Source organism: Puma concolor, chromosome C2 (genome assembly GCF_028749965.1).
Source record: "Puma concolor isolate L17-30 chromosome C2, mPumCon1.1.hap2, whole genome shotgun sequence".
In the NCBI taxonomy this organism is placed as follows: Eukaryota; Metazoa; Chordata; class Mammalia; order Carnivora; family Felidae; genus Puma; species Puma concolor.
Window position 1 is genome coordinate 151,340,163 of NC_141675.1, and position 52,756 is coordinate 151,392,918.

Genomic DNA, 52,756 nt, shown 5'->3' on the forward strand with positions numbered 1-52,756 from the left:
ACAATTTTTTGAAAAAAATTCGAAAAAATTAAGCGAAACAAAAACAAGTGTTGGAGACCTGACAGGTGCTTAAACTTACCCCAAATCAGCACAAAGACATAAAAGGAAAAACAAAAAGCAAAAAACCTAAATGGATATTAAAAACAAAACAAACAAAACCGTTTCCATCCTCTCTTTACCTGCAATATGTAACAAACAACCCTATACTTCTTCATTTCTCTATCTTCCTCACTCAGCCCGGTGCCCGGCTCCAAGCCGACACCGAATAAATGTGCATGCGAGAAAGGACTCTTTTCATAAGGATGAAGGAGGATAATTTCCAGGACAACTCCAGTATGCACAAAATCTACATTTCGTTAACAAGGTTTCAAATCACACGGACACAGGTGGGCATGGGATGGCTTTTTTGGCGCAATTCACGTCCAGCTAGCTCAGGCGCCTGGAGCGCACTTCTCCGGGCCCCGGCACACGTCGCTATAGGATTCGAATTCCAGACCCTCAGGTCTCCAGGTCCCGTTAACGCAGCGACCCGTTCGCGCCCGCCCGTCTCACGCATGCGCCCTACCCCTGCAGGGCCGGGCGCTGCGAGCCCAGTTCTTGGTTTAAACCAGCCTCAATTTACCTTCCCCACAGCTCTCCGTACCACAGCGCCCGAGGCGGAAGTGGGCGGGGCGGCCTCGCGCCCCGCCCCGGAAGTGGGTGGGTCCAGCAGGCCGTGCAGTCTTGCCGGCCGCCTCCCAGTCGGGTTGCGGCCGAGGCCGGTCCTGGCTTTGTAGCTCGCTCAAGATGGCGGCGCAGCCACCCAGCGGGATCCGCCTCAGCGCGGTGAGCAGCCGCGAGGGGTGGAGCGGGCCGTGTCCCAGGAGGGCGGGCAGGCGGGCAAGCGAGGGGGGGCAGGCAGTGGGCGGTGGCGACTTGTCGGCGCGGCGGTTGGGGCCGCGGCGGGGCCGGGGGAGGGGGCGGCCATCTCGCTCCCGTCGGCGGAGCCGCTCGGCGGCGGGCAGGGTCGGGCGGCGCGGGCCGGGCTGCGTTCCGTTTCCTCCGCGATAGGTTTCTGTTTTGCCTTCGCGGCTTCGGGGCGGGCCGGGGCCGCGGCCCCTCCTCCCGGCTCCCTCCTGGCTGCCTCGCAGCTGTCGTCCGAGGGCGAGGCCTCGGTGGTCGGGTCGCCCGCCCTTCGGACAGCGGGGCCCCTGACCCTTCCTGGCCTGCGGACCCGCGGGGCGCCCCGGAGCGGGGTGGGGGTGGGTAGCGGCAGCGGCAGATCGCGGCCCGAAATGCCAGGCGGCCTTGACCTCTAGGCAGTGGGATGGGGTGAAGCGAGCCGGAACGAGTCTTCCTGATTCGTTCACATTCCTGCTGCTTCCCTCCAGTTAAGCCCTCGGGCCCAAATCCCCAGGTCACTGGGCTCTCCCGTTTCCTGTAGCCTCTCGGTCGTGTCTGTTTCGGGGCGTTCTTGGAAATCCTCCAGTATTTCTCGTATCTAGTAGTCCTAAGTCGTAGGGAGCGGTCGCACACTAGAATTAACATTTCACCTCCTAAAATGTGGGCGTGGCTTCTCTGCCTGATTATCCTTAAAAAGTTGGTGTTGATATGCGAAAGTGTACCTCCTCTTTTGAGGTTGGTGACTCTTGCCAGAGAGTGTCTACCTTAGTCTCGTTAAATTGAACAATCGGGTGGTAATACCATTGCTTTAAAAATGGTGCATTGCCCTGTGACTTTTTTAGATTTATCCAGATTCTTACCCACACCTGGTATTGTTGGACTTTAACAGTTTTTCCTGTGTGACGAGTGTGAAATGTACGTGGGTTTACTTTACATTTCCTTGACTGTGAAGTTAAAAGTTATTAACATTTTACTCCTTAAAAAAAAAAAAAAAAAAAAAACCTATTTGTGGGACGCCTGTGTGGCTCAGTTGGTTAAGTGTCTGACTTCAGCTCGGGTCGATCTCCCGGTTTGTGAGTTACAGCCCCGCCTTGGGCTCTATGCTGACAGCTCAGAGCCTGGAGCCTGCTTCCGATTCTGGTCTCTCTCTGTCCCCCGCCCCCCCCCCCCTACTCAAGCGCGCTGGGGTGTCTCTCTCTCTCTCTCTCTCTCTCTCAAAAATGAAGGAAACATTACAAAAAATAACCTGTTCGTATCCTTTGTCCATTTTTCTGTTCTCTTTTAGAGAAATTTTTATTGATCTATAAGCATTCTTTACCCATACTGAATAAAGGTCCTTTGGTTACATAACTGGCTTATTGAATGAGATAGTATTTAGTAGTTTGAATATGGAGAAAACTTTATTCTTCTTACGTCTGGCTTTAAATATTACTTGCTAATGGTTCTTTTCCAATCCCGAGTGGATCTGGGCAGATAACACACTCCAGTTAGCCTCAGGTATTGTAAAGTGTGACCTCATCTAATTTAAAATCTCTTATTCAGTTTGATGCCTGGCCCTTCCCCTTCCCAGATTGGGCCACATTCTGGACCAGAATCGTGTAGAGGGGAAAGGGAGTGAACTGGTTGGGTCCTATTTCTACACTTGGATTCTCTTTTCCTTCCCTGGCCCCTGCAATGTCTCAGGCTCTTTAAGATTGAGGTGATAAAGGGAGCAAAGACAAAGGTCAAAACAGGGTTAAGAGACCGGTAGTGTTGTTAGTTGGCTGTCTGGGTGAAACAGCTGTCCCTGTGCTAAATCTTTCTTTTGTGGGTAATATGGGCTGTTTTGAACCCCATTGACAGAAGTCTCCCATCTGCAGCTTCTGGACTGTATCTCCACCCATCTTCTTGCTTTAGGACGGGAATTGGCAAACTACAGCTCATGGGCCAAATCCAGCCTGCCACCTGTTTTTGTGTGACCCACAAGCTAAGAATGATCCTTAAACAGTTGGAAAAAAATCAAAGAATATTTTGTGACAGAAAAATTATGTGACGTAGACATTTCAGTTTCCATAAAGTTTCATTGGAATATAGTCCTGCTCATTGTTTGCATATAGCTCTCAAATGTTTCATTAGGGGAGTCTCGGAATTAATGAGTTTATGCATTTGTCAAAATCGTAGAACCTAAGGCACAGAGGTGAACCATAATTATACAATTTTTTTTTTTTTTAATTTTGGAGGGTGAGAGATCTTAGAATGGACTGCAGAGTGACGAAAACACTTAAATTGTTGCTTTTTGCTTCCATATTTCTAAGTAAAAATGCGGGTACCATTTTGTTATTTTCCAGTAGTCTGCTATGGAGTTAACTGACATGTGCACACTCTTCACCTCTTCCCATCCTTCCAATGCATGTATCTCTCTTTTTTGTTGAATAACTGTCTGATTTATCACTCTTACCACAATTCACAAGTGAGCCAAACAGAACTATGATTGCATTTCCTTTGCTGTACAGCTTTTTGTTTTTCTGAAGTTAATAATTGTATTTTGTTTGCTTAGATTTGGTCTGTACTGATCACTCTTTCATCCAAACTTTCACAGACCTAGAAAATCTTTTCCAGATGTGTTCAAGCACACCCAATATTTTGTCAGTTTTGTTGGCTCACTTGTGTTTTGGGGACTTCCCTTTATCATTTTTCTGGAAATTTCCTTCCCCTTTTTGTTGGGTTCCCATTCCACATATTCCTCTTTCAGGGTTTACTCCCTTGGCAGGGACAACAGGTCAGTGACTGAGAGCATGGGCCCTGGAGCCCACTTGCCTGGGTTCAATCCTGACACCTGGATGTGTAACCTTGGGAAGTTACTTGCTCTCTACGCCTGAGTTTCCAGTCTGAAGGATGGGCATAATTTATCCACTTCAAAGGGTGGTTTTAAACAGTAAAGGAGTAAATACATATAAAAGGCCTGTGCATATAGTAAGCACTCCGTAAATACTTGCTATTTTTGTTCCTGGTAGTGGCGGAGCCCATCCATCCTTCCAAAAACAGGTATACCTTCTTGAAAGCAGAGTACACGAGAAGAAATTTTCTGTCATTTCTTGGAAATACATTGCTTTCTCTTTACATATCATTTAGCTGGGTTTGTAATTCTAAGTTACAAATGATTCTCTTAGAATTTTAAAGGCATGCTTTATTGTGATAGAGTTCTGTGCATTGTATTGGGCACTCAGGCTAGAAACTCAAGTCCTTCATAATCAGGAAAGTGTTCTCATTTATTTGACAAATTTTATCCCTCTTGTTTTCTGTTCTCTGTTGTCTCTTGTTTTCCTTTTCACTGTTTTTTCTTTCTTTTCTGTGAGATTTTCTCCATTTGTTCTTTTACCTTTCTCTTACCATGTGTTTATTATAAACACTATCTTACTCTCTGAATGTCTTTTTAAAGTCTCCCTGGACAAAGCATTTGCTGTTGCTGGGCATGTTGATCATAGTATTTTTGTGAAGTTTTTGTTTTGTTTTGCTCACTGCATTGCCGCTACTTTGTTCCTTTTTCTGCGTGTTTTTGATTTCTAATTTTACACATTCTCAAATGTCCGGAGGTGGTTAACCTGCTTACATTTCCAAGTGAGACACTAAAAGCTGACTGGAAGATGTTCATACATGAGTAGAGCCCCTTTGGTGGGTTTCAGTGTTGGGTGATCAGGCAGGAAGGAATCGGTTATATTTTGTTGGGGGCACCCTATGTCAGTATTTGTAAGACCGTAAAGAGTGGAAGTGTTAGAAAATACGTTTGTTAAAAATAACTTAGGGGCGCCTGGGTGGCGCAGTCAGTTAAGCGTCCGACTTCAGCCAGGTCACGATCTCGCGGTCCGTGAGTTCGAGCCCCGCGTCGGGCTCTGGGCTGATGGCTCAGAGCCTGGAACCTGTTTCCGATTCTGTGTCTCCCTCTCTCTCTGCCCCTCCCCCGTTCATGCTCTGTCTCTCTCTGTCCCAAAAATAAATAAAAAACGTTGAAAAAAAAAAATAACTTAAACATGTGTGATGAGCACTAGGCGTTCTATGGAAGTGTTGAATCAACTATATTGCGCATCTGAAACTTATATTAACGCTGTATGTTAACTGGAATTTAAATAAAAGCTTAACAAAATATAAAATAAACATTATTAAGAGTTTTTAAAAAGTGGGAACAACAAAAATAAGATGCTATCCAGAAGGGCTTGGCACAACGTGTAAAAGAACCAAATGGAGCTTTTAGACATTATTCTGTTTTCTAGAGAGGAATTTTGCATCTAGTCTCTTGCCATGGCATATATAATTGTGGTTGGTAGCTCATCTGAAAGCTCAGCTAGGGAAAGGAGGCGTGTCACATTGTTCAGTGTGCTGACTTGGTATTTATCTCTTTGTTTATTATTGTGGCAAAATACACTTCACATAAAATTTACCATCCTAATCATTTTTAAGTGTACAAGTTAGTAGTAGTGTTACATACATTCACATCGTGGGGCACCTGGGTGGCTCAGTCGGTTCAGCTTCCGACTTCAGCTCAGATCATGATCTCAGGGCTCGTCAGTTCCAGCCCCGCATCGGGCTTTCTGCTGTCAGCGCAGAGCCCGCTTTGGATCCTCAGTCTCCCTTTCTCTCTGCCCCTCCCCACTACATGCATGTGCAGGTGCGTATGCGCTCGCTCTCTCTCTCTCTCTCTCAAAAATAAACATTTAAAAAAAAATCTTCAGATACATTCACTTTGTTGTACAGTCTCCAGAACTCTTTTTATCTTGCAGAACTTAAACTCTGTACCCATTAAAAAATAATTCTCCATTTCCCTTCCCATAGCCCCTAGCAACCACCATTCTACTATCTGTGAATTTGACTCCTGTAGGTATCTCATATAAGTATAGTCATGAATTATTTGCCTTTTTGTGACTGGTTTATTTCACTTAGCATAATGTCCTCAAGGTGGTTAGCTGTAGCATGTGTCAAGGTATCTTTTTGAGGCTGAAAAATATTCCCTTGTATGAATATACCACATTTTGTTTATCCATTCGTTGATGGATATTTATGTTGCTTCCACCTTTTGGCTGTTGTGAATAATGCTGCTATAAACACGGGTGTACAAATAATCTCTTCAAGATCCTGCTTTCATTTATTTTCAGTATATACCCAGCGGTGGAATTGCTGGATCATGACAATTCTATGTTTACTTTTATAATACGATCCTGGGGCACCTGGGTGGCTCAGTCAGTTGAGTGTCCAACTTCGGCTCAGGTCATGATCTCACGGTGCATGAGGTCGAGCCCCATGCACAACTTGGAAAAGAACCAAATGGAGCTTTTAGAAATTATTCTATTTTCTAGAGAGGAATTTTGCATCTAGTGCATCTGTGCTGACCGCTCAGAGCCTGGAGCTTGCTTCTCATTCTCTCTCTGTCTCCCTCTCTCTCTGTCCTTTCCCTGCTCATGCTCTGTCTCTCTCTCTCTCTCTCTCTGTCTCTCTCTGTCTCTCTCAAAAATAAATAAACATTAAAAAAAATTTTTTATAATACCGTCCTAATGAGCGTGAGGTGGTATCTCATGGTGCTTTTGATTTGTATTTCCCTAATGATTAGTGATGTTGAGCATCTTTTCTTGTATTTAGTGGCCATTTGTGTACCATCCATGGAGAAATATCCAGGTCCTTTGTCAACTATTTAGGATTTTAGTCCTTTTGGTGTTGATTTGTGTAGGAGTTCTTTATGTGTTCTGGATGTTAACCTTGTACCACATACTTGCAGATTTTTTCCCATTCCATAGATTTTTCATTTTGTTGGTTGTATCCTTTAATGTGCAGAAGTTTTAAATTCTGATACAGTACAATTGATTTTTTTGTTTCCTGTGCTTTTGGTGTCCTATCCAAGATCCAAATCCAGTGTCCTGAAACTCTTCCCCTGTGCTTTCTTCTAAGAATTTTATAGTTTTAACTCTTTATGTTAGATCTTTGATCCATTTTAATTCCCCCCCGCCCCCCCGTATGATGTGAGGTAACGTGCAACTTGATTCTTTTGTGTGTAGATATCTAGCTTTCCCAGCACTGTTTATTGAAAAGACTGTCCCTTCCCCATTGAGTGGTCTTTACACGCTTGTGGAAGACCATTTGGCCATATGTGTGAGGATTTTTTTTCTGGGCTGTCTGCTGACTTGCCTTTAACCCACCTATGTTCGTTGTCTCTGAGCTGCCATCATCACTTGCTCCAGAAAACAGACTGCCCGCTTTCTGCTGGGTTGCTTAGAGTAGTTGCAGGATGAAAGAACGAACGGGGGTGGGGAGTGGGGGGAGTCTTTACTGTTTCTTATTCTCCATCTCTTTCTTTTTCTTCTATGTTTGTTTATTTTTTTTTTAATTTTTTTTTCAACGTTTTTATTTATTTTTGGGACAGAGAGAGACAGAGCATGAACGGGGGAGGGGCAGAGAGAGAGGGAGACACAGAATCGGAAACAGGCTCCAGGCTCTGAGCCATCAGCCCAGAGCCTGACGCGGGGCTCGAACTCACAGACCGCGAGATCGTGACCTGGCTGAAGTCGGACGCTTAACCGACTGCGCTACCCAGGCGCCCCTATGTTTGTTTATTTTGAGAGAGAGAGAGAGAGTTTGTGCACAAGCAGGGGAGGAGCAGAGAGAGAGAATCCCAAGCAGGCTCCGCACTGTCAGCACAGAGCCAGCCCACAATTGGGCTCCAACCCATGAACCGTGAGATCATGACTTGAGCCAAAGTCAGACGGTTAACTGACTGAGCCACCCAGGCGCCCCAAACCTGTCTTGTTTTCATACAGCCTCTGGTACCTTTGACTTCAGAGCCACAAAAGTCTAATTCCTGAGGCTTTCTGGAGTTCTGCCAAGGTTCCTTCCTGGTCTGCTTCTTGTTTTATTTCCCCTCTCCTATAGGTTTCAGACTTCGCTCTTTACAGGCTATTAAATCAGTTGTCATTATCCAAACCACGGACTATTCTATGTACTATTATCCATCATTTCTCTGATTGTTTTTGTTCTTCTGGGTTTATTCCCTTTTTTCCTCCCTTCATTACAGAGCAATTTCAGTTGGGAGCCTAAGTGAACACTCTATGTGTTCAGGCTTCCAAAAAGTTTTATATATTTAACTGATTTTTTAAATTTGTGACTATTTGTTGATGCTAATTTTTTTTTAATTTTTTTTTTCAACGTTTTTTATTTATTTTTTTTGGGACAGAGAGAGACAGAGCATGAACGGGCGAGGGGCAGAGAGAGAGGGAGACACAGAATCGGAAACAGGCTCCAGGCTCCGAGCCATCAGCCCAGAGCCTGACGCGGGGCTCGAACTCACGGACTGCGAGATCGTGACCTGGCTGAAGTCGGACGCTTAACCGACTGCGCCACCCAGGCGCCCCGATGCTAATTTTTTTTAACGTTTATTTATTTTTGAGAGAGAGAGAGAGAGAGACAGGGTGCGAGTGGGGGGAGGGCAGAGAGACAGGGAGACAGAATCCGAAGCAGGCTCTAGGCTCCGAGCTGTCAGCACAGAGCCCGATGAGGGGCTTGAACTCCCAAAACGCGAGATTATGACTTGTGCCAAAGACTGACACTTAAGGACTGAGCCACCCAGGCGCCCTAATTCTAAAAGTTATATTGATTCTTTAAAAAATCTGTGTGGTCTTGAGAGCATCTTGGTTTTTTGTGCGTGTTTCCTACTGTTTGGGGGTGGGGGTGATGTCTAGTACTAGCGTATCTTGCCTGCTAACATTTTCTCCTGGTGGATTGTTCCCTTAAATGTTATTTTAGATTGTGTACTCAAAATATTCCCCTAAATAACGACGTAGGGAATCGTGTGCTGTCAGATTGAGGCTGTGTCTCCATAGTGGTTCTGCAGGTTATATAAATTGAAACACTTAACCCAAGCGAAGGCATGCCTCTTTTTACAGAACTTCGTGTTACACTTTTTTTTTTAAGCATCCAGATCCAAACAGACAAGCTTCCCATTAAGCAGATTCCCACCCCTCCTCTGCTAATGGAGGGGAAGAGGAGTGGGGAGAGGGGCATTTACTTCCAAATCTATCTCTGAGTCACAATTAAAACCAAAACCTTTGTATTCCAGTCATTCATTGCATCCTCATTATCACATCTTATTTTTTTTTTTTTAATTTTTTTTTTTTTCCAACGTTTATTTATTTTTGGGACAGAGAGAGACAGAGCATGAACGGGGGAGGGGCAGAGAGAGGGGGAGACACAGAATCGGAAGCAGGCTCCAGGCTCTGAGCCATCAGCCCAGAGCCCGACGCGGGGCTCGAACTCACGGACCGCGAGATCGTGACCTGGCTGAAGTCGGACGCTTAACCGACTGCGCCACCCAGGCGCCCCTCACATCTTATTTTTAATTCCTTCCTTACTTGAGGCCATTAAGGATTTTCCTCATTTTTATTTTTATATGAGCTCAGTTGTGTCGTTAAGGAACACTTAACTTTTTTTTAAAGAACTCACACAGTGCTTACTATGTTTCTGTTGGTCTCCTGAGCGTTTTACAAAGTTACTTAATATTCTTAACAGCCTGGTAAGCTGATATGATTGTCATCCTCATTATTATAGATGACAGAATTTGAGGCACAGAGGTTAAGCTTCTTGCCCAAGATCACACACCTAGTTAAGCATACTCTGTTCTACGTGTCAGCGCGCGTGTGCGTGTGCGTGTGTGTGCGTGCGTCTATCTATTACTGCTTTGGCTGCCCCAGGGTGTTTTTCCCCCCCTCCTAGCTAATGACATGTTCTCAACATAGAGTTGAGAATTAAGAATAGGTGAGGGGCGCCTGGCTGGCTCAGTTGGTTACGCATCTGACTCTTCATTTTGGCTCAGGTCACCATCTCATAGTTTGAGCTTCGCGTTGGGCTGTGTGCTGACAGTGCAGAGCCTGCTTGGGATTCTCTCTCTCCCTATCTCTCCTTCCCTTCCCCCACCTGCATATTTGCTGTCTCTCTCCCTCTCTCTCAAAATAAATAAATAAACATTAAAAAAATTTTTTTAAAGAATAGCTGAAAATAATTGCTTATGTTTAGAGATCCAGAAAGCCACTGTTTGCTATTCATTATTTCTTACTGAAATAATGCCGCCTTTGCTTTGCTCTCCTGGGATTCTTGCTCGAGAACGATGTGTGCTGTGTCAGTTTGGAACTGATGTGTAGGCTGAAGACATTACATGAAAATTGACATTACCACTATCACATTCTGTTCAATACATCTAAAATTCAAAATGTACCATTTCTAACTCCAGACTTCACGTCTAACAGAATGTATAAAATAGAGCAAAGATAAATGCTCTAAGGGATTTTGGTGGTTAATTAATCCTCTCCTTTGGTAGTGGTTTCACACTCTAAAGCCCTGCCCCTTTATAAAATTAGAACAGGTGGGGACTGTACCATTCTTCTGTAACTGGTAGCCTGGTAATTGCTCAGGGGGAGGGGCTGGGATGTGAAGAGCCTCCTGATGGCTGGTCCTGGCACGGTCCTCAGGTAGATTAATTTGAGAAAAGGTCTCTTGTGCAGGGTGAAGATCTGGAAATTGATTTTTATTAAAAACTCGTTGTAATGTATGCTGTAGAAAGTCTGAGTTACTTGCATTCCACATTACATGAATGTGTGCCCTGTTCCCGTCTGAAGACTGCTCTTCTACAGAATTTCATTTCTCACATGTGTACTTCAGGCTGATGGTGAATGAATGCTTGGGGATTGTTTAAAGTCTAGTGCAGATAGAGGAAAAGTCGACCTCTTTCTGACACCTTGTGGCAGCAGCTGAACACTGCAAACACAGCTGGTTTGATGTATAATCTCATCCCATTTCCAGAGCTCTTCATCTTAAATAAAGTGTCCACTCTCTTTTTTTCCTTTAAATGTGAGCTGATCTGTTTAAAAGGAACATAAAATACCCATTGTGTGGAAATTCTCTGCATATTGAAATTTTCCAGCCTCGGCCTTTCAAAGCTGCTTGTACATTTTTATACATTTGATATCTGTATTTCTAAGGAATTTTGGAGAATCCTCTGTAGCATGAGGTTGATTGGTGTAGTCTTCTATACTGTATTACTGTGAATAAAATCAGACCTAAAATCCTTGGAAATCAGTAACGTTTGTTTCACTTGAACTTCTTTTGACATTCTGTAAAAATGGTTGATAAATGTATATTACTCCACTCCTGCAGTTTTAACTGTAATGAACTTGGAGTAAATAATAAGGTATCAAGTATTGATTTTCCAAAAGACCACTAGAAAAGCCTGTTGATTAATATGTGAAGTTTATTTAAAAAATTTTTTTTATTACATTTATTTATTTTTGAGAGACAGAGTGAGACAGAGCACAAGTGAGGTAGGGGCAGAGAGAGAAGGAAACACAGAATCCAAAGCAGCCTCCAGGCTCTGAGCAAGCGTTCAGCACAGAGCTGGATGCAGGGCTCGAACCCACGAACCATGGGATCATGACCTGAGCCGAAGTCAGACACTTAACCGACTGAGCCACCCAGGTGCCCCTGTGAAGTTAAGTTTATTAAGCCTAACGCACTCAGGAGAAAACACCCCATTGGCAAGATCTTAGTTGTGTTTTCACAGTAATTTTGAGGTAAGTCTTTTAAGGGGGGTAACTTTCTGATTGGGCAGTTTATGATATCATAGCTTTGGAATGGTGGACCCGAGGAGGCAAGAGTTTTGAGGCAAGTCTTGATGAGGGAACTATTTAGTAGTTTCACACAGCCTTCCAAGAATCTTATTTCTCGGTTACATCTTCCACGTATATCCTGAAGCAAGCAGCTATAAGTTTTACTTGGTCCCAGAATTGTTTAATACAGGGACAGAAAATTATATTGGTTTCTGTCTCAAAAGTAAGACTTGAATTAATTTACATGAATCATTGGTTTGTTTCAGCTTTGCCCGAAGTTTTTACATACAAATTCTACTAGTCACACTTGGCCATTCAGTGCAGTTGCTGAATTAATAGGTATGTAAAATTGACATTTCATGTATAATCTGTTGCTTGTAAGTGAAGTTTTAAAAAACTTTTCATTGCAAAATAATATGCAAATGTGCTGTTTAATAAAACAGATGGATCTTGAATGATAACCATTGGTAAAGGTTATCTAGTATAACAGCTATTCAGATCAATGTCAAATTAATTGTTCCTCAACTTTCCCTGTATTAGTATTAAAATATTTTGCCAAATTCATAAAACATGTTGAAAGTAGTATAATTATGATTATAAAAGACATTGATCTATTGCAAAAATGGGAATTGTGGTTTTTAATCGTTGGAAATATGTGTAACGATGGATTTTTCTGATGTTAGCAAGTAGGGGGATTAATGTTACATTTGATTTGTGATAATAAGTTATTGTTTCCTCCAATAGAATGATTGGGTATAGAATTGTATTTTAATAGTGTTTTAATGAGCAGGAGAAAAGAGGTACGACTGGGATCACATTTGCATGATGGGTCATGATTTTTTCCTCTGGAAGATTCATGCAGGAGAGTGTCTTTCCTGAAGTGGCTGATTAAAAAGATTATTTTATTTTAATTGTAGGCTCCCTTATGGAAGGATAGTTTGAGAACCATTATTTGTGTTTAGTCCTAAAGATTTCAAAATACCTCAGAAAGTAATTTTAGTCAGGGATATTCTGGTGGAACTTCGTTTGAAAGCTGATGTTATTACTGCTTCTGTTGACATTTTTTTTCACCTTTCTTTCCTTTTCTTTCTTTCTTTCCTTTTCTTTCTTTCTTTCTTTCTTTCTTTCTTTCTTTCTTTCTTTCTTTCTTTCCTTCTTTCATTCATTCATTTTCCTTCCTCCTTCCCTATTCTGAGACAAACAAGAGTGTTTGCTAAACAAGAGTGTTAAGTGAGGATCTGTACAGAGATCATAGAAATATAAAAGCCACCAGAAACTTTGGTTAGATTGAGAGGGCCACAATTTGAACAACGGTGTAGAAGGTAAACCTTCATCTGTGTGTCCAGTTTACCAGAAAACATCACTGCTTTCTAATTTATTCAGTAACTCGTGGCATTCCCTCCGCCTCAACGTGTAGTGCTACTCAGCTCTCAGTTTCTCACTCGATAGCCGGGCTGGTTCTTCGGACAGAAGAGACCTTCCTGTCTTGATCATTGATTTGGCGCAGTGATTCTTCTCGTTTGTACTTTTTCAGTACAGTTGGTACCAATCTTTGTTCTCTGTGTAACCAATGGAGGGCTTTGGAGAGAGTTAACTCTGTATTGATCGGTGAATGAATCACGTACAGCAAGGTACGGTTTAGGGTCGTGTTTTCAAGTCTTAGGAGTTCCCTAAGCATTGCGGTTTTTAAAAATTTTGAAAAACAGATTGCCTGTTAAAGGCTTTTACTGAACTGATTGTTCTTTCAAAATGCAAAGTTAGAGTTTCTCAAAACTTTTGTTTCTCAGACAATGCTTACGATCCCGATGTGAACGCTAAACAGATATGGATTGACAAAACGGTGATAAATGACCATATATGCTTGACATTCACTGATAATGGGAATGGTATGACTTCAGATAAATTACACAAAATGCTAAGGTATGTCAGAGTGTCACATTTCTTGAAAACCTTGCTTTTACCCAGGGGTTTCCGGTGTCATACTTAATCGCCTGTAGTTTTTGTTATTTAAACACATGTGGTACCCACAGTGCCCTGTGTGTTCTCAAGTCTTCCCATCATCTTCTGCTGATTATTAGACAAGCCCTACCATCCTCCCCCTCCCCCACCACGTCTGACTTACCTAAAATTCCACCATTCCTTTAGAGTGGTAACACTGATGGCAGTTATTTACAGTCTAGCGTTAATTAGTTTTAGCCAGTATTGCCAATAAAATGCCACTTTTGGTGGGGAGTAATTTTAAAGGGATTCAGAGTGTAAGGAAGCAAGATAAAATAGTCACAAAGCTTTGGGCTCTAGGGTCGTAGAATAGGATGTCAGTATGCAGCCATATGTGCCTGAAAGGGAAACTGAGGTACGTAGTCCAGGTATACAGAGTAGAGAAACGTGGCAGCCAAGCCCTTTCCGCTGTCTCTCAAATACATGTTGCGTTGCCAGAAACTCCACTTGGCGCCGTTAGTAATCATACCGCAGTGGGCTTGCCTCAGATTCAGAAAATCGTTCACATTTAGACATATCTAAAATACCGTGGGGTGAAATCTCAAGGGTCCCAGGAGCCCACCTGAGAACTCAGCCGTTGGGACAGGGTGTGCCAGGCAAGGAGCTCCTCCTGGTTCAGCATGTGTCACCCTTATGCCCTGCAGCGTGGGTTTAGTTTTCTTCTTTTCAAAGATGGGGAAACACCTCAAAATGCAACTAGAAAGGCTGAATCTAACATTTACACCCAGGTTTTTTACTTGATGTTACAGGTTTTGAATTAAGAAAATGAAGATTATACGTACTTATTTTAAAAATCCTTTTTGTTTTCTTTTTAGCTTTGGCTTCAGTGACAAAGTCACCATGAATGGTCACGTCCCAGTTGGCTTGTATGGGAATGGCTTCAAGTCAGGTTCTATGCGTTTGGGTAAAGATGCAATTGTATTTACCAAAAACGGAGAAAGCATGAGTGTGGGCTTCTTGTCTCAGACCTACTTGGAAGTCATAAAAGCAGAACATGTTGTTGTCCCAATTGTGGCATTCAACAAACACCATATCCTTTTGATTTTGAAATGGAAACTGTGGAGAAACTCTGAAGAAATATTGTGAACCATTCCCTCCTTTTGCCCTCCTCTCGATTCTCATTTTTCAATCACAGTGTGCATTGTAGCTCTTGTTCCAGTCCATTGCCTCTTAACATCTGAGGCAGCCCTTTGTCCCTTTCTCTCTTCTGTTGGAATTGTGCCTTAGAAACCCCTAACGCAAGGTGGCTGTGTTCTGTGTGCAGCTTCCTGTAGCTCTCCTTTGTATTTCAGTTGTATCGTGTCTAATAAGATGTGTGGTCTGCCTTGGAATTTCCCCTAATGACCGTGAGAAGCAAGATATCTTTAGGAAAATGTCCTCTGTGTCTTTATAAAACACATTCATATATTAGGAACTATGAAATTAGGAATCATAATAAACTTGCTTCTACTTCATCTTTCTTGGTGTTCATCTGAAATCAGACTGTAGTTTCAAAACTTAGATATTAATTTAGGAAATAGTTTTTTGTTGTTACCGAAATTTGAGTTTGCATACTTCAATTGTGAAAAATACGTTGTTGTTCTAAGTCTTTAACTTAGGATATACGACAGATGATAAATTTAGCAGAATCCAAAGCAAGCCTTGCAGCAATTCTGGAACATTCTCTGTTTTCTACGGAACAGAAATTACTGGCAGAACTTGATGCTATTATGGGTAAGAAGGGGACAAGGATCATCATTTGGAACCTTAGAAGGTAAATATCGACCTGAACCAGTGATTACGTGTGTGGGAGGTGAACTGTTTGTGCAAAAATAGTTGTGTTCTATTGATCCGTGGTCGTACAGAATAGAAATACTTGGGAAGGTACTCATTTTTTGGCATAGGTCATGATTTGTCTTTTCCATGGGTGTTTTATTGAGGCCACTTTGGCTTCAACTCGAGGTAATTTCATATTATTAAAACTAAATTTCCTAGCCCTGCATATTCAGTATCCAGAGAGGCCAATTCTCACTTTCTGTTATTCTGTCCCTCTCCTCAAAAAGAAACAAACAAAAGAAATGGGAAGATAATATCTCACCTGACGAGCCCTGACCTGCGTAAGTTAGGTAGAGAAGTCTTTGTCCGTGACTTAAAGTTAAGCGTGACTTAACATCTGGTGACAAAAGTAATGTGGATGAGGACTCTGGATTGTTAAGGTTTTGTATCCTTGTGAGGATAAAATCACTTGCAAATAAGATTTTTTTAAAACTTTGGATGAATGTGTTAATGTTGATACCTAGACACATAGAATGATATGAATAAAGCACAAATTGAGTGGTAAGCCTAAAATACTTTCACTTTAAATCTTTTCTGATCTCCCTTATTCCCCTTTTTCTTGCTTTTTCTTTCATGCCCCTCCCATCCTTACTCCCCTCTTTTTTTTTTATTTACACTTTTTATTTTGAGATACTTGTACATTCCTGTGCATAAATAATGGACCTCGTGTACCCTTCATCCAGTTTCCCCCAGTGGCGGCATCTTGCAAAACTGTAGTGCAGTAGTGTTGATAATGACATTGGTAGAGTCAAGATATGGGACATTTTCATCACCACAGTGATTTCTCATGGTGGCCTTTTGTATCCACACCCACTCCCTCCTTCCTCCCTGACAACCTCTAACACGTCTTCCATTTCTGTAACTTTGTCATTTTGAGAATGTCATATGAATAGAATCCTACAGTGTGAAACCTTTTGGGATTGGCTTTTTTCATTCATCATATTTCTCTGGAGATGCATCTGGGTTCTTGTGTGTGTCAGTAATTTGCTCCCTTTTCCTTGCTGAGTAGTGTTGTACTGTATACGTGGACCACTGTGTTTAACCATTCACTAGTTAGAGCACATCTGGATTTTTACCATTTTGGGTTATTACAAATACAGCTGTAAACATTTATGCACAGGTTTTCCTGGAATGTAATCTTCCTTTTTCCAAGGTAAATGCTCAGGAGTGTAATTGCTGGCTCATACGGTAGTTGCCTGTTTAGTTTTTTAAGAAACTGCCAGAATGTTTTTGGAGTGGCTCTACCATTTGACATTCCCACTAGCAGTGTGAGAGTGAATACAGTTTTTCTGCCTCTTTCTGGATTCCCGTTCTTTCATTTTTCCCTTGCTTTTGTCTCCCTCCCCCCCACCCCCCAACCAGGACATCTACCGTGGGTAGGTGTTTTGTTTTGTTAGCAGTGTATTTGCTTATCTTGCCGTGAAGGTAAAATTTACCTCCTTCAAAAAAATTTTTTTATAGCTACAAAAGCGCAACAGAGTTTGATTTTGATAAGGATAAATATGACATCAGAATTCCTGAAGATTTGGATGAGACAACAGGGAAGAAGGGGTACAAGAAACAAGAAAGGATGGACCAAATTGCCCCTGAGAGTGACTATTCCCTGAGGGTATGTATTCAACTCTTTCTGGACATGGGAAAATCAGCAAATGATGGAAATTACATTTTCTGCTTATGTTATAAATGCTGTCAGTGAAAAGTATCTCAGAACCAATTTATTTAACTTTTCATGAGCGCATTGGTGGTTGTATTTGGCTCAGAAAATGGTTTTTTAACTGCAAAGTCATCAGGTCTAATAGCACTTGTAGTTCTTTCACTGTGTGGTTACATTATTTGAATTAGGAATCCTAGAATCAGTATGTCCTATGATAGCCATAGTGATTGATTCAATCAAAAATACCAATTGTTTTTTAATATATATAATATATATATAATATATATATAATATATATTATATATATTATATATACATATATGTATTATACATATATGTATATATACAATATATATGTATATATATGTATATATACATATATGTTATACATATATGTATATGTATATTATATACACACATATATATACATATATATGTATATATACATATATATGCATATGTATATTATATATACATATACGTATAATATATATAATATATATATATAATGTATCCTGTATTTATAGACTACAGATCCTATGTATTAATACAGTTTTGTGATAAATACCTTTGACATTAGACCTAGAAATGAATATGTTTTTAAGATTGAAGAAATTAATAATCAAATAACAGTAGGATATAAAAAGAATTTTTTTTTATTCACTGTGATAAGACATATAATACTGACTTTTCCCTTTACCTTTTGTGCTGAGATTATTCCATAACCCCAAGCTGAGGATACATTTGACATTTACAGGTTTACCATGTAACTTTTGGAGATCTTAACAGTTACAATGTAAGATATTTAAGTATTCCTTGATATACCCCAAAACATTATTGAAGTATGAAAATCTTGCTCACTTATGAAACAGGTCCAGAGGCAGTCAGAGTAGATGGTGTGGCTCAGGTCATGATCTCAAGGTCATGGGATCTAAGCCCTGTGTTGGCGCAGAGCCTGCTTGGGATTCTCTTTCTTCCTCTCCCTCTCCCTTTCCTTCTCCCTCTCCCTTTCCTTCTCCCTCTCCCTTTCTTCCCTCTCCCACTTGCGAGTTCTCTCTCTCTTAAAAAAAAAAAAAAAAAGAGGGGCGCCTGGGTGGCGCAGTCGGTTAAGCGTCCCGACTTCAGCCAGGTCACGATCTCGCGGTCCGTGAGTTCGAGCCCCGCGTCGGGCTCTGGGCTGATGGCTCGGAGCCTGGAGCCTGTTTCAGATTCTGTGTCTCCCTCTCTCTCTGCCCCTCCTCCGTTCATGCTCTGTCTCTCTCTGTCCCAAAAAAAAAAAAAAAAAAAAGTTGAAAAAAAAAAAAAAAGAATTGAAAATGGGTGCCTGGCTGGTTCAGTTGGAAGAGCATGCAACTCTTGATCTCAAGGGTCGTGAGTTCAAGCCCCACATTGGGTATAGAGATTAAATAGATAGACAAACTAACTTAAAAAAAAAAATTGAAAACACATTTAGATTCCTGCTGATTGTTACAACTCAATTTTGAAAAAAATTGAAAAAAACTAAGCTTATTTACTCAGCATAAGTGTTGGTATATTATTTATGATATTTTCCTTTTGAAGTATATAATAGACCCTTTTGTCTGTATTAGATTTTTTGTCATTTTTGCCTAAATAAAATTTATTGCTACTTTTAAAATATAATAGCAATCAGGGCACCTGGGTGTCTCAGTTGGTTGAGTGTCCGACTTCCACTCAGGTCATGATCTCACACTTCGTGGGTTTGAGCCCTGTGTCGGGCTCTGTGCTGACACCTCAGAGCCTGGAGCCTGCTTAGGGTTCTGTGTCTCCCTTTCTCTGCCTCTCTCTTGCTTGTGCGCTCACTCGCTCTCTGTCTCTCTCTCAAAAATAAATAAACATTAAGAAAGAAAATTTAAAAAATAGTAAATAAAATATAATAGCAATAGGGGTGCCTTGGTAGCTCAGTCAGTTAAGCAACTGACTTTGGCTCAGGTCGTGGTCTCACGGTTGGTGGGTTTGAGTCCCATGTCGGGCTCGGTGCTGACAGCTCAGCCTTCTTTGGATTCTGTGTCTCCCTTTCTCTGCCCTGCGCTTGTTCGCTTTCTTTCTTTCTCAAAAATAAACATTAACAAAAATTAAAATGTATAGCAATATATATATTTGACAGAAGAGTCAGAAAATATAGTCCCTTTTTTTGTACATTTGTGCATTAAAAAAAATTAAAATGGGGGCGCCTGGGTGGCGCAGTCGGTTAAGCGTCCGACTTCAGCCAGGTCACGATCTCGCGGTCCGGGAGTTCGAGCCCTGCGTCAGGCTCTGGGCTGATGGCTCAGAGCCTGGAGCCTGCTTCAGATTCTGTCTCCCCCTCTCTCTCTGCCCCTCCCCCGTTCATGCTCTGTCTCTCTCTGTCCCAAAAATAAATAAACGTTGGAAAAAAAAAATTAAAAAAAAAATTAAAATGAGATCATACCACATGCACCGTTTTGTAACTTTTTGAAAAGTTTATTTGCAATTTAATATGGCATTTGTATAGGTCAATAGATTGTTTTCTGCAAACCATTTCTCTGGCTTTAGTATATTGAGTTTCATTTTTAAAGAAGAGCAATCAAATGTTAACCAATAACAGCTTTATAGTCTGTATTGTTGAAGAGTTCATGGGTCCTTTATCAAAGCGAGGTCATAGCTTTCTTCCTAAGTACATATATCAGTAAAGTTGAACACATTTGTGGGTAATTATTTGGAAAAGACAGATATTATTTGTGTCTTTTCAGGCTTACTGCAGTATATTGTATCTAAAGCCAAGAATGCAGATAATATTACGTGGACAGAAGGTGAAGACACAGCTGGTTTCAAAGAGTCTTGCCTACATTGAACGTGATGTTTATCGACCCAAGTTTTTAGTATCCTTTATCTTCCTTTTTATGACGCCATATAAAGACACATTAATAAAGTGTATTCCTCTTCCCCCTTTCTCCTTTTATTCTGGTATGGAGTCCTCTCCAACTGTGCCCTTTTTTATGCACTTTGGGATTCATTAAAAAATGACTTAGAAAGGATGATTTGAAGGAAGTAAGGTGGCATGTTCAGAATTTTCCTTAACATTTAAGACTAAAACAGTGAGAATTACATTTGGATTCAACTGCAGAAATAAAGACCATTATGGGATCATGATGTATCACAGAAATAGACTCATCAAAGCTTATGAAAAAGTTGGATGTCAGTTAAGGGTAAGCTGTAGATCTGAAAATATCTTTTGTAAAGTTAAAATACCATGTTACTGGGTCAAATGTGAAATAACATGCTTTGTGTAATAACTTTTAAGTGTCAGTGTGTTTAATGATGTTGGTATGGCACTTGAACTTAAAATACTTTTGTATTTCCCATTTGGTCCAAATAATCGTATGAGGGGGACAGAATATTTTATCTCTGTTTTACAGTTGAGGAAATTGGGGCCAATAAGTTAGGTAACTTGCCCAGACCTAAAATGAGTATGGATCTTAGGCCCGGATGCAGATCTTTTGACTGCATCTGGATATGGATCCGTGATTATTTCTGGGATGAAATTGGTTTTATTTAGTCCTGACTCAAATACCAGAAAAACAGGATCATATAGGTGAGTACTTCTCTGGAGTTAATTCCTAAATATATTAGGCCTTCCTCCTAAACCACTTCCGTGGTTGTAGAATTCAAGTTAGGTTGATGAACATTACCCACACTATGCTTGTTTGTTCATCCTTAAACATGTTTTCACAGAAAGGTTTTTTGGGGGTGTATGTGTTAAGAATTGAGTGATAAGTGCTGAAAATCAAGTTTGTTAAAGGTTTTATGTCTAGGCATATTTTGTTTTCCAGTTCTTCTATGGTTTTCATTTTCTGTTCATCTTATTTCATTCTAAATTCTTTGTAGAATGATGTGAGCTCTACACAGTATAATAGTGTGGGTTTATCTTCAATATTATGTAGTAAGGGTTGTAACTCTGTTACATGTTTTACATCGACACAAGTCCCGAATATAGCATTTTTGCAAAAGTAAATAAACTTTGTTGGGCTCTTCTTGGTAACCACTAATTTCAGTCAAAAAATAAATGTAGAGGGGCACCTGGGAGGCTCAGTCAGTTAAGCATCCAACTCTTGGTTTTGGTTCAGGTCATGATCTCATGGTTCATGGGATTGAGCCCCTTGTTGGGCTCTGTGTTGGAGCCTGCTTGGAATTCTCTCTCTCTCCACCCCCCCCCCCCCCGCCCCTTCCCCAGCTCATGCTGTCTCATTCTCAAAGAAATAAAACATTAAAAAATAAATAAATACAGAAATATGGCAACCATGATATGCAGTATCAATCACATTTAAAAAACTAATTTTCATTTATAATCCAACTAGTAATTTTCAACGGAAGTATTCTATAATTAAAGTCACTAAATTTCACTGGTAATTGGAAATTCATTTTTGGTAATAAGCCTTATTTCTCAGGTGCTTTGGTTTTCAAAAGAAACCGTGTATCTGTGACAGAATGTTAATTATTTTTTTCTTTTATCATTGATGAAATGACCAAAGTAAGGTACACAGCCCATTTTTCCAACCCAATTATGTTTGCATTGTTTATAATTTCTGGTTAAGCTTGACCTGGTAAAAAATAGGCTTTTACAGTCAACTTTTATTTTTCTCTACCAGGTGATGGATTTGCCTTATAGTATTTGCATTCTTTGAACTCAATAAACAGTTTTTATTTTTTTTATTTTTTTTTTTTTTTAAATTTTTTTTTTTTCAACGTTTATTTATTTTTGGGACAGAGAGAGACAGAGCATGAACGGGGGAGGGGCAGAGAGAGAGGGAGACACAGAATCGGAAACAGGCTCCAGGCTCTGAGCCATCAGCCCAGAGCCCGACGCGGGGCTCGAACTCACGGACCGCGAGATCGTGACCTGGCTGAAGTCGGACGCTTAACCGACTGCGCCACCCAGGCGCCCCTCAATAAACAGTTTTTAAATAGGTGTCAGATATTTGATAGGATTTGCCATGCTAGATGATCAGAATAAAAAGATGATAAGGTACAGAGCATGCTCTCAGAGCTCTTTCTGGTGAGGGGACTGTAGTACAAGTCGGAAGCATCAGAAGAAGCTTTTTGGAGAGCATGGTGATGGAGTCTTAGTTGATGTTATTGTGTTGAAAGTCTGGCAAGGGTTTCCCAGGCAGAGAAAAATATCTGCCCAGGAAGGGAAAGAGGCTTCTGAGAACATGACCTCAGTAAGGGAGTAGTTTGCTCTGCCTGGGGGCAGATGTTAAGTCACGAGAATAATGGGAGAGAGGCAAGAAGATGAGGCTCGAAAGGAGGCAAACAGGACCCACACATTGAAGGCTATTGTGGTTTACTGATCGAATGAGACAAACCACTGATGGTTTTGGTAGAGTGGGATTATGGTTAGTTTTGCATGGTTTCTTCTATAGTTGCTCTGTTTATGAACATTTTCGCTACGTAAGTTATATATTCTTCCACTTTTTCCTTTTGTAGACTCTGCTACAATTGTGAGTAAAATACACTTGCTGATCACACATAGGTAATCAGAATATGTGACTCATATACTTTGAGTTCAATATTTTAGCTAGTAGCATTTTTAAAATAACTTGACTTCAACTGACCTAGGTTTTTATTCCATCACCATTAACAACTAGATGTGTAACTTTGGATAAATGATTTTAATTTTTATCTAGTAAACTTTTGGCATATTATTGCTAGAGTCTTTGCTAGTCTTTGTGGATATAGAAAGGAGTTAGTTGTGGTTTCTGCTATGTAAGAAATACATCCCAGTAGAGGGGGTCTGTTTCTCTTGGATAAAATCGGGGGTAATACTTGTTTAAATGGATATTTGACAACAGTGAAAGTGTTTTGGAGGAAGGCTCTAATATATTTGGGAATTAACTTCTAGAAAAGTAAAATTATCTACGAGACACTACTTTTCAATTGAAATTTTCTAAGAATCATGACATAAAATGTAGAAAAATGTTTCGTACAAATTGTAAATCCTTGTGGAAGGGTAATCATGTTGAGTAGCATGTCTTATGCTTAAAACACTGATTTTATTTTCTTTTTCAGGCAAACAACATGGGTGTTGGAGTGGTGGGAATTATAGAGTGTAATTTCCTAAAGCCAACTCATAATAAACAAGATTTTGACTATACTAATGAGTACAGGTATGTTACCTATTTAAGTTACTGGTTTTTTACAGTTTTAGAAATACTGTCATAACTTTTCCTTAGCTGAATTTTTTTTTTTCTGTCTTGTGGATGTTTTTATAGCATAGAACTTTAAGGAAATTGATAGGTGAGAAGCATGGATAGAACACACATTTAACCATCTTCTCCCATCCTAGGAATTGTATTGTACTCCATCACAAGTAGGAATACATTCTCTCCTATCTTTATTGATGAAGTATTTCTGAGCTTTGTGGAAAATATAGAGGGTGTGCTTGCTTTCTTGGTGTCAGCATTTATTATGTAATGTCCTGACACTTTGTGCTTGTTAGTTGGGAACTGTAAGGTAATTTTGTGCTATGAGCCTTAGACAGAAATACTCTTATCTTTTAAGAGTGGTTAGAAGCCATAGGATGAATATGACCATCAATGGGACTTATAACTTTAGGAAGCACAGTTTTCCTGTTGAGCATATATAACGAAATAGAATGTAAACATAGGAACATTTGTGATAAAGATAATGCAACAGGCCCTTTATTCAAATAAATACAACAGAAATAAAACAGAAAGTGGAAGGAAGAAAATAATAAAGGTGAGAGCAAAATCAGTGAATTAGGAAACACACATATAGAAAATCAATACACATTCAGAATTCACTCCTGAGGCAGATCCTACTCCTGTTTTTTTTAATGAGGATAATTTAATCTAAGGATTATTAACTAAGATAGTACAGGGTGATTACCAGAAGGGGTAAAAGAGGACAACAGGTATCCAGAACTAGCAGATATGAAAGACGATTACCTCGTGGTTAGAAAAGAATAGACACGGGGCGCCTGGGTGGCTCAGTTGGTTAAGCGTCCGACTTCAGCTCAGGTCACGATCTTACAGTCTGTGAGTTCGAGCCCCGCGTCGGGCTCTGTGCTGACAGCTCAGAGCCTGGAGCCTGCTTCAGATTCTGTGTCTCCCTTTCTCTCTGCCCCTTCCCCACTCATGCTCTGTCTCTCTGTCTCAAAAATAAATAAAAACATTAAAAAATTTTTTTTTTAAAAAGAAAAGAATAGACAATAAAGGAACTAGGACAGGACCCCCCCCCGCCCCCAGCAGAGATTCAGACAAACACAGGAACAAGCTACCTGCCATGGTAAGAAACTTGATAGAAGGCCTGGCCAGCGCTGGTCTGTAGATGTGGTCCACTGTTGCCAGAGGGTGTGGGTGTGCTGGAGCTGTTCTGTAGAGGAGACCTGTCTTTGCCCAAGGATGTGGGCACACTGGAACTGGTCTTTGTTGCTGGAGGTCGTGGGCTGCTGGGGGCAGAGCATAGCTAGAGAACACAGCTTAGAGCCCCTCTGGGGGGCCACTGGACTCTAGTCAAACAATAACACCGCATACCAGAACATGAAGGACATGTGTCCTGCTATCATCATCTAGCAAGTTCATTGCCCTGTTAATCCAGTTTAACATTTTGCAGGCTGCCGAAGGATAAATATTTACACCATCAAGTTTTAGAATCAGAAATCTGAGCAAAGAAGACTGGATTTGAAGCTGAGAGACAAGTTCATAACAGAAAAAAATCAAAAAGCTCAAAGTTTGTTCTTTGATAAGAGTAGTAAAATCTATAAGCATCTGGCAATAAAAGGGAAAAAAAGAGAAAATAGCAATCATCACTATCAGAAATGGAAAGGAGGACATGACTACAGATCTATGGACACAAAAACATCAGAAGAATAAAAGAACAATTACTCACCATCTTAGATGAATCGGGTACATTCCTTTGAAATTAAATCAATTTTTAGAAAACTTACAACATACTATGAGGGCACATAACTTTGTTAGTCAACTCATGAATATATTACAAGAAGGGAAATTTATGTTGATTCCTCTCATTATCAAGATATAAAAATCTTAATTAAAATAATAGCAAATACCATCCAGTGATATATAGAAAAAGAAAAATTAATACATTAAAACCAGTTGGAGTATATTCCAAGATGACATGGGTAGTTTTAATATTCCAAAATCAATGCAGTTCACATGGATGTGAGAAAAGAAAACTCTCAGAGGTTATTTTCATAGCTAAGAAAAAGTACTTGATAAATCACAACACAAATTTGTAATTTAGAAAAAAAAAGGGACACTTACAAAACGATTAATGGAAGGGCATAGTAGCAATTAGGAGCATGTACACAGAACACCAAGCATCATTCCTACTGGTGAATTATTGATAGCTTTACCCTTAAGGGTGAAGATGAGACAAGGATATCTGCTATCCACCATTCTTGAATAATAAGGGAAGAAAAAGAAGTGAAAGTTACAAGGGTTGGAAAGGAAGAAATAAAACTTTCCTGTACAAGACAGTATTAAGTATATAGAAAGTCCAAAATAACCCACAAATTTAGAATTAATAAAGTAACAAGTTAAGTACTATGTAGTCTAGGGTTGCTGGATAAGAAGTATTCAGAAATGAGTGTATTTGTTTACCAATGACTAAAAACCAGAACATGAAATTTTTAAGAAGTCCTACTAAGTATCAAAAAAATCAAGTACTTGATTTTGGGATAAATAAAATATGCAATATACACATTGAAAACTATGAAATATTGTGGAGTAAAATTAAAGCCCTCAATGAGTAGATATACCAAGTTTAAGAGTTGGAAGGCTGAATATTATAAAATGTCAGTTTTTCTCCAAAATAATTAAATATAATTCCAGTTTTTAAAAAAAATCCCTGCCAGTATGTGTTGCTGTTGATATTAATAGGCTTATTCTAAACTTTATGTGGAAAGTCAGAAGAGTCAAGATACTTAAAGACAATCATTAAAGAACGACAAAGCAAGAAAACTTAATACTATTAAATACCAACACTTACAAAGCTGCCATTCACCAAGTGTGGTATTAATGAAAGGATGAACAGTCTACTGAAATGGAGAAGCCCAAAATAACCCCCCACTTTTTATACATTCGATGACCTGATTTATGACAAAGATTACATCATAGTGTAGTGGGAAAATGATCATCTTTCCAAAAATGCTGGGTCGATTGGCAGTTTGTATGGATAATATAGCTCCTGCCTCAGATGTAGCAATAAATTGATACCAGATGGACTTTAGACCTAAATGAGAAAGACAAAAACAGAAAATGGAAACAAGAAAGTTTTCAGAACCAGTAGTAAGCGGGTTTTTAAAATAAGATGCAAAAAGTATTGATCATAATGGGCAGAAATGGAAAAGTTACTTAAAATGAGTAAGAGCATGTAGGGCAGTTGGCACTCTCGTCATTGCTAGTGGGTATGAGAATTGATCAGTTTTGAAAACTGTTAGATTATCAAGTAGAGCCAAACATCAATGCACACCCCTGTGACCCCGCAGCTCCACTCCTCGGTGTATTCTCAGCAGAAATGGGTGCAGTCTTCTGGACTAAGGAATAGAGGTGATGAGAAAAAGGGACGAAGAGGGATTGAAAACATGAGATGTAGGGAGGGGATATATCTGGGAGAGAAGATTCATTTTCATTTGAATGCTTATGTGTTATGTGATCATGGAGGAAAATTTAGTGAGAGATAATGGTTGGGTATAGAAATATCTGATTCAGCCTGCCAGTGTAGAATATGAAATTTCAAATATCAAGTTTGAAAGCTTTATTTTAAAGCTTTTACAGCTTTCACTGTACCTTGTGAGTGAGTAGGTGCTGAACTCGGGTGATTGCTTAAGGATGGCCTTAGCGTTCTTTATCTCAGTAGATCCCATTGATTTGCTTTTTATTAACGTCTTACTGGGGAAGAACGGACAGTCTTAATTGTGGGACAGAAGCTATTTTGAAGTATACTTGCTGGTAACGATTGCCTACATGTATTCTGACTTGAAGCTTGTATTGGTTGGGGTTGGAATTCAGAGCCTGCGATTCTCCCACTAAGTGGTCTGCAGCAGATTTTCCCAACAGAGGACACAAAATATTACTATTTGTGTCTTCAAAGATGGTCCTGGCTCTGGCTCTGCTCTAGGAACTTTTTTTTTTTTTTTTTTTAATGTTTGTTTATTTTTGAGAGAGAGAGAGTGTGAGCGGGAGAGGGGCCGAGAGAGGGAGACACAGAATTTAAAGCAGGCTCCGGGCTCTGAGCTGTCAGCACAGAGCCGGATGTGGGGCTCAAAATCACAAACCGCGGGATCATGACCTGAGCCGAAGTCGGACGCTTAACTGACTGAGCCACCCAGGAGCCCCTCTAGGAACTTCTTAATGTCCTTAAAGAAAATTGCCACAAGAGCCTTCTTTATTCACTGTACCTTTGGGAGTCATCATCCCTTCTCCCCCATAATGTCCACACAATCATTACTAGGTTGTTTGTGCTTTCTCTGTATTTTACATAAATGTAATCTTTATCTTTTTTTTGTTTTCTTAAATTGATTTTATGATTTTCTTTCTTAAGGCTGACAATAGCAGCACTAGGAGAAAAGCTGAATGATTACTGGAATGAAATGAAAGTCAAGAAAAATTCAGAATATCCTCTAAATTTGCCAGTTGAAGATATTCAGTACGTACATGAAAAAATGTCAACCATTCTAATATCAAGATGTGATATGGGGAGGGTATAGTGATTGTACAGTGTTCACAAACTTTTGACTAACCCATAGTCAGATGTAAGTTCTACAGCTCCAGTCAGCACACCATGAAATGAACCAATGAATATATACATTTATTACATCATGCACGCAAAAGATGCATGAAATAGTGTTTACCCAAATGTTACATGCTGATACTTATTTTAAAAATGCAAGTCTTGCCCCACTGTATTGATTTCATGATCCACTAATGGGTTGTACTCATCGTTTGAAAAACCTTCGTCTTGTGTAATAGGCTCATGAGTCTAAAGCAGACCTGAATTTCGATTGTAATTCTGCTTAAATAATGATGCAACATTGAACATATTACTTGGCCTCTTACAAGTTTACTTTTTCACTTATAAAATGGGAACATTTTAGTAACACTCATCTCCTAGAGTTATAAGACTTAAAAATATGCCACACAAGCTGGTAGCACACAGTACCAGCTCTATTTATGACTAAAACTGTGTACTGATGGAAAGATGACCAAGATGTGTAATGAAGAACAAAAAGATGCAATTCAGTGTATTAATTTCCCGTTTTATTTTTTTTAGTTTTTTAAGCATAGAAAATTCTGCCAGGGTTTAAAAAAATGAACAATGGTAGGTTCCTAAAATAAGAGACTTGTATTTACTTTATAAACTTCTAGATTATTTGAAGTTTATCTAACTATAAATGCATTTTTAAAAAACTAGATTTAAAAAGTGTTGGTAGAGGGGCACCTGGCTGACTCAGTCAGAAGGGTATGCAACTCTTGGTCTCGGGGTTGTGAGTTCAAGCCCCACGTGGGGTGTAGAGATTACTTAAGTAAAGAATACTTAAAATAAAAATAAAAAGTTATTGGCATTAAGGTGAAGTCTTCATTTTTTTTTTATTTAAAAAATACTATTTTTTAGATGTTTATTTATTAGAGAGTACAAGTGGGAGAGGAGCAGAGGAGAGAGGATCCCAAGCAGGCTCCCTGCTGATAGCACAGAGTCTGAGTTGGGGCTTGAACCCATAAATCGTGAGATCACGACCCGAGCCAAAATCAAGAGTCAGGTGTTTAACCAGACTGAGCCACCCAGGTGCCCCAGTCTTCATAGATTAAATGAATTGTTAATAAATAATTGTTAAATGTTAAATGAATACCTACATTATTCATAGGATCATTGCAATTTTCAAATGATAAAACTATGAAGCACTTTATAAAGTAAAAGAATATGCACGTAGATATTCAGAGATATGCTATAGTAGAGGCTAAAAATGTAATACAGTTATTAAAAATTGCTTAAGTTATAGTAATAGCTTGTCTGTTTTCTGTACTTCAGTGTTTTGTTGTGCTAATTAATATACTAGATTGGACATTGCAATTGCTAACTTAATATAAATTTCAAAACAAGGTGTTTGCAATATTTTGAGTTTTTATTATCAGAGAACAAATTGAATAGTATGCTCTTAAGTAGGACATTTAAGTCTCTCTTTTTTTTTTTAATCGTTTGTTTTTAAGAGAGAGAGCGTATATGTTTGTGTGTGCGCGTGCACCTTGTGTGCTGGCTAGCGGAGGAGGGGCAGAGAGAGAGGGGGAGACAAAGGATCCAAAGCGATCCAAAGCAGGCTGTATGCTGACAGCAGAGAGCCTGGTGCAGGGCTCAACCTCACGAGCCATGAAGTCATGACCTGTGCCAAAGTTGAGCGCTCAACTGACTGAGCCATGCAGGTGCCCCAGTCTGTTGAAATTGACCTGTTAGCTTTAATCTTTTGAAGGTAACAAAAATTGTTGGCTTAAAAATTTTAATTTGCTGTATGACAAGAATTATGTCATGGACATTTCGGGGACAAATTAAATAATCAAGGCATTTTGCTGTGGAAATGATGTAGAAGACCTAATGAAGTATACTTAGCATCCATATTTTCATGCTAATATTATGTTTTGTTACAGGAAACGTCCTGATCAGACATGGGTTCAATGTGATTCCTGTCTAAAGTGGCGAAAATTACCAGATGGAATAGATCAACTTCCAGAAAAATGGTATTGCTCCAATAACCCTGACCCACAGTTCAGGTACCATATAGTTGGTAGTACCCTTTTTGGAAAGGCAGAAAGTACTGTTCAAGATGTATGAATAGGCGCTGGTGACGTGTTATTCCCATGTGATTTTTCTGACTAGAAATTGTGATGTTCCAGAAGAACCCGAAGATGAAGATGTGGTGCATCCTACTTATGAAAAAACCTACAAAAAGAAGTGAGTGTTGAGCTAACGTACGGTAGGGAAATAATGCACAGGTTAGCACCAGCGATGGGTCTGCAGCATTAGTTGATGTTTCTCCAAGATCATGCTCGTACAACCCGAAGAAGACTATGACCCCCAAAAAGACTTTGCTGTGGATGCATAATATCGGGTGCTTTTTTTGGTTTGTTTTTTTTAACAGTATAGTGTGGATATCCACTCTTTTTTACCTGCTGTTTATTGCTGTCCTGTCTACAAGATAGTTTGCATACAGAATAGTTTGTCTTTTAGGGGTCACACACAGATGAATCATAGAGTACTGTCCAGTATGAGCTTAAGCCTTAATAGGGAAGGTGAGGCATGTACGTATTACTGACGAGAAGTTGACAAGTATCATAAAAGGCACGATCCAGTCCTGTTGGGAAGCCCATAAGGAGAGACGACCTCTCGCTGGGGATGGGAAGGGAAACCCAGATGAGGAAAATTCAAGGAGGACATTTGTATAATATGCCTTGAAGGACAGGTAGGATGAGAATGTATAGGAAACAGTGATTCGTTCGGCTTTAACTAGAGTAAATATGTGAATGGACACGATGGAAAATAGAGGTGGGAGGGAGAAGCTGGGTAATGAACGATAGCCCTGGTGAACTTCCGGCTAGTGTACCACACCCAGGGGCTGAGTTCATGCAGAACTTCCAGGTTTTGATATAGAGTGCACTGTTTTTGACGGTAAATCCAGCAGCAGAATTGGGAGTAAAGAAACCAGTTAGAAGCCAGTTGTGGTGTTCCCACTCAAAGGTCAGAATAATGCTGGTCAGGATGGAGAACTTGAGGCAGACATCAGGGCGTTACTGAGATAATAGGTGGAAAGTATTTCCTGCTTAAGGCTTACCACTGATGATAATGAAATTGAAGCAAAGTTCAGTGTACCTATTTGAGTGACTCAGGGAAATGGCAAGTATGTCAATGGGAAGCAATTGAAAAATAATAAATAAATTTACATACATTTTCATCTTTTTTTTTTTTTTTTTCTTTTTTTAAGAGACAAGGACAAATTCCGGATCCGACAACCAGAAATGATCCCTCGGGTAATGAATTAAGCCTTCCATTTTATAGCTGTGTCTTATGTTGGGTAGTGGTTAGTTTAGCACACATTGAGTGTGAAAGCTTGCTATTAAAGCTGTTACACAACAAATTGAAGTGGTTGTGTTCATTCATTCATTTCACATAACTCCTTTTATTACACCCCTCCTTCCTAACCCAACGACTTGATTCAAACTGTTCAGTTTTGTTATTTTGTGGGGCATCTTCTGAGGAAAGGCAAGTGGTTAAGAATCTTACTGTTCCATAGGCAGTCAGGGAAACTTCCCAGGAAGCCCTGGGGAGCCATGTTCTAATACCAACCTGGAGCGCTACAGTGTTTCTTTCTCTTTGTTGACCACTCTTCCTGGCCCTTCCATCTCTTTCTCCGTGCTTAATGGTGGTTAAGGAGCGTTTTATGAGTATGTGGGTAGGGCGCTGTGCTTCTTGTGTAAGAGGCTTTGGTCTGCTGCAGAATTGTATGTTTGCTTTTGATTGCATTGAAATATTTTCTTATGTAAAGGATGAGGGTTTGGAGGTGACAACAGAACTGGGCGAAAAGAATAGTGGGCTTACTTATTCTAAAGGCAGTATCTTTGACTTTATCTTCAGTTTATTTCTCTTAGAAAACTTAATTTCTACTTGTGTCTTGACAAGTCCTATATTAGTACAAGGTCGGCAAATCTTGCTGTAAAAGGCCAGATAGTAAGTATTTTAGGCTTTGTGGGCCACATACAGTCTCTGTTATGTGTTCTTTGTTTTGTTCACACCTTTAAAAATGCAAAACCATTCTTTGGCTGGATTTGGCTTATTGGCCTGTTTGTTGTTCCCTGGTGTGGCATAAAGAATTTACATGGTTAGGATGGTTCTTAGTGTTTCCTGGGATAAGGGGAGAAGGGAAAATAATATCTCATGTTTTGGGCTTGGCATGTTAAAAAAGCCCTTTTAAGATCACATTTTTTCCTTCCAACAGATTAATGCTGAACTCTTGTTTCGGACACCCACCGTGTCAAGTCAGAGCTTTTCTCCCGTGAAGGAAAGTGTTCCAAGAGGACATCTTTCAGAAGTGGCAAATACATATACAACAAGACTTCTAAACAACCATCGAGGTTCACCCCAGTCGGAACCCGAGAGCAACAAGTCAGTGGTTAAAATGCGCTTTTCCATTTGGGGAATGAATACTAAACAGAGCCTTCACTTGACGTTGTGTGGCAATAATGCCCTTCTGAGAAGCTGTAGTTCCGTGCATGTAAGAAGTCTTAGGGATAAGTTAATTTGCTTTTTTGTCTAAACAAAACCCCCACCCCACTTATGCCACCTATTTAAAATAATTTTTAAAATATCAGTTGTATTCGTTGTGGATTTGATTGAATTTTCACCTCTTTCAAATTCTATATAGTATGAAAGTTCCTGCTTTTAGAATTACCAGTATTTAAGAAAAACATGAAGTAGTTAATAGTATATGACACTATAATGTCAGGTGTGACCTGTAAGTTCTTAGCTCGTGGCAAGCTGTGTATGTTGGATGAGTGGATGGAGAGGGAGAGAGAAAGAAATGTATGAGTGATATGTAAATTGAACAGTTAGGTCTCTTGACTGGTCAGGAAAGGCTTTGTAATGAGATACAGTACTTGGTTCCTGAAATTCTAAAAGCAGTTCTCTGTGCAGGTGGCCCATTCAGAGGGAATAGAATGAACACAGGTGAGGAAGAAAACAGGATACCAACAAACTAGGGCATCAGACTGACTGTATTATACTTGGTCTTTTGTTGGAAAACCAACATTGAAAGGAGGTTCTCTGAGATAGCGGGATGGGATTTTCTGAGAGGTTTTATTGCCTTCATTAAATCCTCAGGGATTTTTGACCTCCAAAAAGATTAGAAAGTATTGCTTTTATGCGTATATACATCAGGAGGGCATGTTCTAAAATAGTTTGCTGTTTGTAGCCTACATTTTAGAGGCGTATTTGGGGGCTGGGTTGCTACTTAACTAAGAACTTGTGTGAATTTTTTTTTGTAACTAGTCTCCTTAATATTTTTGACTTTTCTTCTTAAAGATGGTTCCAAACAAAGTAAGAAAAAACAATATCTGTAAAGCTTACAGACAAAAGATAATGGAAGTTATTCTTTAAAGTGATTTATTCCATCCAAGTAGAAGAAGAGAATAGAAATTTTTCATTAATTTTTAAAGCCTGAAGAATTTGCAATTTGAGTTTGAGAAAAACAGAAGCTTTAAGAATAAAGCCAAAGACTGTGGAAAGGTGGTACCGAAACTGAATCTTAAGAAAGATAAATAGCAATTAGCCTGGTAAGAAAAATAGGGCAGCTCCCAGTTAAATGATTAACTCCATGGAAGCCCAGGCATGCTCTAAACTCAGAAGCATCGAGTACTTGTTAAGGTAGAAAATGGGTGAGTACAGGAGGCTTATTTGAGAGTTTAAGGAAGAGTCGTTCTCTAGACCTCTTCACAACCTGCTGAGTCTGTTGACGTGACTTCTCTGTCAGAAGGCAAGACATTTTCTTTTTGGGCCAGTTTCACTGCTGACAGTGTGGGGGAACCACTCTTCTGAAACAGGAGGGGTAAGGGAACATTTGAATACTAAATGGTAAGAAATCCCCCTTCCTTCTTCCCCTCTTCAGGCTCCCAAGAGAAAAGCCCTAGACGGTGCTGAGAGTTGGAGCACGCTTGGAATCACAGGGCCAGCCCTCACTGCTTCCATTCAGCCTCACTCTGAAACATAGAGATAGGCAGGGATCACCACATGTACCAACTGAAACAAAGGGAGTAGCAGAAACCTTTGGAATTTACTGGGAGGTGGGTAGGTGTTGAACAGACACATACTTAGAAAAGATAAGCAGGTAGAGGGTAGAAAAAGGAAAAGACAAGATACAGGAGGGCCAATGTCTCAATAAAGGAATTTCAGACTGGGAAATCGGAGAAAACCAAGGGGAGGAAGTAGCATGAGACTTAACTTCCACCAAATACTCAGCAAAAATGTCTGGGGAAAGATCCATTCTGGGGCATCTGAGTGGTTCTGTCGGTTAAGCGTCCGACTTTGGCTCAGGTCATGATCTCACAATTGGTGAGCTCGAGCCCCACGTTGGGCTCTGTCCTGACAGTGTGGCGCCTAGAGCTTGCTTCGAGTTGTGTCTCCCTCTCTCTCTACCTCTCTCCTGCTCATACTGTCTCTCTCTCTCTCTCTTTCAAAAATGAAGAAACGTAAAAGAAAAAAAAAAGAAAAAGATCTATTCTAAGAAACATCATGAAATTTTAGAACACAAGGGAAAATAATTTTTTTCGGGAGGGGAAAACACAAGTTACCTGCTAAAAGATCAGGAATTAGAATGGCAGGAACACTGAATGGTACATGATCCTGGAATGATGCTTTATAAAAACCAAGCAGGCCATAAAATTGAGAAGTGAGTAAAGATACTTTTCAGGATGTAAAGTTTTATATTTTTTATGTCCTGTGTACCCTTTCTCAAGATTTTATTGGAGATTGTGCCCCCTTGCCATGAGAGAGTAAAGCCAAGCAGAAGAAGAACCTTTCTTGAGATGGAGAAATATGAGGGCTAACACATAGGACCCAAACAGCAAACCAGGACAGATATCACTCTAAGGGGGGAAAAAGACAATCAGTTGGAGGTAAATTCAAAGAAAACCAAGCTGATGAGCAAAATGAGGTGATTTTTACTGCAGGGGAAGTGGAAGGATAGGGTATGCTGGTTTAGTTGGTGTGGCTCCCCTCTGATTACTGAACACTGGTAAAAATTACAGTGAGCGAACGGGAATGGTGCAGAGCCGAGAGCTCGCTCGGATACAAAGAATAGACCTGGCTGGGTTGCGGAGCTCCGTTTTGGGCGTGGATATGTTGAAATGCCCAGAGACATCAAATGAAGGGATGTTTGGCAGTATGTAGAGCTGGTACTTGAAAGCAGCCTCAGTAGTCTAATTGTTTCCTCCACTGTGTAAGGAGAAAATCCTCTTCATCAAATCATCGAGGAGTACTGTGTCATTTTTTTAAACGAGCACGGACATTTCTTAGAATTTTAAGATCGTTAGATTGCTTCAAGGTCATCTGTTTTGTTCATTTCTATATTGTATAGTCTTATATTTTCTATATAAAATGTTTTCCAGCCTGAAACGGAGACTTTCTACTCGTTCGTCAATTCTGAACTCCAAGACTCGGAGATTGAGTAATCAAGCATTTGAAAATTCAGCTTATAAAGATGATGACGATGAAGATGTCATCATCTTGGAAGAAAACAGTACTCCCAAACCTGCAGTAGATCATGATGTTGAAGTGAAATCAGAACAGAGTCACATGGAGCACAGTGGCCTGCAGGTGGAGCCTGTGGCCGAGAAGGAGCCTTGTGGCCAGACTAGCTCATCGGGCGCCTCGTCATCCCGGTGTGATCAGGGAACTACTGCGGCCACCCAGACTGAAGTCCCGGGTGTAGTTGTTAAAAAGGAGGAAACCCTTGAAGATGACATAGATGCCAGAAATGACGCGGCTGCGCTGCCCTCCTGTGTGGAAGCTGAAGGCAAAACACAGGACACCCAGGAAGCCTTTGATAAATCTGCGGCTGATGCTGGTTGCCAGTTAAATGAACTGAGAAATGAGCTGCTTCTAGTGACCCAAGAAAAAGAAAATTATAAGAGACAGTGTAATGCGTTCACTGACCAAATCAAAGGGTTACAACAGAGGATACTGGAACTGAACGACAAATACGTGAAGAAGGAGACGTGCCATCAGTCTACCGAAACTGATGCTGTGTTTTTACTTGAAAGTATTAATGGCAAATCTGAAAGTCCGGACCACGTGGTGTCTCAGTATCGGCAAGCTTTGGAAGAAATAGAAAGGCTGAAGAAACAGTGTAGTGCTCTGCAACACGTAAAGGCCGAGTGCAGTCAGTGTTCCAACAGTGAGAGCAAAAGTGAAGTGGACGAAATGGTTGTGCAGCTGGATGACGTGTTTAGACAGCTGGACAAGTGCACTGCGGAGAGGGACCAGTATAAAAGTGAGGTGAGTGTGTCAGCCAGCGTGGTAAGAGTCATGGGAGTCCCCGGGCATCTAAAGCATAAAGAGCTGCCAGTGGCTAGATTAGAATAGATTACGTAACAACCTGTTTATTGACTCTGCTCCCCCACTGCTTCTCAGCTGGGGAGGCGGTCCTGGGGGGCATATGGACACGTGTGTTGAGGAGATGGGCATTACGGGAATTTTAACGTAGTGACAGGTATGGTAAATTTACTATAGGGTACTGGAAATTTCTAGATAATGAAGGATTGTCCTGCTCAGAATACCGTTCTCCTTCCCATTGAGGCACTCAGTTACTAAATATAGGGAACTTCACATCCATTATTAACAGGCCTTGCAAAAACCACACAAGGTGGATGATGTCCTCATTTTATAGAGACAGCCTGTATTAGTTACGATCGGGTCTGCCGGCAGGAGACGGAGACGAACATCCAACTGGCGGTTCCGCAGGCCTCAGAGACAGCAGGCTCCTACGTTGTTGCTTCGCTTCTCCGCATGCCGTTATGGTCGGAGGTGGCCCTCCGGGTCCAGTCCTCATGTATCTACATTCCAAGCAGCAGGACAGAGGAGGGGTGTGGTCCCTGAAAGTCGCTTCCGTTCCACCTGTCAGAACTTAGCCACCTGGCTAATGGGCGCCTTGGAACTGTAGTCTTTATTCAGGGGTTCCTTTACTGAAGGAGAAGGAGAAAAATGGTAGGTGTCAGGCGTCAAGTAGTAGCCTCTGTGTGTACTCTCCATTCAAATTTGGGTCGCTTCTTCCAAAAACAAGTATTTTACGTATCCTGTTAACGTGGCGTTTGAAAGAAGGGTTTTTCTGCGAAGAATTTGGAAACAGCAGTGTGCTGCTCTTCTGCCCCCTCTTCCTGGAAATAATGCGGACGTAACAGCTCATCTGAACATTCATCTTGATGTATTGGCTTGGAGCCAGATGACAAAATATATAAAAATCAATGTAAGCTTTCTGTTGTAGCGTCCAGCTGGTGAGTGTGTGCAAGAAATGAGAGCCACTTCGGTATTGTTTCCAGTGTGACGAAATGTCGAGGTGACACCAAACAGAGGAAGCTTTTTTTTTTCTGTGGGGTTTTTGCCCTTTTTTGATGGTAATGTTCATCACTCAGGTTTTCTACATGTCTTAGCTTAAATTTGCACTTTGGCATTAGTTCTAAATTTTACACTCAATAAATTTTTTTTTTTGTCAGGTTGAATTATTGGAAATGGAAAAATCACAAATGCGTTCACAATGTGAAGAACTGAAAACTGAAATTGAACAATTAAAATCCACAAATCACCAGTTAGGAGCAGATGTTTCAACTTCAAGTAACATTGAGGAGTCTGTAAATTATACTGACGGGGAAAGGTAATAGTACACCAGGCATTCCTCTGGGGCGGCCCGCGTGGTTAGCGTGATATTTATTTGCAAGCACACATCAGACAGATACTGTTCAATCAAAAGAAGTACACATCCTCATCCTTCCCTTCTAGGAAAGAACAGTGGAAGTTCAGCTTAAGAGACACAGGAATTTGGGAGGAATAAATAAAGCACGGGTGGTTGGTTAGAGTGGTTTGGAATGCTGTTTGGGGAAAAGTGGAAATTGAGTTAGCTATCACAGAAGAGGGTGGATTTGGCCATGACTAAAAGACAAGGGACTATTTCGTGAAACTTACTTTTTCACCTGGATTTCTTTTACTTTTGTTCTTGGCCCCATTTCTTTATGGTTTGCTGTCCTCATTTTACTCTGTGACCTCCCAATCTTAACTTTTAGGTAATCACAAAGTTACTAAAAATTGCCATAGTTCAGGTGGTTAGTAGGAAGAAGTCTTCTGTGGAAATAAGAAAATAGTAAATGAACGGTTACCCTATGGGCTTGGGGTTTTGTTTCAGTGTTGAGAGTAGGGGAGGCAGACGTTCAGGTGGGCAAGGGTGATGGTGCTGCTGATGTGTTGATGTCTTACCATCTGAAAGTAGCTGTTAGGGCCCAAACTGGGCAACTCTTCCTGCTAATACAGAATGACTGCAGACTGAAAAGGCACTGTTGAGAAATGATCTCCCGCCATCGTCTCTTGACATCAGTTATATTATTACCTTGTTTTTTAACTTAAGTTTTTGAAGGATTTCAGTAAATCTGTTCATACACATGGAGCAGAGCAGTACAGAAAAGCCTGGAGGGCTAAGGCTCAGAAGCGATGTTTCTGGGAACCCCAGGCATCTGTGGTGCTTGTAGAAATGCAGATCCTTGGACTGCAGTGTACTTTATTTAATTGGAAACTTTTTTTCTTAATGTTTATTTATTTTCCAGAGAGAGAGAGAGAGAGAGAGAGAATCCCAATTAGGCTTCGTGCTGTTAGCACAGAGCCTGATGCGGGACTTGAACTCATGAACCGTAAGATCATGACCTGAACCGAAATCAAAGAGTCGGACGCTTGCTGAGCCATCCAGGCGCCCCTAAACTTTTGGAAACTTCTTTAGAAATTTTTAAGCAATCTCTAAGATGGTTCTCTTGCACACTGATCTTTGAGTAACTGATGATCTTTGATCTTTTATTTTTTATTTACTTTTTTTTTAACTGATCTTTTAAACCTGTGCTTTCCAAAATAGTATAGGTATATACTACTTGAAATTTAGCTAGTCTGAATTGAGATGTGCTTTAAGTATAGAATAAAAAATAAAATTTTGGGGTGCCTGGGTGGCTCAGTCGGTTGAGCGACCGACTTCGGCTCGGGTCATGATCTCACGGTTTGTGAGTTCGAGCCCCGTGTCGGACTCTGTGCTGACAGCTCAGAGTCTGGAGCCTGCTTCTGATTCTGTGTCTCCCTCTCTCTCTGCCCCTCCCCCACTCATGCTCTGTCTCTCTCTGTCTCAGAAACAAATAAACATAAATAAATAAAATAAAATTTTGAAGCTTTAGTATGAAAAAGGAAAAGGATGTAAAATACCTTATTAATAACATATTTTGAGGGGTGCCTGGGCGGCTCAGTTGGTTGTGTGTCCAACTTCAGCTCAGGGTGTGATCTCACAGTTCATGAGTTCGAGCCCCATGTTGGGCTCGCTGCTGTCATTGTGGAGCCTGCTTCAGATCTTCTGTCCCTCCTCTCTGTCTGCCCCACTCCCCCACCCCCTGCTCACGCTCACTGTCCCCAAAACAAAATAAACATCAAAAAAAAAAAAATAATGTACTTTGATTATGTGATGAAATAATATTTTAGTTACATTGGGTTACATGTAGAACTACAGTTAAGTTTACAGTCGCATTTTACTTTTTACTTTGGCTATTTGAACATTTTAAATTGCGTATGGAGTTCAGAATCTTTCTCTTGGACAGTGCTGTTCTGTACACTAAAAATAAGAATCTGTGGCATGTCCGGTGGACAGGAGGAATCAGCCAGGGATGATCAAAAGACTTAAAGAAAAGGACATGTAAGAGGTCACTGGGTCCTACTAGTCTTTTGCCAACTTTTCATGTAGATAAAAAGTTGTGGTTGTGATAAAGAGGATATTCTTGGTAAGGATATAGAATGGTTAATAACTTCTGAAAAGCAAAGCAGAAACGCGTTTGAACCATGGGCCTCCGATCGAAGATGAGTGGGGAAGCTTGGACAAAAAATGGTTGGCGTGGGAATGGTGTAAAATTTTGTCTAAGGACCAACAGAACCTTACCCTGTAAGCTCACAAAACATGCTTAAAATCACATTTCTGTGCATTGTCAACCCAAGGATGAGTATCTTGACTCTTCAGAGATTTCCACCTTAGGTCAGTATCTTAAGTAAATGTGGGCTGCCTTCATTTGGGAGGGGGAGGGGGACAGAATAAGAGCAACTGTAACATTCAGGCCCTTGGTTTCACTCAGTCTTTTGAAGCAAAGGCTGCTGAATAATTGTAGGTATTTAAAGTCTAGGATGTTGATATTCAGATATGTGTATTTCATTTGGAAGGAATGATAATGATCATCTAATCCAGAGATTCCCAGTATTTTTAGCAAAACACCATTCCCTATAAATGCATAGTAAAATGGGCAGCCTGTGAACTTTAGCGTATGAAAGGTCCAGGGAGGTCCTGCATCTAAAAAAACTTGTTTAACATTATTTAGCCCAAAGTTTTGTGAGCTTATGACCCCTTGAACCATTTCCTTTTCCTCTTACACAAGGACGGTATCTCATAGAAATGTTTTAGAGAACAAATCCGTTTTTATTTTCCTCACAAGCTGAAATTCAGAGATGCATTCTTTTTTTTTTTAAGTTTATTTATTTATTTTTGAGAGCGAGAGAGAGAGAGAGAGAGAGAGGGCACGAGCTGGGGAAGGGCAGGGAGAATCCCAAGCAGAGAGCCCCTTGATGAGGGGCTGGATCTCACCAGCCCTGAGATCATGACCTGAACTGAAATCAAGAGTCAGTTGCTTAACTGACTGAGCCACCCAGGTGCCCCCTAAGAGATGCATTCTATTCTTAGACCAGCGTTCTCACTAGTATACCCCTACTGTTTTCCAGGTGATAATATTTTATATTATAAGTAACATCTTGCAATTAAATGTATTTCACCAGTCCATGTTTTCTTCAGCTGCAAATTAAAATCGTATTAGTTGGAACCAGAGCCACTAGTTTTATGAAACACTCTACTTACCAAGAGATGAGTACTTATGTATTAAATTATTAAGTTAAGCGACTTCATGTATCACTTAAATTTTAGGCTCTATGTGAATATTAAACTGTGGTAGGACGTTCATCTAATAGATGTAATATTTCTATTTGCAGCCTCAAACTTCGATCTCTTCGAGTTAACGTAGGACAGCTGTTGGCCATGATTGTACCTGATCTCGATCTTCAGCAAGTGAATTACGATGTTGATGTGGTTGATGAAATTTTAGGGCAAGTTGTCGAACAAATGAGTGAAATCAGTAGTACCTAAGGTATATTTTATGTGAGATAATAAAAATATTTGCTTAATCTTTTTGGTTGTACAGCTTTCAAAATGTAAACAATTTTGTTTTATAGATATGATAGGTAACAGACTGAAGAACCATAATCTCTACTGTATTCTATGCATTCAAGTGTGGTCACAAATACTGTGGACACATTATCACACCTTTTGAAATGCCTGTGAATCATTGGTACTGAGCAGCTGAATAGCTAACTCAAGATTCGGTTTTGAAATGTAAATATTTGTAATTAAGTCTGCACATATTTTTTTATTCCCCTAGAGGACTTCAGTGTTTTTCGCCAAGAGCTCTTCAGGTTGCCCCTAGCCTTTGTGCAATCTTTTCTGGTTCCCAAAGTATTTTTCTCTGAAGCGAGGGCTGTGCCATACTACAGATGGAAATGTTACCTTTGGTTTTCTTACGGAGAAGTTTAAACAGGATTTTTTTAAAAATGGAATTATACTCCTGATAAGAGAAGTTGTAAGTGAATTGACCCGTAATGTTTCTTTTCTATAAATTCTTATCTCCTGAAATATTTTATTCATGGAAATAAGGTAAGCAGAAACTCTCCATCCATTTTGCCAGGATTTTCCTTGTGTCAGGACTGCCAATCATGGTTAAATGCAGTGTTTTTATAGAACAAAGAAATGATCTTCAGTATAAAAAAGTATCAAAAATATTAAATGTCCCACCACATTTACTTTGAAGCCCATTTTTGGCTGCCTAGTCAGCATGGAGTGGGCACAATAATTGTTGAATATTTCTTTTTGTGAAATTTCCTGTACAGCCTTATGTAGGATTACTACAGGTTAATGAGAGTTGAGGAAGACAATCTTTCTCAAACAGAACAGCATACCTTTCATTATATTACAGACCTAGGTGTTTTATATGTCTTGGAGGTAAGCAGAAAACTGCCCTAGGATTATAGTATTACATGCCATAAAAATTAATGCTTTATTGGTCCCATGTTTGTGCAATTTTAAAGAGATGGCTTTCTATTAAGTATAACTATGTATATATTAATTAAGAATCGTATTTTCCACAACGGAAATGTGCATTATTTTTTTTCAAAGTTTTATCATTGCTATTTATTTTTACTTTTGTTTCTGAACATTCAATACATGTTTCTTTTGTATGTATGCTTAATTACATGTCTTTCATATACAATATTAAATTTTTACTGTACATTAACTTCTAAAAAAAGCAAATAAATGAAAGTTGTTTTTATTTGCTTGATAAAGTAATTGAAAGTGTATTTTTGGTATGAAGCTGGTTTTCTGTCCTAATTGTATCTGCCCAAATTTTAAAATATCTTGTAATAAAGTAAATATATATATATATATATATGATAGCTAACTCTTCAGATACTACTTTTAAAGAATTCTATATTCAGATTATATTTTGGAAACTAAAACTCATTGAAGACCCTCAAGTTGAGCTCATTTTACTATATTAATTACAAGTTCTGTTTAGGAGACTAAGACTGTTTCCATTAAGACTCTAAAGACTGAGCTCATCTTGAGAAAATGCGTGAGTGCGTGCGTATGTATGTGTATTTTACACTCGAGAAGAGACTTTTTCCTCTGTAAATCATTTAGGCTAAAGAAATCTTGCTTAAGTGATAGCAATGTAGAGCATGTCTAAGTTTGTGAATATTTATGTAGCAGTTCTTTCTGGAATTTGCTATTTTCCCCTTCTTTGGGTCAGCTATATTCTTGCAAAAATATATATTTTATATGGCTGTTATCTTGCTTAATGGGAAAGTTAGGCATAGGATTAGTAAATTTGCTTGCTAAATTGGTTCTTTGGAAGTACTTACATATATTTCACCTTTTAAGCAAATATTGCCAGGATACAATTCTTTGAAAATGTAGCTAACAAAATTTAACAAAACAACAACATGGGTTTTCATGTATATATCATATTTAGGTAGAGGTGTCTGTCTTCTGTTGTTAAGTTAAATTTGTAAAAGGCTAATGTGGGAGGACAGTGGTGTTTAAACTAGTTACTACTGTAAAACAAAAACAGTATGAGGAAGTAAACCAGCACAGTCCACAATCCCTATAAACAGGACCCGCTTTAATTAGCTAAGTGTTCACACAGCAGGACTGGTGTGTGGCATATCAGTGTGTTTTTTATTTGGGCCTCAAATTCCTAATGTGGGCGGTACTGCTGGTGACTCTGCCCATGGTCTCAAGACACTTAATTCTTGTAATCAGCAGCTCGTTAGGTCATTATTTGTCATTGAAGAATAATTAAATACATCTGGTGGTTCTCACCCCTTCCCCCCCCCCCCCAGGTGCATATTAGAATCACCTGGGGAGTTTTTAGAAATCCCAATGCAAGGATGCACCCCATACTAATTCAGAGTCTGGGTTTGGGCCCAGATATCAGGTTTGTTTTTTGTGTTTTTTGTTTTTTTAAGGCCTCTCTGTGTGCCGTCAGAACTGAGAACCATTGATCTATACCTTCCTGTGGTGAGTGTTTACAGGTGTTGAACTCAGTTCGTTCCTGAAACAAACTCAGGATTGGCAGGGCTACTTTCTCACTGGGTCGAGCCAGGAGGGAGAAAAAGAAGCAGAGATGGCGCCCAAGTTAGAAATGTAAATGGAACAGAATGGGATCAAGTGGAAAGGCTTTTACCCACTGCTTCCCCAAAGTTAACCACGGTTGCTTTTTGTAGGTCCTTCCAGAAAATATTAGCTGCATACATATACACATTCATATATATGCATTCAGTTTATATTAAATTTTTATATCTTTATATTTGATTATATATTTGTATCTCAAGTTTACACAAAGATGGTACACCAGATAATTGGTATCTTAACATTTCCATGTTACTTTTTTGAACAGGTTTGGTAACATTCTGTGATCTGCATATGCTCCTAATGCTCATTTATTTCTCATGTTTTGACATTACAGAATATACTGTGGAAGTTAATACACACCACACACACTTTTATAAGTATACCCAGAGTGTAAATTCTTTGCAGTGAATATTGATAGGTCAAAGAGTGTATGCTATGTAACTTTTAATAAATGTTACCATCCAAAAAGGAATTTAAACTCCTATGAAAAATAAATGTATAAGTGTGTTTTTTTCCCTCTCTTTCCTCATCAAACTTAAATCTGGTCTGTGAAAAAATGACAGCTTGCATTGTCTCAGGTTGAACATGCTCTAGTATGTTTTATTGACCATTGTAATTTCTTTTCCTACGTACTACGGCATATTGTTTGACCATTCTTTTCTGTTGGGCTCTTTGTTTTACTGCTTTTAAAACTTTTTTTTTCAGTGTGTGTTTATTGTTGAGAGAGAGACCGCACACATGCATGGAGGTGGGGGGGGGGCAGAGAGAGAGGGTTAAAGAAGTGGTTTTTACAAAAGCTAAAAGCCTGGTTAATGTGGCCACAGACACCACCCAGACAGCTAACTTTTGGAAAATCCACAGTAGGCTAAATCTTATTTTGTACAGGGTCTCCTAAACCCTCACTGGGGGGAGTGACAGACACACTGGATGGCCACAGCTCAAAAAGAATGCCATTAATACCCACTTGGTGTAAAGAAAGACATCTAGATGTATGATGTTTAGAATTAAATTTCGTGATCACAAAGTTAATTTCCATATTCTGGCCTGTAGGGAGAAAGTCAAGACCAAAGGAGACAGAGTATTGGTAAATCAAGCCATTCAGATAAGGTGAAGGTATTAAATGAGCCCAGTCACAGAGGATGAATGAGCGGTTCTAAAACTGGAATGTGGATCAAAAATACTAACTCGTTAAGGTTTTTTGTTTTTTTTGTTTTTTTTCTGCAGAAAAATACACATAAAATTTGTCATTTGACGATTTGTTAAATGTATGAGTTGCATTAAGTACATTCACTGTACTCCCACCCCCGGTAACACCTATTTTCTACCTCTGAATTTGCTTATTCTAGGTATCTCATAGCAGTGGAATCAAAAATTTGTCTTTTTGTGTCTGGCTTATTTCACTTTGCATAACCTTTTAAAGGTTCGTCCTTGTTGTTGCATATATCAATTTCATTGCTATTTAAGGCTGAATAGTCCATTGTATGTGCGTACCACATTTTGATACCCATTTATCTGTCTATGGACATTTGTGGTGGTTTCTTTCACCTTTTTACTATGAAGAATAATGCTGCTCTGGACATTGTTTCCTAAGTATCTACTTGAGTCCTTGCTTTCAGTTCTTTGGGATAACATACCTAAGAGTGGAATTGACGAATTATGTGGTAATTATGCAGGTGTTTGAGGAATTGCCAAACTATTTTCACAAAGACACACCGTTTCACATAATAGCCAGCAGTGCAGAAGTGTTCCAATTTTTTCACATTCTCTACAACACTGTAGTTTTCTGAGTTTTTTGTTTGTTTTTTTAATTAGCCATCTAATGAGGGTGAGGGGTTATTGTGGTTTTGATTTGCGTTTCTCTAATGGCTAGTGATGTTCATGTGTTTACTGGCCAATTTGTATATTTTTGGAGAAATACCTGTTCACGTCTTCTGCCCATTTTTACTTTGGGTTGTTTATATTTTGATATTGATTTGCAGGATATGATTTTTTTTAAAATTCTGGATATTACTCCTTATCAGATATATGATTTGCCAGTATTTTCTCCCATTCTATGTGTTGTCTTTCCACTCTTGAGTTTTTAATTTTGGTGAAGTTGAATTTATTTTCTTGCCTGTGCTTTTGGCATCATACCCAAGAAACCCTTGACTAATCCAATGTCATGAAGATTTTCTTCTGAGAGTTTTATAGTTTTAGTTCTTATATTGACGTCTCTAATCCATTTTGAATTAGTTTTTGCATATGGTGTAAGATTCCAACTTCGTTCTTGTGCATGTGGGCATCCAGTTTTTCCAGTAACATTTTTTGAAGAAGACTATCTTTTCCCCATTGAATAGTCTTCTCATCTTTGTCAAAAATCGATTGACCACATAAGTGAGGGTTTATTTCTGGGCTCTGTATTCCATTGGTTTGTATGTCCTTATGCCAGAACCACAGTATTTTAATTACTGTAATTTTCCAGTAAGGTCTGAAGTCAGGAGGTGTGAGTTCTCCAACTTTGTCCTTACTCAAGATTGTTTTAGCAATTCAGGGTCTCTTGAGATACCACATGAATTTTAGGACAGAGTTTTCTATTTCTGCAAAAAATGCCATTGGAATTCTGATAGGAATTGCATTAAATCTGTGGGTTATTTGGGGTGGCATTGACATCTTAACAATATCAAATCTTCCAATCCATGAACATGGGATGTCTTGCCATTTATTTGTCTTCTTTAATTTCAGCAATATATTTTTTTTTATACAAGTCTTTCATTTCCTTAAGTTTATTGCTAAGCATTTTTTTTCTTTCTGATGCTATTATAAATGGAATTGTTTTCTCAATTTCCTCTCCAAAAGTTCATTGTTAGCGTTTAGAAATGCAACTGATTTTTATGTGTTTTTTTTTGTAACCTGCAACTTTGCTGAATTCATTTGTTAGCCTGAACAGGTGTGGGGGACAGGGGAACTCTTTAGGATATTCTACATATAAAATCATGTCATCTGCACAAAGATAACTTGATTTCTTTCTAATTTAGATGTCTTTTATTTCTTTTTCTTGCTCAGTTGATCTGGCTAGAACTGCCAATACTGTGTTGAACAGAAGTGGTAAAATTAGACATCCTTGTCTTATTCCTGACCTTCGGGGGAAAGCTTTCACCACTAAGAATGGCATTCTTTAGCTATGGCTTTTCATATATTATGGCTATCACTGAGAAAGTTTTCTTCTATTCCTAGCTTATTGTTGTTTTTTATTTTTAATCATGAAAGTGTGTTGAGTTTTGTCAAATGCTTTTTCTGCAGCAACCGAGATGATCGTGTGGTTTTGTCCCCTTTCATTCTATTAATGTGGATTAAGTTGATTTTTGCATGTTGACCCATTCTAGCATTCCAGGAATACTGTTTGTTCATGGTGTATAATCCTTTCAGTATGTTGCTGAATTAGTTGTTGGTAGTATTTTGTTGAGGTGTTCTTGTTTTTGCATCAAAATTCATCTTGGCCTGTATTTTTCTTGTACGGTTTGTCTGGCTTTGGTATCAGGGTAATGAATGAGTTAGGAAGTGTTTCCTCGTCTTTACTTTTTTGGAAGAGTTTGAGAAGGATTGGTGTTAATTTTTCAGTAAATCTTTGGTAGAATTCATTAGTGAATCTATCTATCCAGGGCTTTTCTTTGTTGGGAGGTTTTTGATTATTGAGTCAATTTTCTTAGTAGTTTTAAGTATTCATATTTTCTATTTCTTCATGATTAAATTTTAATACGTTGTATGTTTCTAGGAATTTGACCATTAATACAGGTTATCTATCCAGTTTGCTGGCATGCAGTTGTCCATCGTGTTCTCTTTTTATTCCATAAATAATCCTTTTTATTTTCAGTAGTAATGCCCCTTTCTTTTCTGAGTTTAGTAATTTCAGTATTCTTTATTTTCTTGGTCAATCTAGCTAAAAGTTTGTCAGTTTTGTTGATCTTTTTAAAGGACCAACTTTTGGTTTTTACTTTCTCTTTATTGTTTTCCTGTTTTTTTATTGTCCTTCCCAAAGTTTTTTTTTTTTTTTTTTTTTTAATGTTGATTTATTTTTGAGAGAGCGCGAGTGGGGGAGGAGCGGAGAGAGAGGGAGACACAGAAACCGAAGCAGGCTCTAGGCTCTGGGCTGTCAGCACAAAGCCTGACGCAGGGCTCAAACTCACGAACTGTGAGATCATGACCTGTGCCGAAGTCAGACACTTAACCCACTGAGCTACCTAAGTGCCCCACCCCTCCCAAATTTAAAGCAAATTCTAAACATATAATATCATCTGTAAATAATTTAGTATTATCTCTAATTTTATCTCTATCTCTAATTTTATCTCTAATTATCTCTAAAATTATCTCATTTTAATGAAAATGTTTCATTTAGATCTTATTATTTTTGTAAAGAATATTCTAATTTCTTTAATGTTTATTTTTGAGAGAAAGACAGTGTGAGCAGGGGAGGGGCAGAGAGAGAGGGAGGCACAGAATCTGAAGCAGGCTCCAGGCTCTGAGCTGTCAGCACAGAGCCAGCTGTATGCAAGGCTTGAACCCACTAACGGTGAGATCATGACCTGAGCCGAAGTTGGATGCTTAACCGACAGAGTCACCCCGGCACCCCTCATTTTAGATTAAAAATTTTTTTTATTTTTTAAAATATTTATTTAAAAATAATTTTTTTTGAGAAGTTTTTTGAGAGAGGCGAGCAGGAGAAGGGCAGAGAGAGGGAGTCACAGAATCCCAAGCAGGCCCCAGGCTCTGAGCTGTCAGCACAGATCCCAACCTGGGGCTCGAACTTAGGAACTGCAAGATCATGACCTGAGCTTAAGTCGGACACTTAACCAACTGCACCCAGGTGCCCCTCATTTTAGATTTTAAATATGAGGATTTTAAACCACAAAGTATTGTTACACCTTAAAACTTAAAAATTCTTTAATATCAAATCTAGTCCAGTGTTCAAATGTCTTTAATCATTTTCTAATTACTTTTCCAGGTGGTTGTTCAAATTGGAATCTGGACAAAATCTACGAGTTGCATTTGGTTCAAATGTCTCTGAGGTTTCTTTAAATCCGCAGGTTCTTCCTCTGTTTTCTTACTTTTTAGTTGTTGAAAAAACAAGAACAGTTTTCTTTGAGAATTTCCCTCATTTTTGGTATTATTTAATTCTTAGAAAAATCTTTCTCTTGTATTCCTATAAGCTGGTAGTTAGATCTGTAAAGTTAATTAGATTCAAGTTCTTTGGTTTTGTTTCGCTTTGTTTGGAAGAATCCTTAGGTGGTACTACTTTCTTTGTGCTGCATCACATCAGGAGGTACATTCTTCTATCCATCCCCTTTTAATATATTAAGGTTAATTAGTTGAGTTTAGGTGTTGTTCTCTTAAACCATCCTTTATAAAGTTTCCTATCAATCTTTACCTAATAATTTTACCATCCTGTAATAATCACACCTAGATCCATTGTTTTATTAGGAGTTGTGAAAAGGTGATACTCAGATTTTATCATTACTTCTGAATTGTGGGACATCTAAAAAGAAACCCATTTAGTTAATCCTGAGGCATATAGCTCATATAGAACAGGCAGGATAGATGTTTGGCTTATGCCTTGTTTCCCAAAGGTAACCAATGAGGCTTTTTGTTGTTGTTAATATTATAAGCTTGTAAACTTTAGCGTTCAATGTGTTTCTATCCACTGTGACAATTTTCCAATGTTAAATTGTCTGACTTCGGCTAGAGGTCTTCATATTGGCCCTCATGTCCTTATTACACAATCCTAGGAGTGTTTGATGATTTTCTTGTTTTCTGGTATAATAAAGTATTTCAGTTTTAGTATATGTGCTGCCGAAGCGAGCACGTATTTCAGGCTCATCTAATACATTTTCTGTTCTAGACCTGGAAACAGCCATTCCTTCAGGGAACTGTGGTTCTTTTCATAGGGAATGCTATTTAGAGACCATAATCGAGGCACAGACCTACTCATTGCTTCTTGTTTGGATATTTCCTCTAGGTCTTTTTAGTGGACTGAGCTAGGAAATCCTTTCTCTTTCTTTCTTCTTTTTTTTTTTAATTTTTTTTCAACGTTTTTTATTTATTTTTTTGGGACAGAGAGAGACAGAGCATGAACGGGGGAGGGGCAGAGAGAGAGGGAGACACAGAATCGGAAACAGGCTCCAGGCTCCGAGCCATCAGCCCAGAGCCCGACGCGGGGCTCGAACTCACGGACCGCGAGATCGTGACCTGGCTGAAGTCGGACGCTTAACCGACTGCGCCACCCAGGCGCCCCTCTTCTTTTTTTTTTAAAGACAAAATATATATTGAATATATACCAATACTGCCAATTTAAAGAATCTGTCTTCTTAGATTTTATATATCTAGATTTCTAATCTTTTCTCTCTTGCTGGAAATCTCAGTTCCTAACCACATAACATAATTAAGTTTAAGCTTTCTTTGGCATAGTATCACATTTCTGTGTTTGCCAATCAGTTGAAGTAATTCCTTCTTGTGCTTATCATAATGCTTCTTCATCCATGATGCTGCAGTATTTCCTTTTGGTCTCTGAATAGAATTCTATTGTGTGAATATCGCACAGTTTTTTACCTTTTTTTTCAATTGATGGATATTTGGTATCTTTCCAGTTTGGGCCATTATGAACAAAGCTGCTATAAACATTCTCCTGCAAGTCTGCTTTCATTGTTTCTTACATATACACCAAGAGTGGAATTGCTGGGCCACAGGGTAGACCTGTCTTTGACTTTTTTTTTAATTAATTACTTTTTTAAAATATTTATTTTTGAGAGACAGAGCGCTAGTAGGGGAGGAGCAGAGAGAGAGAGAGAGAGAGAGAGAGAGAGAGAATCTGAAGCAGGCTCCAGGCTGAGCTGTCAACACAGAGCCTGACACAGGGCACAAATCCATGAACTGTGAGATCACGACCTGAGCCAAAGTTGGCCGCTTAACTGACTGAGTCCCCCAGTCACCCCTTTATTTTTTTTAACATTTATTCATTTTTGAGAGACAGAGCATGAGTGGGGGAAGGGCAGAGAGAGAGAGAGAGGGCAGAGAGAATCTGAAGCAGGCTCCAGGCTCTGAGCTGTCAACACAGAGCCCGACGTGGGGCTCTAACCCACTAGCGGTGAGATCATGACCTGAGCCAAAGTTGGACACTTAACCAGCTGACCCACCCAGGCACCCAAGATATATCTTTGAGTTAAATTACTGAACAGTGTCCTAAAGTATTTGTATCTTGGTTCAGGCTAATATAACAAAGATACCATGGACTGGGTGGCTTAAATAACAAACATTTATTTCTCACAGTTCTGGAGGTGAGGAATTCTAAAATCAAGGCACCAGCAGATCTGGTGTATTGTGAGGGCACTCTTCCCAGTCTGCAGATGGCTGTGTCCTCTGTGATGGAGACCTGGGATAGGGTGGGGGTGGGGAGGGGAGAGAGTAGGAGTGGGCATGCCTGAGCTCTCACCAATCCCATGATGGGGGCTCCACCTCCATGACCTCATCTAAACCTTCTTACCTCCTTAAACTCCCAAATGTAGACACCACATTGGGGATTAAGGCTGCAACATACGAATTTTGGCAGGGGGTGGGGGTACACATTCATTCTACAGCCCTTTGTATCATTTTACACTTCCACTAGCAGTGTGCTAGAGGTTCTGTGCATTCAATTTCTCTCTCCTTTTCTAGTTTTCCTCTTTTTATTCTGATAAAATATGCTTAATATCTTTTCCTAACCCTGCATTGAACTTTCAATTTCTGATGTTAAATTTTAGTGCACTTCTATTTCCTATCATTTAATAATGTTTTATTAGACCATCCTCTGACTTTAGATTTTTATTCCAGAGTATTTGTATTTAGAAAAGGGAATGATAGTAAAGTACATTCAGAGAAGTCTTTGTTTTTGAGGGCAGATTAAGATTTACTCCCTTTAGGGTTGCCTGGGTGGCTCTGTTAGGCGTTTGACTCTTGATTTTGGCTCAGGTCATGATCTAACAGTTTTTGGGATCGAGCCCTGAGTCTGGCTGTGTGCCGACAGTGTGGAGCCTGCTTGGGATTCTCTCTCCGCCCCCTTCCTCCCCCTCCTGCTCTTGCAAAATAAATAAACAAACTTAAAAAAAAAAAAAGATTTATTCCCTTTATATAAATTTTCGCTATATAAAGTTCTTGGGAGACCAAATAACTGTGGTCCCCTTCCTTTAAGAGTTATGCAGTGTGCTAAAATCAATGCTTAGGGCCCAAAGTGAAGTTCAGTAGTTGTTGAAGCATCTAGTTGGAATCACCTGCAGCCCAACTTGGTGCAAAACACTGAGGCCTCCATCAAACACTTTCCTTGCTTCCTCCCTCCCTCCCTCTCTCACTGCTTTCTCCCCTCCTTCTTTCCTTTCTTTTTTGAAAACATTTGACACATCTCAGATCCCCACTCTGGCAGGCAACAATGCCAAGCCCCAAAAATTTCCACCAAGAAAACCAACTCTTTGATGTATATTTAGTACATAAACCTGTGTGTGTGTGTGTGTGTGTGTGTGTGTGTGTGTGTGTGTGTGTGTGTGTGTGTGTGTGTGTGTACACACTCTGTAGTCTAGAAGCCTGGCATGTTAGGAGATAATCGGGGTTCCTTTGTGAATCAAAAACATTTGTCAGAAATGTGAAGAAACCTGATGGTTATGAGAGACACTGAACCACTGATGTCCAAACCAGACTGATTACCAGACTCACCTGGGATCTTGAGAAAATGCACCACCCCCAACTCCCCAGAGTGCCCCTCTGCTGGATACTCTGAATCAGTGGGCTTAGGTAGGGCCAGGAATCTGTACTTTTAAAACAGCCAGAAAAGCTAAAGTACATATTAGCCATTCCCAGTCCAAGTTCTCTGAATCCCAGCAATGATTTAGGAGACAGGATCTAAAACTACATATCTGGATTACATTATCCTAGCTTCTCGTAGAAATCAGGCTTAAGGAGCCTCCAGTCATTCCTGTCAACATGAGACATCGTGACAATTTCTATACCTTTCATAAAATTGGCTAAAAGCATCAACCAGCATTTATATAAGAATCCACATTATTCTTTTTCCTGAAAACAGAAGAGTTGGCTCCTCAGATGAACCTGTGTGTTCCTTTTATCAAGTAAGAGCTATGCATCCCAAGGTATTTGTTTCCTGGCCTTCTCAGAAGCTCACAGATAAATTGTCCCATTTGGAAAATCATCCCATTTCAAAAGGCCTGCTGCATC

The 52,756-nt window shown here is 39.6% G+C and overlaps 1 protein-coding gene across 2 annotated transcripts; it reads left to right on the forward strand.

Annotated features, from left to right (window-relative positions):
* The first annotated feature begins 672 nt into the window (after positions 1-672).
* On the forward strand, positions 673-40,968 carry MORC3 (MORC family CW-type zinc finger 3). 2 transcript variants are annotated; one of them, XM_086675943.1, is made up of 17 exons: positions 673-825; positions 11,762-11,834; positions 13,283-13,415; positions 14,309-14,522; positions 15,098-15,246; positions 16,770-16,917; positions 19,692-19,820; positions 20,028-20,147; positions 23,008-23,105; positions 27,526-27,630; positions 29,622-29,744; positions 29,851-29,925; positions 30,953-30,998; positions 31,964-32,130; positions 35,127-36,015; positions 37,230-37,387; positions 40,777-40,968. In XM_086675943.1, exons 1-17 carry the CDS (start codon positions 787-789, stop codon positions 40,928-40,930), a joined length of 2,820 nt encoding a protein of 939 aa, XP_086532069.1. In that variant the 5' UTR covers positions 673-786; the 3' UTR covers positions 40,931-40,968. The 2 variants fall into 2 exon arrangements, with proteins under 2 accessions (XP_086532069.1, XP_086532070.1); XM_086675944.1 differs by lacking the exons at positions 37,230-37,387; positions 40,777-40,968 and adding an exon at positions 36,445-37,196.
* The last annotated feature ends 11,788 nt before the right edge of the window (positions 40,969-52,756 follow it).

Coding starts and splice junctions, on each gene's coding strand:
- MORC3 (XM_086675943.1), top strand. CDS start 787: ATGGCGGCGCAGCCACCCAGCGGGATCCGCCTCAGCGCG. Junction 13,416..14,308: donor AAATTACACAAAATGCTAAG/GTATGTCAGAGT, acceptor TTTTCTTTTTAG/CTTTGGCTTCAGTGACAAAG. Junction 36,016..37,229: donor GGGACCAGTATAAAAGTGAG/GTGAGTGTGTCA, acceptor TTTTTTTGTCAG/GTTGAATTATTGGAAATGGA.